The sequence below is a fragment of the Ochotona curzoniae genome, unplaced genomic scaffold (assembly GCF_017591425.1).
Source record: "Ochotona curzoniae isolate NIBS_2020 unplaced genomic scaffold, NIBS_Ocur_1.0 contig_3819, whole genome shotgun sequence".
NCBI classification, from domain to species: domain Eukaryota; kingdom Metazoa; phylum Chordata; class Mammalia; order Lagomorpha; family Ochotonidae; genus Ochotona; species Ochotona curzoniae.
In genome coordinates, this window is record NW_024466004.1 from 7003047 (window position 1) to 7072354 (window position 69308).

Consider the following 69308-nt stretch of genomic DNA (forward strand, 5'->3'; position numbering starts at 1 on the left):
AGGGAAGGCCCCTCTAGCTCCCTGCCCCTCTGCCAGGGTGAGAGAGGAGAGACCCCCGACCCAAGCCTTGCGACCCAGCGGCTGGTGCTGCCTCCTGGCCTCGCAGAAGATGGATCACTCGCTTAATCACTCAGGAAAAGAACCCCAAGCCGATATAATATTATAATTAATTAATTCACTAAAAAGGTATTAAATTTCTCTCCCCCCTGTGGATATTATCTGAATTCATTGACCTTTAGAAAAATCACCCTCTAATTGTAACCAGGTCCAAAAGCATTTGCAGCCCGTCTCTTTTACATTAATAATATCTTCCCGGACTCGGTGCTGGCTGCTTAAATATTGTATAAATTCCACTGCCCCCCCTTGGAAAAGGGAAAGCAAAGAAAAAAGATGAGGCCAGAGGAGCCTGGCGGAGAGGGATGGGGCTGGACCCCGAGCGGGGGGTGGACAGAGGGGCGGGCAGCTGTAGCTGAGCAGCGGGCCGGGGTGGGTGGCGGAGAGCAGGTGCACAGCAGGGGCCGCGTGTCTAGGGAAGGGACCAGCAGCAGAATGCAGGTTCTTATCAGCCTCATTGGCGGGTCACCCAAGGAAAGAATCCTTCCTTGACTTTGCAGACCTGTGGATGACGGGCAAGTCCGCGTGGGGGTGCTCCTGGGTCCTGCTCGCTGATGCAGGAGAGCAGGTGCTTCCCGGAGCCAAGGCGCGGGCCCTGGTTGGCTGGGGGCAGGCAGGGACAGGAGCTGGAGCTGAGGACACACGGGACCCTCTGCTTCCTGCCCCCTCTCCCGGCATCCATGGTAGCTGCTGCTTGAGGGCTCCCATGGGACCTGCTACCTAGCTGGGACCCCAAATTCGGACCCCTCTCCCATGTGACACTTCGGTTATGCCTCGGAGGGGCTTCCAGGCCCGTCCACTCTCCCATGGATGTGGCAAGCTGCTTAGGACTCCTCAGCAAATAAGGCACGGGAGGCGTTCAAGGCCGCCTGCGTGCTGCTGCCAGAGGCGCGAGCGCTTCCCGGGGCCTGTCAACGTGTTGGAGGTCGCCCCCTCTCGCGGGCGCCCCCTCTCCTAACCCGCAGCTCTGTCAGGCGCCCCCCAAGCAGGGCAGAAGGCCGCTGGGCCCCCAACCCCGCGGCAAGCGGCGAGCGCCCTCTGGTGGGCAGACCCTCCACCCGCGGGCGAGTCCATTGCGCCCAGGGCGCGAACGCAGCAGGTGACCCCGCTGAAGGTCCCGGGGCCACAAAGCCAATGGGCAGGGCTGGGCAGGGGCCAGCAGCGGTCTTGTCAGCCTCTGAGTGAATCCCCGGGGAGAAGGGCCAGCCCACGTGGGCAAATAGCACGGGCTTTGCCTGTAAAGACAGCCCCAGCCTGGGTCATCACCTGGTGTCCCCAGCCAGAGTCTGGGTGCTTGCCCCGAGAGGGGCGTGTCTAGGGCAGTGAGGTGGACCTGGGGTGAACTAGCAGGGAGGCTGCAGCGTTAGGGCTATCTCGGACTCCGCAAAGTCATCCAGCCTCCATCTGACCTTGAGCTTAATCCTGCAGCCCCAGCCATTCCAGGCGCGCGAAGTCCCCTCTTAATTGCGTCAGCGTTGATTTGATCTCCTTTTGCAAAGAGGAAATTGCCCTCTTAGCCATCTTCAAAAGAATTTTCTTTTAATTAGCCTCCTTCAGCCTCTCGGCCAGCGAGGGGAAAGCTGTCTTGGTCTCTAGCCGCAGAGGCTGTGGACACTGCGAGGGGAGCCAGGCAAAGCTGGACGAGCCCGTGGTTACCCTTCTCACAGTTCAACCCCACTTGTCCATCACAGGTGAGGTTCTGGGCCCCCAGAAGCTTGGCAGAGACCCCTGGGGGCTGCAGCCCGGATAGAGGATAGGAATTGCGCGGGGCCAGCAGAGGGGCGCCTTGGGAGATATCACCCCGTCACCCGCCTCCTCCGGCCCAGGCGGAGGGACGGGACAGCGAGGCCGCAGCGCCACCTCGTGGCCGCATGCAGACACAGCGCCCCCGTCCGCACGGGCGCCCCCAGCTCCCCTGGATGGGGCCCAGGCGAGGGGTGTGGGAACTGCTTACCTGTACAGCAGCCGCTGGGCGAAATCCTCCATCCCCTGCCCCACTCCCACCCCTAACCCCTAACCCCTCTCCAAAGAGACATGAGGCCGGGTACAAAGCACAGTGTTTACTAAAGGCACAAAGTGGGAGGGCGAGAGGGGACTGCTCTCCCACTCTCACCTGAGCCCCGCCCACCCTCTCCTCCAGCCACCCCCACCCTCACACCACCAGGTGGAGAGCTGTTAGCACCAAAGGGGGGGTGGGAGCCCTGCGGGGAGGAGGGCAGTGGGCAGGGGTCGGTTTGGCCGCAGGCTGGGCCCCGGAAAGGACCCCCGGTGGCCTCAGAAAGCAGCTTCCAGAACCCACCATGGCTGTTGTCCTTCCCCGGGATAGGGGAACGGCCCACTGTCCCCTCCATGTGCCCTCTCCTGTTCCCACCCAGCTCCATGGGGATATGGAGGGGTGCACAGAGCCAGGCTGGGTGTGTGTGGGGGGGTCTGCTCCTCACCCCACAGGCTGCCAGGCAGGCACTAAGTCCAAACAAGGAGCCAACAGGGAGGCATGAGGCGGGGCAGGTGGCTACTTCACACACAGGTGCACCCTGAAGGGGGAGGGGCCGGCCCGGCCCGCCCCCCACGCCCCCCCCCCAGCACAGGGGCGGGCAGTGGTGTCACAGCACCTCCCCTTCCTCCATGCTGAAGCTGCTCCTCCGGCTGCTAGCCTTGGAAGCCTCGGGCGACATGGTGGAGAAGAGGGGGTCTGAGGCCAGGGGCAGCAGGGAGTCGTCCAGAAGCATGAAGTCCAGATCCTTCCTGGACAGGCTGGGGAATGGGGGGCCATGCTCTGGCCCCAGGGGCTCGGTGTAGCCCTGGGGCCCCTCGTCAGCCCCACCCCCAAAGCTCAGGCTGTGGCTGAAGTCCAGTTGATGGAAGGGGGACTGTGGCTGGGCGGGTGGGGGCGGTGGGGCCTGCGGGGGCAGAGCGGGCAGCGTCTCAGGGTCAGGGACCTCGGCGCCCAGCATCAGGGCCTCGGCGGGGCCCTCTTCACTGGGCAGCTCCTGCTTCACCACCTGCTGGGCTAGCTCGGCCATGTTCATGCCAGACGGGGAGGTGGTGGGGAGGCCGTGTACACGTGCCTGCATCTCCAGCTCCTGCAGGCGGGGAACAGGGGAGGACAAGACAGAGGGCTGGGGCACGGCTTGCCAGGGGCCAGACTGCTGGCCTGTCCCCTGGGGGCACCAAGACCACAGAACCGGGAAGGCCCTGTAGTGTTGCTGCAGGAGGGAGAGTCCATGGTTGTACAAGTCACAACTTATTAGCAGGTTGTGAAACCACCCGGCCTTGAGTCTCCAGCAGCTTGCTCCTTTTCTAATTGAAATAGACTTGTCTAGACTAGAGCTGGGAGAGAAAGGATCAGAATGTGCTCCCTGCGTGAGGACTGACTGTTCTGTGGGACTCCATCTTTTCACTGAGCCTGCCTAGCTGCCCTGCATCTGCCTACCAGCTGTTCTACAGACCGCTGGGAAACCCCAGGACCTTGAAAAGCCGTGGGCCAACTGCACCCTTGTCTGGAGGGCCTGCCTAGAAAGCACAGACCAGAAGCCCTGCACACAAGCTAGGCTGCTGCTGGGAGGGGAGCCCCACGGCTCACCCCACTGTGTCCTGTCCTCTGTCACCTCAGCACACAGCAGGCTTTCACATTCCTGCCCCTTATGGTTAGGTGTAGTGTATACCCCACATTACCTAAGCATGAGTGACATGAAGTGGCACCTTCAGAGGGACCTGCAGCTTGTAGGGGCAGCCCCAGCAGTGCCCCGCCCCTTACACCGGCCACTCCCAGGCGCTGGGACGCCCTGACCTATCCCGACTTCTCCCTCACGGTGTCACCATTCTCCTGCTCAAGCAGGGCGAACCCAGGGGTCAGGGGACAGGTTGGGGGCCTGACCTGGATGCGGAGCCACAGCTGCTTGTTGGTCATCTCAAGGCGCCGAGAGTGGCTCTCCAGCTCCCTGGACTTCTGCAGGTCCTTCTGCATCCTCCGGATGTAGTCCACGGACGCCTTGAGGATGGTGCCCTTGTTCCAGCGCACGTCCCTGTGGCAGTGTCACACATGCAGGCTCGCGGCCACCGGGCCCCACCCTGCCTTCTCTGCCCCCCAGGGAGTGGAGGCGGCCTGCTCCTCCAGGAGGCATCACACACAACCCCACCTCGCCTCCCTCGGCCTCATCCCCCACGCAGGAGCTCCTGAGCACCCAGGGGGCTCCTGCCCTCCCTCCCCCCCGCCCCCTCGCGCCCGTATTCCCTCCCCTTCCCCCCAGTCTGCTCACAGGTCGTTGGCCTTGGGGATCAGCATTCCCAACTCCTTGATGCGGTCATTGATGTTGAACCTGCGCCTCCTTTCAACTAAAGGGTGGGGGCAGTTAGAGGTGTGGGGACCCCACCTGGAGGGCTGAATAGGGGGTGCCTCCAGCACTGTAATTAGGGGGGTGGGCCAGGAATAGGAAGACCCCTTTCCCCAGACTGTTAGCACAGCAAAGCCCCACCTCCACCACACTCATCCCAGGGCAAAACCCCTCCCACTGTGTGGACTCCACACCCTCCAGAGAAGGGTTCTGGCAGAGGCCTTCCTAGGAGCCCCTAGCCTCCCTCCCCCCACCCAAAGCACCCACCCACCCTCCAAGTGGCACCCGTGGGAGGGCTCCGCCTCTGGGCTAGGGAGCAGGCCAGGAGGGATACCGGAGCCAGCCCAGGGGATTGCATGGAGCTCCACGGGGAGAACGAACAGGGCGGGACTCACTTAGGTTGTGATTGTCTTTCTTCTGCCGCTCCTTGGCCAGGGCCCGGCTCTCAGCATCTATACCGGGGGATAGATGCAGGTGAGGGGGAGCGGGCAAGGCACAGCGGGGCAATGGGCACGGGCCGGGGAGAGGCCATTGGTACCTGTGAGCTCTCGCTTCTGGGTCAGGTCTGCGGGGCATGAGCTGCTGGTGACGCCCACCAGGGAGGCCGTGACCTGGGGGTCGCTGCTGTACACGTTCAGATGGCTGCTGGACAGGGGGAGCTGCGTGGGGAAGCACAGGGAGGCAGGAGTGGCCGGTGAGCGGTCCCCTCTCCTCCGGGAGCTCCTGACAGGTTCCATGGTCCTGAGCACTGAGCAAGCCAGGTCTGTGGAACCTTGAGCCCTGCCCTCAAGGAGCATGATGGCCGGACTGTGGCTAGGGGAGGAGGCTGAGGTGGGCCGGGAGCCATAGGGTGGGGCACCTATCTCCCTGCTGTTTAGGAGGATGTGGGACTGAGTCCAGAGGAAGATGCCTGGAGGAAGGGGACAGCCGGCCACAGGCCTGGTGCAGGACAAGAAGGGGAGGGAACCACAGCTCAAGTGACACCACTGCTGGGCCTTGGGGTTAGGCAGTGGAGGCCTAAGCAGAAGTCCACCTGGGACCGCCAGGAGCTCTGCAAACTCCTGCCCAGCTTCCACTGTAGCCAATAGCAGATGCTCTGTCCCCTACCTGTCCCCACTAGTCCCTGGGCACCAGCCAAGTATATGACCATTTTGCCCTCCTTTGCTGACCCTGTGATATGCAGATTTGCATCCAACGGGTCCCCACTGGCTTCCTGCTAACTCACCCAGGGGCTCCAGGGGCTAAGGACAGTCTGGCTCCTTGGAGGTGTGGGCTGGGAGTCAGCGTGAGATCAGGCACAAAGAGCAGGAGTAAGCAGCCCAGGTGCAAGATGCCCCCCAAGAGGGGGTAGGCACCAGTGGGTCTGCCCACTCACAGCAAAGTGCACCCTCTGTCTTGTCTCATCTCCCACACCCTGAGTCTGCAGCCAAGGAGACGGGTGCACAACAGCTGGGCGACTCCTCAAGGTCATGGTGAAAGCCAAAGGCCTCTGGATTCCCTAGGCAGTCCTGTCCCCACCTGCCCTCTGACCTCTGCCCCCCAAAGACCCAGACAGCAATGACGCTGCCAGGAGGCTGCCAGAAAGGGGCTGTGTACCCCAGGGCAAGGCAGCCTCTGGTTGCTTGCTGGGCTGAGTTAGGGACATGAGTCTTTGTCTGCTAGGCCCTGGGCTTGGGAGAGCTCCCTGGAGGAGTCCATCCGCTCCAGGACTTCCTATGGACACAGTGCTCCCCATCTGTGCTCCCCGACCAGCTTCCTGCTTCGCACAGCGTAGCCTGAGGCCATTCTTGGTCTCTGACTCTGCTGAGCCCTGAGCCTCAGGAACCATTTCTACAGAGAGACCCCAGGCCCTGGCTGTAAGGAGCTGTCCTCAACTCTCCCGTGAGTGGGTCGTGGGCCCTGCCCTCAGCAGGAGTACCGTGTTGGGCATCTGCATCTCAGGGTTGATGTAGCCCAGGACGTCATCCAGGCGCATGATGTTGTCAATGACATCATCGAACTGCAAGACAGAGAGGTCCACCTCAAGATGAGCCAGCCACAGGGATCTCAGAGCCACCATGTGCAGCCTGCTGCTTTTGGGGAAGAGCTGACGAGCTGTCCACCACCCGTAGGCCCCAGGAAGGCCAGGGCTATTCCCAGGGGGCCCACCTGCCAGGGGAACTCCCCTGCTACACCTGCTGACTGCAGCTTTGCCCACTGCTGAGCTGCCCGGGAGGGGTGCTCTTTCCCTCCCACATAAGGCCTTGTTGGACCAGGCTGTGTCTCCCCGCGACCCAGACAGGGGTTCCCTGAGGACGGAGCTGTGTTTCCCCTGCTCAGACTAGATTCCCAAAAGCAGTGTCCCTCCCCCAGCTAGAATGGGAATGTCAAGAGCATGAGCCATGGTGCCCCTCACTTACCTCTTTGTCAGGGTTGGAGCTGATGTGCAGCATGGCCATGGGGCTGTTGGGGGCACTGTTGCCAGCAGAAGTGGACAGCACATGTCCCGCCCGCACCCCAGGGGAGGCAGCCGGTGGGGGCTTTGGGGAGCCTTGAGCAGGGCTTAGGTGGGCGGCAAACTTGTTCCCATAGGTCTCGGACAGGTACTCGCGCACCTTCTGGTGCTGTGACTGCTGCAGGTGGTAGGAAGTGGGGTTCTCCAGGTAGGACTGCACCTGGTGGGGGAGGAGAAGGCAGTGGCTCTAGGGGGAGCCTGGTACCCGAGCAGCTGGGGAGGCAGGGAGCAGGCCCTACCTTCAGCACCTCGCCTGGCACAGGCGGTGGTGACTGGAAGTGGACAGGGGTGTTGATGGCGGGGGTGGGCGGCGCTCCCAGCTGCTGTTGCTGCTGCTGCTGCTGCTGCTGCATGTAGTGCATCACAGCCTGCTGCTGCATGCGCTCCCGCTGCTCCTCCTGCTGCGCCTGCTCCCGCATGAGCTGCATGCGCAGCCCGATGCGAGACGCCATGGCGGCTGCTGGAGCTGGCTCCCTGCAGAGGAGGCGGACAGGTGTGTGAGATCCCTGGAAGGGACCAGGACTAGTCAGGTAGACAGGGGACCCTGTCTACCTGAGTAGGGTAGAACTGAGGGGGCGGGGGGGCGGAAGAGGGACCAGCTCCAGGTCACGGAGCAAGGCACAGAGTCCAGCTCCCTGATGGCTGGCCTGTCTCTCCTCCTCTCTCATTGCTGGCGATTGGCCACAAGCAGTTGGCCCACCTTTTTTGGTGCCATGGTTCCATCCTGGTACAGTCAGGCCCACAAGAAGTGAGTGAGTGACGGGGTGGGGACTGCTGATGAACCAGCCCAGTTTCTGCCCTGGTTGGGTTGGGAGGACCTCTGGATACTCAGCCTCCCTCCTCCTGTCTTGCCACATGGGTATCTGACTTGTGGTCATCGCACACATTCTGCTAAAACCTTGGTCAGGTCCTACTCCCCGCCTCTGCTCGAAACTCTCCATGGCTCCAGCTTTCCAGTAAAAGCTCAAGTTGTCAAGAGGCCCGAAAGGCCCTGGTGACCTGCCCGCACTGCATGTTCCCCTTCAGCCTCTTTCCCCTGCTGTCTCCCTGGTCCCACCTGCTCTGGCCACACCTGCCCGCCTCTTTGCAATCCCTCCATGCCCCAGGCCTCTGGATCTTGTCTGGGCTGCTCCCTCTGCCTGGCAGCTCTTAACCAGAGACCCTCACAGCTCACCTCTTCACTCCCCCTCCCAAGACACCAATGTCAACGTGGTCATCCCCACCACCGTATAAAAACTGTGAACCTTCTATTCCTGCCTCCCTGCCCCGACTCATGCCACTTGCCCTCTACTTTTCTCCATGTCACTTATCACCCTTTTTAAATAGCCCACATTTCTACTCAGTTGCCTCTCACCCACTGGAATGCAGGCTGCCCTGAGGGCAGGCTCTTTGCCTGTGCAGTTCAGTGCACCTCCGGCTCTGGCCGAGGGCTGGGGACTGGCCCACAAGAAGTGAGTGAGTGAAGGGGTGGGGACTTCTGATGAACCAGCCCAAGTGCTTTAGCCTTCCAGGGCCCCTGTAGGGTCTTTGGGGGGCAGGTACTGTGACACCCAGGCCCAGGATGAGGGGGCTAAGTGTCCTGTGGTGGAAGGGACACAGCTGAGAACCCATCCTTAGCAGTGGCCTCCAAGCCCAGGCTAGGGACACAGAGCTAGGACAAGGCTGCTTCCAGGCTATGGGGTCAGTGGGTCGTGGCCAGGAATGGGGACCAGTAGGAAAGCACGCAGGACATGAGGATGGGCAGCCTCACCTCCTCATCCTTCCTTCTCTGTCCCTGGGTCATGCTGAAGGGACTGCCTTGGTCCCAGCGGTCGCTCTCAGCCAGGCAGTCCCTCAGGCAGCAAGGAGCAGGTGCCCCTCCCCCTCCTCCATACGCAGCTGCAGCCCACACTGACCTCTTCCCAGGGCCACCACAGAGAGGTGGGCCTATCTGCCACCCTCACGGCCACCACACACACTGGCCCCACAGACCTGCAGGCGCCCACCCCACTGCCTGGCAGCTGCACCCTACACACCCACTGTACCCCCAGAGACAATCTGGCTTCAGTTGGCCCTGGTGGAGGAGGGGTGGGCTGGGGCCTGGCAGTGCCAGCACAGGGCGGGCTAGGGGAGAAGGAGCCCCTTGTCTCTCTGACAAAGGCCTGGGCGCAGGGCCTGACCCGGGCCTGAGCTGGCTTTGCCGTGAGAGGACCTGTACTGGGCCCTGCTTGGCCTCTCATCAGCTCTGCTGGCCTCAGTTCTCGTGTCTGTAAAATGGACGTGGGACTTCCACCCCAGCAGCTGGGTGGCAGGGCAGAGGATGGCTGTTTGGAGGACATCCGGGCCATGGTAAGCGAGCCTGGTGGCTTTGCGTATGGTCTGGGTGGGTGCAAGGGGAGGGACTGGTAGGAATGTGAGGGTAGATACACTGGGCATGCTCACCCCCAGCAGCCTCAGCTCCCCATGCACCTGTTCACACACAAGCCCAGGGACCACTTCTAGCTCTCCTGGCACCGTGATTTACCAGGAAGAACTGACAGGAGGGACAGGGGAAAGACAAAGTGCCCGAGCCACTCCCCCTTCCATATCCAGCCAGCCAGAGCCACCGTGCCAGGAGGCCAGGACTGGGCTGGGGTAGTTCCCTGCCCACCTCCCCAGGACATACTGGTCTTGCTGGGGTCTGAGACCCTGGGGAATCCCCTCCCCCAGGCTTAGGGGCATGGCTGTTTCCCACCACTGCTGCCCTGAAACCTGCCGGATGCCCATGCCTCTGCCCAGCCTGAGTCTCAGCCCCAGCCTTATTGTAGCAAACTGAGCTTTCTAACCAAGACTCTGCCCCTGTTGGCTCCATGTCTTCAAAAGTCACTCACCCTCTCTGTGCCTCACCTCCCTGCACTTGCTGTGAAATGGAACCTCGTGTACCTGCCCAGCAGGGCCACTGTGAAGACCCAAGGAGGCCTGGGGAGTGTGTGGAGACCCTTAGACCGCCAAGGACAGGGGGATGTGGTTCTCCCGTCAGAGCTGCATCCAGGCAGTCGCCTCTCCATCAGTCATATATGGCTTAGTGTAAACTGGGGAAGAGGTGGACAGAGAGAAAGGAGGGGGATGGGACTTGCTGGACCTCACCAGGACCCCAGAGCAGAAAGTCTCTGGAGGAGAAGAGGTTTCAAAGATAAGAGCAGGAAAAGAAACTGTGGAATAAAGCATGCAGTCCAAGCCTGTCTGCCATAGGCCAATGGGAAACAGAGGCCCAGCCCCCTACCTGGCCCCGAGGCCAGCCCTGGATGCAAGCCTCTAGAGGGGCAGCCCTTCCCACAGTGCCCCTGCAGGTGCTCCCGGCTGAGACAGCTCCAGTCCACAGGGATTCTGTGTTGTCCTGCAGACTTTACTGCCTTCTGTCAGACCTTTTAAAAACTAGGGCGAGCCTGGCTTCGGCCTGGCCCAGTCCTGCCATTACAGGCATTTAGGGGGTGAATCGGCAGATGGAAGGTAGCTCGCTCTCTGTCTTTTGAAGTAAATAATCTTTAAAATACAAAAATGGGGCCAGTGCTGTAGTAGAGTGGGTTAAGCCACCCCCATATGCACACCAGTTCAAGTCCTGGCTGCTCCACTTCCCATCTAGCTCCCTGTTAATGCTCCTGGGAGAAGCAGCAGAGGATGGCCCAAATGCTTGGGCCCCTACACCCACGTGAGAGACCCAGATGGATTGCAGCCTTTGGAAGAATAAACCAGCAAATGAAAACTTCTCTGTCTCCTTTACTCTCTCTGTGATACTGCCTTTCAAATAAGTGAAGTAAATACACAGCACCTATGCCATCTACTCTAGTCCTGCTTCTCTGTCCCACAGCAAAGCTCATGAGTGTTCAGCAAAGGCCATGGCCTGGAGGGCTCACAGCCGCCCAGCCTGGACACAGCTGCTGTACATTCAAGACGAGGGCTGGGGAGAAGAGGCTGTGGTTCGTCCACACAGCAGAACACAAAGACAGCAAGCGACCACTGCAGCTCTCACAGTCCCGTGCCAACAGCAAAAGTCAGACACCAAAACACACAGTTCACGCCATGTGTGGATATACAGCTTACAAACGGGCAAGATGATCCTACTGCACCAGAAGCCAGGGTCCTGGCTGCCCTCAGGGCAGTGCTTGGGAGGGGAGCAGGTGACTTGGTGGGAAGGGGGCTGAGGAACCGTTTGTAACCTGAGCTGAGTGTTAGTCACATAAAGTTTACCATAATCACCATAGGGGTCTTATTCTTTCATCAAAAAGGCCAGGTAAAAAAGTGACAACATCTTATATAGCTGAAGAACCTAATAGGGCAGGCATTGTGAGGCAGCAGGTGTCTTGCCCAAATGCTTTGGCCCCAACACCCCCGTGGAGGACCCAGATAAAGCCCCTGGCTCCTGGCTTTGGTCTGACTTAGCCCCTGCTCTTGGGGGATAACTGGGAAAGCAATCAGTGGGTGGAAGATTTCTCTGTCTCCCTGTCACTACCTTTAAAATAAATCAAAAACAAATCAAAACAAATGGAGGTAAGTAAATTATCTTTAACAATTCCACCTCTCTCCCAAAAATGTCTCCATGGTTTTAAAACATGTTTGGTACCAAGAACCTTAATGTAACTGCCAGCACATCCCTTGGTACAACCTCTTTGTAAAAGTAATTTGGCAAAAATGTGTCAAAGCCTTAAAAAAAAAAGTAGCCCAAAAAAGGAATTTTAAATGTAGAGGTATTAATGCATAAAAGGAATCCTAAATGCAGAGGTTATTAATGCATAAAGATACCCTTCACATTATATAGAGAAAAGGCAAGGTTACATCAATACAATTGTAAAGAGTAAACTAGAATAGATAAATTGCAGTGTACTCATTCTGATGGAGGGCTCTGTTTACAACACAACATGAGGCTTGTGTCAAGTGATTAAAAGTAGGGTGCTAAACCGCACAATCTGATCGCCACCATGTACAATGCAGGGACCTGGCGCAATGGCTCAGTGGCTAAATCTTCACCTTGCACGCACCAGTATCCCACATGGGTACCAGTTCATACCCCAGCAGCCCCACTTCCCATCCAGCCCCCTGCTTGTGGCCTGGGAATGCAGTGGAGGATGGTCCAAAGCCTTGGGACCCTGCACCCATTCTAGAAGAACCACCTGGCTCTTGGCTTTGGATTGTCTCAGCTCTGGCCATTGCGGCCACTTGGGAAGTGAACCAGTGGATGGAAAATCTTTCTGTTTCTCCTCTTCTCTGTAAATCTGACTTTCTAAAAGCAAATCAGACTTAACAGAAAAAAAGTAGAGACATAGGGAAAGATTTTCCATCCACTTGTTCACCCCCCAAGTAGCAGGGAGCTGGATGGGAAGTGGAGCATCAGGGACACAAATCGGCACCCATATGGAATCCCAGAGTGTGCAAGGTGAGGACTTAACCACTAGGCTACCATACCAAGTCCCAAATAAATAATTTTTTTTAAAAAAAGATTTTCATTGCAAAATCAGATATACAGAGAGAAGAGGAAAGACAGAGAGGATGATCTTCTGTCCACCGATTCACTTCCCAAGTGACCGCAACAGCTGGAGCTGAGCCAATCCAAAGCCAGGAGCCCGGAGTCTCTTCTGGGTCTCCCCCGTGGGTGCAGGTCCCAAGGCTTTGGGCTGTCCTCAACTGCCTTCCCAGGCCACAAGCAGGGAGCTGGAAGGGAAGAGGGGATGCCAAAACATGAACCAGTGCCCATATGGGATCCTGGTGCGTGCAAAGTGAGGACTTTAGCCACTAGGCTATTATGCCGGGCCCCCAAAATAAATAAATCTTAAAAAAAAAAAAAAAAAAAAAAAAAACAAGGGCCTAGATTTTCCATCTGCTGATTCACTTCCCAAATGGCCTCAATGGTCGGAGCTGAACTGATTCAAAGCCAGGATCCAAGAGCCTCTTCTAGTTGTCCCACGTGGGTACAGGGTCCCGATGCTCTGGACCATCCTCTACTGCTTTCCAACAAGCAGAGAGCTGGAAGGGAAGTAAAGCAGCCAGGACATGAACTGGTGCCCATCTGGGATCCTGGTACTTGAAGGGTGGAAGATTAGTGAAATTGAGCCATTGTGTCGGGCCCATGTTTTCCATTTTCCATTTTAAATTTAATTTCTATTTATTTGAAGGGTAGAGTGATAGAGGTAGAGAGAAATAGAAATATTCTAAGCCCTGGCTCACTCCCTAAAATGCTTGCAGGATCCAGAACACAAGCCAGGAGCCTGGAACCCCATTCAGGTCTCCCTCATGGGTGGGAGGGACCCAAACACTCAAGCTGTCATCTGTTTCCTCCCAGGGTACACATCAGCCAGAGGTTGAAATTGGCAGGAGAGTTGGGACTTGAACCCAGGAACCCCAGTGTGGGATGCAGGTTCCCCAGCGATGTCCCAACTGCTGCACCCAGCCCTCACGCTGATCTTCTGGAATGTTGCCTTGCTTCCATAATGAACATGTGTATCTTCCCAATCAGGGAGAGTAATCTGATGCAAAGCCTGCTTCGCGTGGGTCCAGCACTGTTCAAAGCACCTTGTGTAACCCTTGGTTACTTCATCATCGTCCCCACTTCACGGCTGAAGCACCACAGGCACAGAGATACTGTTACTCAGTACAGGTCGCTGTGCTGGGCCCTCGGGGCTGGCTCCAGGGCCCTCACCCTGGGTCTGTGTCGAGTCAGTTGTCACGTACAACATGGGGTATTTATTTATTTATTTATTTTTAATATTTATTTTTATTGGCAAGGTAGATTTATGGCAAAGAGGGACAAGAGAAGGATCCTCCATCCACTGGGTCCACTCCAAATGGCCACAACAGCCAGAGCTGAGCCAATCAGAAGCCAGGGGCCAAGAGCTTCTTCTGGGCTCCCCCATATGGGTGCAAGGGCCAAAAGTTTTGGACCATCCTCTGCTGCTTTCCCAGACCACTAGCAGGGAGCTGGATGGGAAGTGGAGCAGCCTGGACACAAGCTGGTTCTCATATGGAAGGCCAGCACTTGAAGGTAGAAATGAGTCACAGTTGAGCTGTGACTTTGTCCCTGGTTAGGGTATTTCAATGCCCTGCAGTTTTACAGGAGGTCTCAGCAGGGCCCTATTCTGATGCCTCACTAGAAAACACACTGCACCTGACACACTGCACCCCTCCAGTATGGCAAGCCAAACAGGAACCAGGCTCAGGCTGGGTGAGGGGAACCACACACAAAAAGAATGGGGGAGGGGAGCTGGCGCCGTGGCCTAGTAGGTAAAGTTGCCCCTTGCAGGGCCAGCAATCCATATAGGCTCCAGTTTGTGTTCCAGCTGCTCCACTATCTAAGCTCCCTGTTTATGATCTGGGAAAGCAGCAGAGGATGGTCCAAGTTGCTTGGGTCTCTGCACCCATGTTGAGACCTGGATGGAATTCAGGTTCCTAATTTCAGCTTGGGCCCAATCCCAGCCATTATGGCCATTTGGGAAAGTGAACCAGCAAATGGAATGCTCTCTCTCTGTAATTATGCCTTTCAAATAAACAAATAATAATAATAATAACACTTTTTTATGGAAGGAACTATTCTTACTGAAGAAGCCCCCATGATCCAAGGCTGCAACAGCCCCACAGGCAGAGAGAACCTGGGGCCACGTGCTCCGGATGCCCCAGACACGGGAGAGCCTGCCTCAAAGGGCTCAGGGGGCAATTTCCTGCATTCCCAGGAAGACACACATCAAGTGGCTGAAACAACAAAGCACGAGAGTCCAGCGGCCGGACTGAGCCCCGTTACCCTCTGTGCCTCTGTGGTCGGAAGCAGCTTTCTCCTGAGTCAGGCTGACACAGACAAGCCATTGTACTGGCACAGCCCACTCGGCATGGGGCATGAAGCCTCCACTGAACGAAAGCCCACCCTCCTCCCCAGCACAGGTGCCAATGAGGGTAGGGGAGGCTGGGGTGGGAGCACCCCCTGACATCCCTCCCCTCTACCCCAGGAGCTGTTCAGCCTTGGGACAGGAAGACAGGAAAAGCTTCCTGTGTGTGGGGTGGCTGGCTGAGTCAAGGTGGCCACTCTCTATTGCCGAGGTGGTCACAGCTTCTCATGGGGGCTGGGCAATGCAGGTGAGACACAGCTCCCAGGGGCCAGCAGTCCTGCCCATGGAAGGTCATGGGAAGGGCACAGGCCTGGGCCTCAGAGAATTTGAGCTCCAGTTCCAAGCTCGGGCCTGGTCTTGGAATCTCCATGTCAAGCAGTGCCTACCAGCGATCAGCCTATCCCATCTCCATCTGAGCTGCCATGCCCCACGTGGGCATGCCTGCTGGGAGTGTGGACAGAAGCAGTGCGCCATCCTGTCACCCCAACCAGGACATTCTCTGTCTGTTCCTCTCCAGGTCCTTTTGGGAAGAGTCTCAACCATTCAACACACACACACACAAACACCAGCCTGCCTCTCCTTACTGGACAGGGCAGGGAGGTCTCGGACCAGCTTTTCCCATTACCAAGCCCCCTCTGGGTTCCCCCTCCCAAAGCCTGGGTTTTGAAAGATGCTTTTTCTTAGTGCTTGTCTAGCACGTAATTGGCAGGAGTAGGTCTTGGAGAGGCAGGTGGAGACAGACGAGTAAGTACTCCTTCAGGGTCTTACAGTGATGATGAATAGGCAGGGTACTGAGCAAAGCACCAAGTGTCCTGCGCCTGGGACCACTGGGCAATGCAGGTTAGCATTCCCATGCCTGGCAGGGGGCAACCGGGAGGCCATGAGGGCACTGGGACCCTCCGGCTACTTCCCATGCTGAGAGCAAACCCCACGCTTCAGGAAGTGTGTGCTGTTTGACTGGAAAGCCCTGGGTCCCAGAAACGGATGTAAGGTCAGAAGCACCTGCTTTGAACATGTTTAATTCACTGCTCTGCTCTCCTCACTCCGTGTAGGGATGTTAATTATTCCAGAAAACCTCATAGCTTTGAGGTGTGAGGCCCAGTGAATGTGCACAGGTGTACGCCTGTGTGTCATCATAGCCGACTTCAAAGGCAAGAGCCCGGGACCCTGCCCCGCAGGGAGGGTGTGGCCATCTGCATCTGTCACGTGACATAACTGATGTCTAGTGGGATCGCATGACCCCAGCACAGGCCAGACCCTCTGTATGTGTTGAAAGTGGATTGGAAAGGAACCAGGGACTCCCACGAGGAAGCCAAGGTTCCACCAAGGCACCGGCACAAGGTACCTGCGTGGCACCAGGGCAAGACTCAAACCCAGAGCTGGCTTCCCAGAGTTCACACCTCTCCCAGAAACACCGCAAAGGGCCCCTGCAGGGGGCTGCAGGGGAGAGACTCAGGGGCTTGCTTTGAAGTCTCTGAGTGGGAGGGAGAGGGAGAGGAAAAGAGGGAGGAAGAGAGGACACCTGCCCCCAGCTCCTGGCCAGTGGAGCAACGTCCAGTTCCCACATCCCAGGCCCAGTGGCCAAGTCCAGGCTCACATCCCACAGGAAAGGGCGGTCGCGGCGCCTCCCAGCCGGCGGCCTACTGGCCCAGGGCAGCACGCAGAGCCGCTTCAAAGGCAGCCCCAAGCCAGCAGAGGCACCCTGTGCTTCCCACGGGACAGGCTGAACCCTGGCATGGGTTTGCTCCAGGAGGACTGGCCCTGGGAGTGGCAGGATGAGGAGAAGGGCATGCAGAACTGAGAGCAGCATGAAGAGAAACCAGAACGTCCCTGAGGCAGCCTAGCGCAGGGACATGCAGACACAGCCCAGCCTCCGCGCATGTCTCTGCTTCTGTGTGTGTGTCTCACACACGTGCAAGAGCACATGCGAGCACGCTTGTGTACACATACACACATCCCAGAAGGCAGCCACCTCACTCCTCGGCTGTACCAGGGCAAGAATGTGAAATCCCCCTCCTCTTTCCCCTTACACTTCACCATGGCCACTCCACCCACTAGGCACCCTGCCTGTGTCCACTCTTTTTCCCTAATTGTTTCTTCATCAGCTCCCGGTCTCCTAGCAACCAGGAAGCATCCAGAGACGCCACCTATCTTCTCTCAGAGCCCCCATCCCATTGTACCTACCAGATTCAGAACACAGATACGCAGGGCCCCCAGGGCCTGCCTGTCCAGTGCTGCAACATATTCTGACTCAGCATGGCTTCTTGTGTGCAGCAAACACCCACTAGTCCCACTGCACACCAGGCATCTTCCCTAACCCAGCCTCCGCGGGCAGCACCCAGGAAAACAGCAACACCAGCAGATGGGGAAACCAAGACTTAAAAGGGTCACACTGCAAGAACACGTGGAAGCAGGGACTTGGCCTAAGCACTCAGGTGCATGACCTGCAGCTTTGGCAAAACTGAGAAAGTCAGGGCCCTTCAAGGAAAGCCACCTCTGCCCCCATGCAGATGGGATAATGTTCTCTACCCTCCCAGCCCTATTCACTCCCACCCCATGCCCTTGTTCATGAAGCCTGTGCAGTCCTCAGCACTCCCTGACACCTCCGGGGTGTCAGCAGGCTCCTTGCATAGGTCGTTTAGCCTCCACCAAGATATCCACAACCACAAGCTTCAGGAACAACTCTTGTATATCTGGGTTTCAGTGAGGCGGTGCACATGGGCCACAAGAGGGCCCAGGGGACAGTTAGATCAGGCCTACCAGACAGAAATGTGATAAAATGGATCAGATCCCTGGCATGGGACCAGCGTGCTGTGCATGCGGGTGGTACAGGGAGGATCAGGGAGCCAGTGCACTCAGAGCTCCTGCACAGAGCCTCACAGTGCGCCTGCTCCCAGCAGGGGAGCGGAAGCACACCCCAGTTGTCCTGAGTGGCAGTCAGTCCACTTATCCCTAAAGCCCTCCCCAGGGAGGACAAGGCAGCCTGGTGTCACCAGAGATCGTGTGTGGGGGGAGGGTCCAATAACTTAGACTGCAGTAAGTCCTCCTGCAGGGGTACCATAGCCCCACGGGCTCAGCACAAGAGCCTGATCACGCCACACCTGCTCCCAGCAGCTCTCTTGCCCTTCGCTGGGTGTTGGGTCCATGGCGGCTCACATGCAGGGCTGCATGGCACATCTTGAAGGTTTTCTAACTCCTCCATATACACTTATGTGCTGAGAGCCCTGCTGGTACAGATGCATGTGCGTGCTTCAGTCCTTGGGAGCTCAGTCTGCGGGGCCAGGAAAGGACAATTGAGAGAGGTCCGCTGAAGAAAAACTAGCTACTGGTAGGATCTAGCCTTTGCCTTTCATCTTCCCGGGAGGAGGAGCCTGCATCCCAGCCTCTTCTGCACCTGCACAGGGTGAGGAAGGCTTCTTGTCCCAGTGAGAAAGGAGGCAGGTACACAGGTGCACAGAGCAGCACACAGCCTGGAGCCCCTTCTGGCATTCTGTCATAGTGCCTTGCTTCAAACCCTGCTGCAGGTCTGGACTGCTGATTCGTACTTCTGTGCTGGCCCCCAAGCCACCCCAGCCTGGCACCCTGCCCCAGGCCTGGTACCTACCGAGCACTCTGATCCCCACCTGTGCCTGGTGCCTGGCCCTGTTCCGGGGTCTTTTTTACCTTCATCACTTGTAGCCCTCATGCCCACTTGGCCTCTGCTCTCCGTGGGATCTGATCTACTGCCAAGTACAACTACTTGGCTTTGGGTCTGACTGTCAGCCTTCCTGAGGAGGAGGAAATAAGCAGGAAGGAGGGGACACTACAAGCTCAACAAGGGGTGGGCTATGGTCTCGAGGTACCTCCCAACAGCTGTCAAGGACTGCACACACTGGGCATGCACCATGCCCCAGGCAGTTTGTCCAGCCCATTCAGATCCATCACCAACTTACTCTTCAAAGCAGCCTCACCCATCGATGGAGTCACTGATCATCTCCATTTCACAAAGGAGCAACTGAGGCAGAGAGGCCAAACACCTGCCAACAGCTGCACAGCTGGAAGACAGAGAGCAGGGGCACCTGGTCCCCAGACCCAGCCACTGCCTGGATACTCAGGAACTGGTGGATACCCCAGTGAGTTCAGCATTTGCAGAAAGGACTAAGGAATGAGGGGATCTTAAGCCCAGTGCTTGTATATGTGGTGGTAGCCAAGGGGAGGTGGGGAGGCTTGACTGAGCTGGCCAGGGGGAGCGGGGAGACCTGGCCAAGCTGGCCGGAGCAGGATACAAGCCCTTTTGGAACTACCTCCTCCAGAGCTATGCTGCTGCCTTAAGCTGCCCCTCTACCCAGGGCCAACCCATGCAGCTTCCTGATGCCTTCATCTAGAAAACAGCTGGGTTTAGAGGACCAGAAACATGCCTGGGACCCCACAGACCAGAGTTCCAATCTGCCTTTGCCACCCACTAGAGCATGCAGCCTCAGTTTCCCCAATTGTAAAGCAGGCTGGCAAGGAGCTGAAATGTGCTGGCCCCGAGGGAGTGGTCTGAGAGTGTCAGATCCATGCCTGCACAACCCCCATCTACCTGATGGGACTTTGAGAGGGCATCATACCCCTTAACTGCTGGTTGAAAAAGCAGCCTCTGTGGCCCCTGTCCAGATCACTGAGTCAGAATCAGCACCTTGGGGCCAGTGTGGTGATACGGTGGGTTAAGCTGCTGTATGATGATATATGCCAGTCTATGTCCCAGCACTGCCTCACATCAAATCCAGCACCCTGCTAATGAGTCTGGGAAGGGAGCAGAAGATGGCCCCAGTGCTTGGGCACCCACGTAACAGATCTGGATGAAGCTCCTGGCTCCCGGCTTCAGCCTGGTCCAGCCCTAGCCTTTACTGCCATCTGGGGAATGAACCAGTAGATAGATCTCTTCTCTCTCTCTCTCACACATACACACACTCTCCCTTTCAAATAAATAAATCTGAAACTAACAACCTGCACCTCTTAGCAAGTTACCCTGCAAGATTTGTGGTCACTTTAAAGAAACTTGACTTGGTCCTCCTGAAGACCTTGCCAGGTGGGTTCCAAGTACGAAAACTGGTGATGAGAGGTGTGGGTGAGGAGATAGCAGACAGGTGCAGGGCAGTCTAGAGAGAGACACTTTAAAGGACAAGCAGGGATGTCTGAGTCCCACAATGAACTTGAGGCAAAAGCCCTGACTCCCAAGCCCAGGACCCCAAGCGGGTGCCAGAACACAAGGCTGTGAGCCAGCTCTGTGCCCACTCAGTGGGCTCACCGCGTGTTTGGGCTCTGCAGGAGATAGTCATGGTCTGTGGGAAAACAGCCGAGAAGTTGATGTGGTTACCAGTGGAAACCCAACCCAGACGGGCCCTGTGAGACACACAGCTACACTTCCATTCTTGTACACACACACACACACCGCCATAGGGCTGCCCGCCATAGGGCTGGCAGAGCACCTGAGGACACAGTACCCCTGGCATGTGCCTGCCTGTGGGTTCTGCAGCCAGACTGGGGGTGCGGGAGCACCCTGCAGCAGGCTTAGGAGCCTGCTCTTCCTTGCCCCTCCCCCACCTGCCTGAACCCCTAATTCCATCTGAGCAGCCAGAAACCCAAGTCCTGCTCACCTGAGACCTGTAAGGATCGAGATGTCATTTGGTCCCCTGCCTGCTGACCATCCCCCCGCCCCCGCTCCCACCAACCTGGGTGAGCAACATTGCACATGCGCTAGGGGTGGTGAACTGTACAGCTCTGACCCCAGGCACCCCACCCAGGAGGCAGCCACATGAAGCAGAGGTTTTCCCATCGCCCCTGCATGCGCTCACTACAAGGGCCAAGCCCATCGTGCCCCTGGCCCACGGTTCCAAAAAGGACAAGGAATCCTCTCCACCCCCATGCCCTCCTCTTCAGCTCAGACGACACACACCCCACTGACCTCTTTCTCCACTGCAGGCTGGACGGCAGGGACCCCCAGGCTCGCCTGGGCTCCAAAGAAACCCAAAAGGGTGGACGGGAGGAACAGAACTCCAAGCAGGCCTAGGATGTCCAATGAGTGAGCTGATGGCTTAAGGGGATTGGTCAGGTCTACTGCGGGGTGAGCGATTTCACAGGTTCTGCAAAGGCCCACAGCCCCAAAATATCTCTCCTCAGGGCCCGGAAATCCCTCCCAGGCCGCTGAGGTTCACTGCCGGGAGAGGCTCCCACCTGAGGTGCTCGTCACTCACGACCCTGGGAGAGGCAGCTGACAGCTGGCCCCGATGGTGGCGAAAGACAGGCGGGGAGGGCGGCGCCAGGGCCACAGGGCAGGGTTGAGAGCCGGTGACCTGGCCGCTCACCGGGGCCGCCCTACCCACGGGCGCCGCCGAGAGGGGGCGCTCTGGCCTCCAACACCCACGGGCGCTGGGAGACGCCAGCTCCTCCCCTCTCCCCACCAGAATTGGAGGGGTGGGGGATTGGCAAAGGGAAGAGCTGGTAACCGGCTTTCTGCCCTCTCCCATCAACCCCCTACACACAGAGACACACATCAGGGAACTCCAGCCCTGTCCTAACTGCTCCCTGAGGAGGCCAAAGTGCTAGGAGGAGGATGAGAGCCCAGAGAGAGAGGGAGGCGGGGCGGCGCGAGGGGGAATTAACCGGCTTCCAAAATAGCACAGTTGGTTCTGCCTCGCTTCACTCTCCGCGGTGTCTGGCAGCTTCTGCTTTCGATCTGACTCACGCCTGGCGGGGGAGGCCGGGTGGCCAGCGCGGGCAGTGGCCCAGGGACTGCTGTCCCCTCACTCCATGCACCTGTCCCAACGGGCCTCCTCCTCTGTTCAGTGCAGGAGCTCGGCCTAGGGAAGTCAAAACAGAAAATCCTGGGCTCCTTCTCCCAGAGCCTAGCCTTCCCCTAACGGCCCCAGGGCTCCCCAGTGAAGGCTGCTGCCCTAGGCCCAGGTTTCAACTGAAGCAGCTCCACCTCTCCTCCTGGGAAGCCAGAAGAAACCTGCCCAGCACGCCACCTTCCCTGGGCCCATAGAGGAGAAATGACCGCCTACAGCCACATTCCAACCTCCCACCTGCCCCACCTCTCGAGGCCACACACAGGTATTGGAGCAACATGAAGGCTTTATTGCAAAACTCACACAGACACAGCCACCTTTTTTTCTCCCCCCCCCCCCCCCGGGGCCTCCAACACCCCCAAGAAGCCTCTTGCCTCAGCAGGACAGAGTGCTCAGGACTGTGCGTCAGGTGGGGACGGAGGTCAGTAAACCCTGCTCTCCCTTGCTTATCTCCCACCCCTCTTATCTGCCTGGCTTGGAGCTGCTCCACCTTCTCCACAGGGTCAGGTTTGGCCAGCAGCTGCAGGACTGGATCAAAGACGCTTAAGGCCAAACCTGAGATCTGAACTGAAAGTCCCACCATTTTCCCCACATCTCAACTCCTCCCAAACCTTCTCTGTTCTTCCTTGCCACACCCCCAGCCACAGACCCATACACCTGCCCATGTGGGGTCAGGGGAGACAGCAGAAATGTTCTTTCTGATACCCCAGCTCTGCCAATTGGCAGGAATGGATGCCATCACCGCCCTCCCCACCCCCCCCCCCCAGGAAATAGAGTGTCAGAGGTAATGAGTGTGGCCAGCTCAGGTGGACACACCCCTGCCTCTGCCATTAAGCTCATCATGACCAAAGCTGCGCTGGGGAGGGGCTGTGGGTGCAGAATCTCAGGGACTGCGGATTCCGTACACCTGCCCACAGCCCCGTCACTTCCCAGTGGGACTACACCTGTCCCTACCCCAGAGGTCTTACCTACACCACTTCCTTCATTTACCTCATCTTATTCCCTTGTCCCCTTAGGGATGAGAGCTGCAGTGGGATGAAGCCGACAGGTGTGGGAATGGAAGCAAGCAGAATCCAGGCTTTAATGGAGGGCCAAGGTGTCCTCTCCTCTCGGGCCCCATAAATTACATCATCTTCTGCTGGAGACACAGAAGGAAAGCACTAGAAGGCCTAGTTTCCAGCTGACTAAAGGCAGCCACATGGCAGCCATGGGCAGGGCAGTGAGAGAAAGAAAAAGGAAGTCAGAAAACCACGGCAATCACAGTCTCAGGATGCTCGAGGTGGGAGGGGACTGGGTGACAGTGCCAGGCCCTGTGCCACCAGCACCCAGCTTGCCTGGGAGAGTGTGGAGTCATGGAGGTGCTGCCTGCAGGAACTAACCATGCTAGCTGCCAAGGGCCAGCCAACTTCTAGCTTGAGAAGAGCTTCATTCATGCCCCAGAAAGAGCCCTCCCCCACCCCAGCCCAGCTTCTGCTCTCTGCATAGCACCTCCTCAGAGCTCCTTGAGTGTTTGCTGAACCCACTGAAGGGGGCACTGGGGACAGGCTCCCGTGGGAAGGGTCTTCCTGGACAAGCCACTGGACAAAGACAGGAAGGAGACTATGGCAAGAGGGCCTGCCTGGCACACCACCAGGTCAGGCCTTGGCTAATGAGGCCAAAGCTGTCAAGGCCCCAGGCATATTCCCCTGGGCACCCACAGTCCGGAACCAGCCCTCCTGAGTGCCACCTACACCTACACCAGAGCCAAGGGAGTCCACACCCTTCCTTTCCCAGGACCCCTAACCAAAGACTCCAGCCCCACTGGATAACCATGATTCCCAGAGAGATGGAACCAAAGAGGCCCACACTGTCAGCTTCCTTCCTTTCTCCATCCCACAAGTCCTGCACTGCTGCTGTGGGACTCTCCCCCGAGTCTTTGAACCCATACCCTTTCCAAGGAGGTATGAAAATGAACAACTAACTTCAGAGTTTAGGGGAAAAAAGCCAGGGGCTGGCACGTGGTGCAGCCAGTGGGTAAAGCCATCTCCTTCAAGGCCAGCATCCCATATGGTTGCCAGTTCAAGCCCCAGCTGCTCTACTTCTTCTTTTTTTTTTTTTTTAAAGATTTATTTATTTATTGGAAAGTCAGATATACAGAGAGGAGGAGAGACAGAGAGGAAGATCTTCTGTCCGATGATTCACTCCCCAAGTGAGCACAACGGCCGATGCGAAGCTAGGATCCAGAGCCAGGATCCAGGAACTTCTTCCGGGTCTCCCACACGGCTTTGGGCCGTCCTCAACTGCTTTCCCAGGCCACAAGCAGGGAGCTGGATGGGAAGTGGAGCTGCCGGGATTAGAACCGGCGCCCATATGGGATCCCAGCACGTTCAAGGTGAGGACTTTAGCCACTAGGCCACACTGCCGGGCCCTGCTCTACTTCTTTTTTTAAAAATATATTTTTTTTTATTGGAAAGGCAGAGAGAGGGGGAGAGACAGAGAGGAAGATTTTCTGTCTGATGGTTTACTGCCCAAGCGGCAGCAACAGCTGGGGCTACGCCAATACAAAGCCAGGAGCCAGGAGCTTCTTCCGGGTCTCCCAGCAGGTGCAGCGTCCCAAGGCTTTGGGCTTTCCTCGACTGCTTTCCCAGGCCACAAGCAGGGAGCTGGATGGGAAAGCAGGGCTGCTGGGATTAGAATCGGAGCCCATTTGGGATCCTGGCATGTGCAAGGCGAGGACTTGCACCTAGGCTACCGTGCCAGGCCCTGCTCTACTTTTTTAAAAAAGATTTTTACTCACTTTATTGTAAAGTCAGAAATACAAAGAGGAGAAGAAACAGAGAGGAAGATCTTCCGTCCATTGATTCACTCCCCATGCAGCCGCAATGGCCGGAGCTGAGCTGATCTGAAGCCAGGAGCCAAGAGCTTCTTCCAGGTCTCCCGCGCGGGTATAGAGTCCCAAGGCTTTGGGCCATCCTCGACTGCTTTCCCAGGCCACAAGCAGGGAGCTGGATGGGAATCAGGGCTGCTGGGATGGGAAGCAGGGCTGCTGGGATTAGAACCAGTGCCAATATGGGATCCCAAAGTGTGCAAGGTGAGGACTTCAGCTGCTAGGCTACTGCGAAGAGCCCTGCTCTACTTCTGATCTGGCTTCCTGCTAATGCTCCAGGGAAAATAGCAGAAGATGGCCCAAGTCCCCGTCCCCTGCATCCATATGGGAGACCAGAATAAGCCCTTGTCCCTGGGCTTTAGACTGATCTGGCCCTGGCCATTACAGCCATCTGGGGAGTGAACCAGAGCATGGAAGACCTCTGTCTATTTCCAAATCTGTTAAACAAACAAACAACCATAACACTAATAAGCTGACCTACCCTGCAGGAAAGCTGACTGCAGACTGGTAAGATTCAGGCCTTGGAGGAGACTGGTTGAACTAGGGCACAGCAGCCAAATGTGGACCTGTGGAAATGGTCCCTATTTCTGAAGGGCCAGTTCCAGACTGTGGCTGCCCAAGAGAATATGGCTGAGTCTCTGAAAGTTTACCTCTGTGTGCTCTCAAAATCAGAGTTGATAAAGCACAGACAAAGGAACCAGCACTGGCAGTGTGACAAGCTGCATGGAGAAGAAACCTCCGCAGTGGAGGTGATATCAGCAACATTTGGTTGCTGTGACAAATCCCTATATGACGTGAAGTCCGGCAATGTTCTCTGGCTCCAGGATGATGCTCCAAAGATAGAACTGTAGAACCTCAGTGTTCTGAAATCTTTGCATGTCCATGCATCTGATGACACACTCAGATCCAGGCACTGCTAAAACCAAATGCTGCCTTCTGCTCGCACACTAACAGCAGGAAGAGTTGCATCTCAGCTGGATGTGCAGTGTTCATCAACCTACTTGAATTCACAGGGTCTCAGCTTCCTAGTGTGTAAATGAGGATGATGTCCATTCTGGAGAGTGACTGTTAAGGTTAAACGAAAAGTATTTCATGTAATGCCTAGTACCACAGAGGTGCTGAGCAAGTATTTGGTGGATGCATAGGTGCATGAATACAATGGACAGGTGGATGCATGGATAGATGGATGGAGAGATGCATGCATGGGTGAATGGATGTGTGCACACAGGGGTGAATGGATAGACTCATAGATGAATGAATGGCTGGGTACATGGATGCATGGATTCCTGCGTGGATGGATGTAATAGGATTGTACATAGATGGATGAATGGATGTAACACACACATGGGTAGACGAATGGATGTTTGTAGGGAGAAGAGACACTGGTTTTCTGTAGTCTCCCATCTGTTTCAATATCCCTCTCCACTAACCTTATAAACAAAAAGACAAGATCCTTTCACTCCCTAATTTATCTGGTTGGAAATCCTGTTTCCTTGCATCCGGATGATGATGTAAACTTTGGTCTTTTTCCTAAGCTTCAGCCACACTACTGAGGTGGGGAGGTCACTCCATGAAGGCTACAGAGGGCTATGTCACATCGCAGGCCCAGGCACCATCATGCCAGCTCCCACTATGCAGTGACACCACACTACCTCCCAAGTCCAACTCTACCCAACTGCTATCCCAGAGACTAGGAGAGGAAGGGAAAAACAGATAACAGCAGGGCAGAGGGAACAGGCCAGAATGGCCAGAGAGGAAGCCAAGGCAGGGCTGGGGGTCTTCAGGGTGGGGTGAGTAAGAATGGTAGAGAAGAGGCTGAAGAGTGGATAGAACTCATCACTGAAGAAATGGAGGGAGAAGGTGGTCCCGAGGGAATAAGACACAGAGACAGAACCAACCATGTTCCTGCTCCACCACCCCTGGGGCTCCCTGCCCCTCCAGATAAAGTTCAAATGCCCTGCCAGGGCCCCCAAGGCATTAGGGGTCTTCCCTCCCCATGAACAAGCCCTGGGGGCAGCCAGGGGACTTCCTGACTCCCTCACCCTAACCTGGGCCTGGCTTCCACATGCTCCTTCTAGTTCTTTCCCCTCCACAGCTTGTCTAGCTCCTCTTCATCCCCTGAAGCCATACTTTAGGGCCTCCTCTGGGGGAGCCTGCCCTATCTTTACCTTCCTCTGATCACTGCTTGAAAACAGCCTCCTCATCTACCCTAAGTCTGACTCTGGTCTGACACAGGAACACAAGATCAACCAAGATAGTCTCTGTTGTATTTCCAATCTAGTTTGGAGTAAAGCAGCTCTGCCCAGTATAGAGAGCTCTGCTTCTGCCTCTATTACACCTGCACATAAAACTGAATCAGACGATTCATTAGCCACCTGGCAGGAATGGTGTCCAGTTTTTCACGCATGGACTCATTTGACTTTCCCACTCAGTCTGGGAAGTAGGAGATACTAGTGTGTCCATTTTGCAGATGAGAAACTGAGGTCATTCTGTCAATTTCTCCCAAAACTTTCAGTGTGGGCACCCTGAGGGCTGGCCCAGGCTTTGCTCTTTCTTGGCATCTCCGGTGTGGCCTTCACAGAGGCACCCAGACAGGATGCTCTGGACCTTGCCATGTTAAGACAGGTAAGGCTGGACATGCCTGCTCTGTGACCTGAGATGAAGATGCATGGACTGGTTGCTGAGGAAGGTGATCACAGAGGATGATGAGTCCGGGCTGCATGGAGGGAGAGATGGAGTCCCGGGCAGGGAATGAAGGAGTGACCTCCCTATTTCCTTCTCGCCTGTACTCTGGGCCCAGCCCAGCATTTCACCACCCTGTAGGTCACTGCCCCTTTGCAGAGGCTGAGGCCGGGCTGAAGCAGAGGGCAGGCCCAGGGCTCAGCATGGACAGAGAGCTAGGGAGCAGCAGGATGGGGAAGGGGAGCTTGCAGCTCCACAGCCCTGGGAGTCAGGGCTGCAAGTCAGCTCAGCCTGCAAGGTGAAGAACCAGTCCCACAAGGGTCCCAGCAGCACCCTCATCTGGTTCAAGTCCTGGCTATTCCACTTCTGATCCAGCTCCCTGCTTATGAGCCTGGAAATGCAGCAGAGAATGACCCGAGTCCTTGGGCTCCTACACCCACTTGGGAGACCCAGAAGAAGGTACTGGCTCCCGCTTCAGCCTGGTCCAGCCAGAGCCCCTGTGGCCACTTTGAGGTTGAGTCAGCAGATGAAAGGTGTGTGTGTGTAACTCTGACATTCCAATAAAGAAACCTACAGAAGAAGAAGCTGACCAGACCCTGAGTAAGCATCACCTCTACTGTCCCTTCCAACAGCCACAGGGCAGGTGCAACAGAGCAACTAAGACCCAGAACCTGCCCTCTTGCTTTGCAGGCCTGTCCTGCCTGTTCAGCCAGAGCACCAGCCTGACAAATGTACCAGCATACTTTGTGAGAGCACACAGGGGTACCAGAACCCACCAGGCCTTGCAACCCTCTCCCGGGCTCCCCACAGCTACCCAGTGAGTGCCGCCGCCTGCTACTTCAGCTGCCTCATTGGTGAATGAGCTAAGTCTCCGCTTGTGTCTCTCACAGCTGACGGCCTCTCAAGTGTCCGACCTGGTCATGGGCCCTCCTCACCCAGGACTTTCATCCCTGTCACCAGCCCCCCTTTTTCCTCCTTAAGGCTGAGGTGGGATGGGGTTGGACAGGACTCAGGTCCCAGCGGGGGTGCCGAGAAGCTAATGAAGCCACTGCTGCTGACAGAGCTGGTGCCAGGCCCATGGCGGGTGCAGGGCCCCAGGCACACAATGGGGCTGTGTGTGCACCCAGCGTTACCCTGGAGCAGAGCTGGGCGGGCCAGCAGCTGGGGTGAGGCCAAGAATTCATGTCCCAGGAGAGGGCCTCCCCTCCCCCTCCCAGACAGCACAGCCCCGTGTCTACCTCCCCCTGGGGAAAGGGGGGGCAGGGAGGAAGGGAAGCTAGAGCAGGCCCTGTGGCAGCATTTGCTGGCTGGGCACTCCTGGGTCCTGGCCCCAGCTGGGCTGTTCCCTAGCAAGGCATTTTGGGTCCATTACATAACCCGAGGTTGCAGCCTTGGCTGTGGCCAGATGGAAGGAGAAGGGGCGAGAGAAGTCTGGCTCTACCTGTCCCTGCCCAAAACACAGGGCCTGCCTCCTCTCTCCCCAGCTGGCCAAGGCCCTGAGACACCCAGGCTGGGTGACCGCTGGGTCTGCACCAGGCCCTGGGGCTTCCCAAATGGGAGCTGGCCTACTCCCTGGGGGAGTGAGTCACCCGCTGGTGGTGGCGGCCGGAGGGTCGGGTGGAGGGAGCAGGTGAGGCCTGTCTTCTGCCTGCCCCCATGCCCCAGCTGTCTGGAGTCTCCTCAAGCTGAGAAGCTGTTTGGCTGCTGACCACCATGAGTGCCCCCAGTCAGGGCCTCGGGGATGGGGGTGAGAACACATCTTTTGGCAAGGGTCTTACAAGATTCCAGGACTTGGGGGTCTTGACATTCTGCTGGTGTCACAATGTCACCACTGACTCCCCACAATGGCAGTATGGCAGCCCATGGCTCTGAAACTTCCCCAGGAGGGGCTTCAATCAGGGGGCAGTCCCTTACCCCACTTCCACTCCAAGGGCAGAGCAGGGGAGGAGGGAAGAAAGCCTGCTGGGAGGAGGCCAGGCCTTCTGGAACCTCAGGCTGCAACCAATCATTTTCCCTTCTGAGATCCACCTGCACTTGCCCCCTCCTGGCCCAAGCACAGGTCACACACACTTTCCCTCACACCCAGGCCCAAAGACACAAACATGTACTCCCTCCGCGGGCCGCCCACACTCCCTGAAGGTCACACACCAAAGTCACGGCGGTAACCCCCTCTTGCCCGGTGGACACAGTTGGATGGCCACCCACCCCAACACCCACGGGCTCTCTCTACAGCTGAAGAGCAGTAGGCAGCACAGCATCCTTTAAGTCCACCTGCTACCACTCAGAGCCCAGCTCCTTCCTCAGTCAGGGTCCCCGCCCTGGGCCAAGGCCTTCATGTGGAGGGAGACCAGGGAAAGAGTGTTCCCCTCCCCCAAAACTGGGGGAGACTGCCCCTGAGAACCAAGGTTGCGGGGGGCCAGAAGGGGCCTTCTAGGTTGAGCCCATGGCTTTCACTTTATAGATGAAAGAACTGAGAATCCAATTGGGGAAGTGAAGAGGTTCAAGGTTATGACCGAGGCCAAGTCTAGAGCCCCGTGCTGAGGTAACCTCAGGCTAGTCCCCCAAAGCAGGGGACGGGGAAGGAGAAGGCAGAGGTGAGAAGGAAAGGTGGGATTTTGTCCCTACATCAGGGGAGCTGCTTGTCTAGCTGGTGTGCTGTTATCATGGTATGCTCTTCTTTTAACTATTCCCTGAGCACCTGCCTCACACCAGCGCCTGGACACATGCTTTAGTATCCATCACAGTGCTGCCTCTCAAGTGACCCAGATCCCACCACTAACAGAGCACCTCCCCTCCTGAAGGCAGCAGCTTGGCTTTCCCTCCGAGAAGCAGCCCCCTCCATGTCACCACATCCCAGGTATCGGGTCCCTAGCACACACATCCCCTCCCAAGTCAATGCCCAGTCAGAGGGCACAGCAGGCCAGGTAGCGGGAACCTGGGAAGTCGTGCACCCATGGTGCTCCTGGCTGAGGCTAGCAGCAGAATACCCCATTTTCTGGGACCTTGGTCTGTGCAGCCCAAGGATGCAGCAGCTTAATGGAAAACTGGCAGGGCCGGACCACCCAGCTGCCCTTGCGGGGACCTCTCCCATGCTCCCAGGGGAATCTCAAGGCCCCTCTGGGGTTTTGAGGGAGAGTCTAGAACCTACACTTCTCTCAGCCTCTTCATATCCCAGAAGCCCCTGAGAAGCAGGTCGGGGGTGTGGACTGCATGGTTCAGGGGGAGCCTTGCCCCCCCCCCGAAACTTCTAAGCCAAACTGTTCCCCCAACTCCCTCAAGGCAATGAAACTCCAGCCCTCCCTCAAGGGAATGACATGGCAACATCCACTGCCAGTGAATGTCTCATGGACCCACATGCTCCCGATTGCCATGTGCACCATACTCCACGGCCCAGGGTACCACCTCCGTCCTGAGTGGGCATAAAGCAATGTGTGGGAAGATCGCATGTTCCCAAGCTACTGGCCAGGTCCCACCTCCAGTCTACCTGTGAGCCCTCAACCTTGGGCTGCAGCCCTGCAGAAACCATCCCTGCTATGCCCTCTGTGTCCCATGCCCCAAGGATCCCCTCCCTCAGGGGAAAACTGGGATGCCTCCTGCCCACTCACTCAACAGGGCAGCACAAGGACCACAGTGCCACCTCCCTGTGATGTGGCACCTTCCAATGCACCGTGGCACTCACTGCTACCTGATCCTCCCGACACTGCATCCCGTCCCCAGCTCATAGATGAGAAAGTACAGGCATGAAGAGTTTGACAAATAGTACATGGTCACATAGTTAAGGCCCAGGACTCAGCCCCGGGGTGGTCTAATGCAGAGCCTGCCTGGGCTAGCCACAGCTGCTCTAGCCCCTCTGTCCTCACCTGGGGCTAGATAGGGCCCCTCCCTCCTCGGAAGCCCCGGTTTCAAGGGTCAGATGCTGGCCAGCACCCTGAATGGATGGCTTGGCAAATGTCCAGCTGGAAAGTACCTTTAGCCCTTGCTTTGCCAACAGGAACAGGGCACCCACTGCACCCCCACATTCCCCTCTCCGCAGGAGCTGAGCTGTAGTAGGGAAGGCAAGGCACCCAAAGGAGCAGGCAACTACCACGTGTCCAGCTTCGGGCCAGAGCTGGTGCCAAGATCTCAGGAGCCAGAGGCACCAAAAGGGGTCGCTCCTGCTACCCTCACCCCCTTTGGTCCTGGCCGTGCCAGATGTTGGCACCACTTAGAACTCAGGCTAAAAATAGTCTCTCGGGTGATTCAGTGCTAAGAATACCATGGGCAAATGGCCCTCCAGGACAGAACACCCTCTGCCAGGGAGGCTCAGTTCCTCCCGCCTTCCCAGGGGGGCCACCACAGTCGGCAGAGGTTGGAGCCCAGGGAATTTCAGCCTAATCGGCACCAGCAAGACCCTTCCCCTCTGCTCCAAATTTGACAACCAGGCAAACCAGGCCTCCAGCTGGGAAACCAGGCCTTGCCTCGTGTAGCCTCTGTGTAAGGGGTCCTCTACCAGCCAGCTGCCTGCCTAGTGCAGGAATGTGTGTGTACAAGTGCAGGCTGCAAACTGGTGGAATGAATCTGATCTTAGGAGTCCTTTGCCACGTGGCTTCCCTGGCCAAGGCTCTGCTTCCCGTGGCCCCCGAAAATCTAAGAACTGCCAGAGTCACAGACTTCTGTGCTTGGTGGAACACAGTCAGGTTTCTCCTGAACCGGGTACTGAGTTCTGTCCTGAGGGCCTGGCATGTGCATATTGCCTCCTTGGGTCAGCAAGCATCTCCCCAGAGCTGAGGGCCACGCATAGCTTGGCTCCCAGAGATATCCCGCCCCGCCCCCGGGAACAGGACACCTTCTATTGCTAGAAGCTGAAGGAGGAGCAGGAAAAGGGAATACTCAAGAAGGGAGCAGCCACATACACTTCTCTGAGAACAGACAGCAGGTAAGGGAGAGGGTGGCCCGGGCAGAGCAGGTGGCTGTGGAGGCAGATGCACTTGGGTCTAGCCCCAGCTCTGTTACGGACAATGGCATGGCCCTGGAAAATGCTTTCCAAAGTTTCACTTTAGGGTTCGGTTTCTCCATCTAAAACAAATAAATAAAAGAGGAGGAAAGACAGAGAGGAAGAGCCTCCATCCAATGATTCACTCCCCAAGTGACTGCAATGCCCGAAGCTGAGCTGATCTGAAGCCAGGAGCCAGGAGCCTCTTCTAGGTCTCCTATGTGCTATGTGGGTGCAGGGTCCCAAGGCCCTGAGTCATCCTCCACTGCCTTTCCAGGCCACAAACAGGAAACTGGACAGGAAGCGGGGCTGCCAACATTAGAACTGGCACCTATATGGGATCCCAGCGCGTGCAAGATGAGGACTTTAGCTGCTAGGCTACCATGCAGGCCCCTCCCTGACTGGGTATCATTACTACCTAGTATGTTTGCTAGGCTGTTTAATGTGTCTCAAAGAAAAAAATATTATTTCCAGTTAAGGCTTTCACCACCATTTCGTCATTCCTCTACTCCTATTTTACTCCCCCCTCCCCCAGTTTTTTTATTTATTTGAGAGAGAGAAGGATAGATACACTAGGGCCCAGCGCGGTAGCCTAGTGGCTAAAGAACCCCATCTGCTGGAACCCCATTACCTGCATCACCACTGCTGCTTCCCAGGGTGTGCATGAACAGGAAACCAGGCCCCAGCACTCAGATGTGGACACCTACATCTTAACAGCCAGGCAAAATTCCCACGTGGCTGCCTACAGAACCCCCGTGGGGAAGCTCTGGAGCAGATCTGGGGGTCGCTGGGTGAGAAGCCTGCAGGGCATGAAGCAGCAGACCCTGCCTGGGCTCTCAGAGTCCCCAGCTGCCTTAGGGTGGGATTGCGGGGTGTGACCGGAGAGTCCAGGGCTTGTGTTCTCCCAGAGGCTTCTGATACACCTGATTATCAGCTGGTCTGCTGAGAAGGGGAAGACAGGGGCCAGTTCCTGGGCCACACACCCCAGGAGCCTGGGGAGCCAGCAAACCTAACCAGGGCCACACGGCAGCAGAGTCTGTGCAGGATCCTCACCAGGTGCAGACGCTGTTTAAGCAGGTGCTACGGCCAGCACAGCAGCATAGTGAGTGAAGCTGCCACCTGCAACGCTGGAATACCAGGATACCCTGTGAGTGTCCATTTGAGTGCCAGCTGCTCCACTTCCTATCCAGCTCCTGCTAATGCACTTAGGAAAGCAGAAAAGGTGACTGTCAATAACCCAAATGCTTGGGGCCCTGCACTCATGTCAGAGACCTGGAAGAAGCTCCTGGCTCCAGGCTCTGGCCAGACCTAGCCCTGGCCGTTGCAGCCATCTGAGGAGCAAAGCAGTGTCTCTATCCCTGTCTCTCTGGACCATCAGAGAGTCTCTGCTCAAGGGCTTGCAGCTGGCTGTGACACTCCCCAGACCGGCTGCCTAACTCCTGATTGAATACCCACAGCTTTGCCACTCACCAGCTAGGCAACACTGAGAAAAAGGCTCACCCTCTCCCTGGAACTCAGTTTTTCCATCTGTAAAATGGGGTGATAGAAAGACCTATACATTAACTGAATGGGAAGACTAAACTGCAAGCATACAGTGGATGCTCAATGTACGCACCTTGCCACTGAACAGCACCCTGGACCATGGCAGTTCTCGCCTAAGCCGCTGAAGGTTTCCAGGAAGCCTCCCACAGCTTCCTGGAAACTGGCCTCTGCCAGTCAGGACTAGGGTATTGCCCCTGCAGCTGGCCACACAGACCCCCAAGCTGGGGTTCCCAGGGCACTCAGCATGGGGAAGGGCTCTGGAGCTGGGGGTTCCCAGATTCAAGCCAGACCCCTTTGAGGTCCCCACCAGGCCACCTCCACTCAGAGCTGGGGATATCCCCAGCCTGCCTTGGGCCACAGGTCTCTCCCACCATTCGTTCAGGTCATGGGGTGGCGTAGCGGGGGGCTCTCCAGCCAGGCAGCTGACGGCCTCATGACCTCCTCGGTCCTCCCTGCCTGGTGAGTGACAGTAATTACTTGCCCCCACACTCACCACACTTCCCACAGCCACTTCATCCACAATAGATCACAAGACGGGCATCCCCGCCCTGGAGGCCAGTTGCCCAGGGCTTTCTAGGTCCTCTTTACAAATGAAGAAACTGAGAGCCTGACTAGGCCACACACTTGCCAGACAGAGTTAAGTGTGGCTCCTGATGCAAGCCTGTAGGCAGGGTTCCTCTGCACAGCCCCTCAGAGCCAGACGGGGCTGCAGGGGGAGGAGGGAGTGCTAACAGCTGCTATGATTCCTGACTCAGAGTCACTGCACATGTAGCAAGTTGGGGGCAATCAGCAGGTCAGACTCCTTCTCAGTCCAATGCTATCCCATCCAATCCATCAGCATCCCCAGGAAGCCCTCCTGACCACCTGCACCCTCTGCTCTGCCGACCCACACTCATGGTAGCCACCTTGGTAAGAATCAGGTCCTAACTCGCCAGCCAGCCCACTGGGCTTACCCAGGGCAGACACCTGGGCAGGGACTGGATGCTGTCCCTAGGAGGGACTCCATGAACACAGCTCAGGGAGCAGGGTCTCTGAGGAAGGGCCTCCCAATTTCCTGAAGTGACTCCCAGGGAAATGGATTTGATTTGGCCCTAGACAGACACATAGCAAAGTGTCCTACAAATAACACCTGGCCATCCTGTGCAGCATGCTTGGATATTTTCTATTCTAGTCTATCCTATTGGGGAAGAAAACGTTCCTAGAAACCCACTACTTGCTGGTTTGATGAGGGTTCAGCAAGGGCTTAGATCCACAGTTCCACAAAAACACCCCTGGGGCTGGGGCTGTGGTACAGAAGACAAAGCCAGCCTCTGTGGCACTGGCATCCCATGTGGATGTTCAGTTTGAGTCCTGACTGTTCCACTTTTGATCCAGGTCCCTGCTTGTGGCCTGGGAAAGCAGCAGAGGATGAACCCTGCATCCACGTGGGAGATCCAGAACAAACCCCTGGCTCCTGGCTTTGGACTGGCTCAGCTCTGGTCCTTGTGGCCATTTGGAGAGTGAAGCAGTAGAAAGATCTCCCTCTCTCTAACATCGCCTCTCCAATAAATAAATAAACAATTTTAAAAGAAAGAAAAGGAAGACATCCCTGCCAGGGAGTCTGTGAGTTCAATTCCCCGCCTACCACTCAACCCTCCCTGTAGCAGGTACCTGACAACAGTTTCTGTTGATTGAACAATGATTCCAGGGGTGGTCTGTGCACTGTACACCGACACCTTATTTCATTCTTATCATCACTGCAGGAGGAAGAAACTGTTATTACTCCATTTTAAATATGCAGAAACAGGTCCAGAGTGGTGTCACAAATGGCCTGGAGGGAACTCAAGGTCATGTCTGTCTGAACCAAGGGGCATGTCCATAACCACTGAGCAGCACTTCCCAAAGTTGGCCCTATAGCTCCTAAAATGTCATTCTGGGGGGTAGGGGAGGGAGGAGTGCATTTGGCAGAGTGACTAAAATGTCACATGAGGCACCTGCTTCATTATCTAGGTTTAAACTTCATCTCCACTTCCAGTCCAGCTTCCTATGAATGCACACCCTGGGAGGCAGCAGGTAATGGCCTGAGCACTCGGGTCCCTGCCTCCTACATGCCAGACCTGGATGGAGCTCTTCACTTCTGGCTTTAGCTGGGCTCAGCCCTGGCTGTTGGCAACACTTAGGGACTGACTCACTGAATGGATGTGTTGTCTTTCTACTTTTGTGTGTGTGTGTGCACACACCTTTCAAAGTGAAAAATCAGGGCCTGGCGGCGTGGCCCAGCAGCTAAAGGCCTCACCTTGAACACGCCAGGATGCCATATGGGCGCCAGTTCTAATTCCGGCAGCTCCACTTCCCATCCAGCTTCCTGCTTGTGGCCTGGGAAAGAGCAGTCGAGGATGGCCCAAAGCTTTGGGACCCTGCACCTGTGTGGGATACCTGGAAGAGGTTCCTGGATCCTGGCTTCGGATCGGCATAGCATCGGCCGTTGCTCTCACTTGGGGAGTGAATCATGTGACGGAAGATCTTCCTCTCTGTCTCTCCTCTCTGTATCTCTGACTTTCCAATAAATAAATAAATCTTTTAAAAAAACAAAGTGAAAAATCAGTAATATGAAAATTAAAAGTCACTCTCTTTATTATTAAATTCACTCTTACCTGTTGATGCTTGTTTGAAGACTGACTTGAAGAGACAGCTCCCAGGCAGAGCCCACAGCCGGCCAGGTGGCCCTTCCTATCCCTCATGGCAAGCTTTACCGCCTCCTTCCCTCTACTCACCTCCCACTTAACCCAGAAAAGGGCAGGGTCAGGGATGCAGGGGTCACCAGAGGGCTGAGTGAAACATCTGTCCTTCCTCACCAACATCACTGTCCTAGGCTGAGCCATTTGAGCCTCCACGTTTCCCCTCTATAGAATGGGGACACTAGCAGGCTCACAGTATGACCATGAGGGTCCCAGAGGCTGACGCAGGCAAAGGAGTTGGAGCTGCACCTGCCGTGGAGCGAGGTGTAGTAACTGTAGTGTCTGTAAACCGCCCCAGCTTCCCCTCAGTCCCCACCATGAAGCATAACCCTCACAAGCCATCTGCACACAGAGCCACTGCACACTGGGGGGGAGTGGTGGCCTGTCCACGGTGCTTCTTTAAGCAGGCACTCACAGCTATCTGTGACACCTCAGAATGAATCCCAGAGGTGGGCACTGTAACCTCATTTTACAGATAAAGCAGTGTAGTCACCTGGAATGCAAGGAACTACAAAGTGACAGGGCTGGCATCCAAACCAGGCAGACACAGAGTGTCCGGGAATTTGCCCATGATAAGCACTTTACACCCATGGCCTTCCCATCAGAACCTCAAAACAGAGTCTGGCCAACTTTCTACTTCCCAACATCTCACACTCTCCTGGAATCTGGACAGGGTCCCTGCTTTTCCCATGCCCCCAACTCCCGCCCAACCCACCCCTGGCTCTGGCCCTGCTCTGCTTCATGTGTCCCCTTCCCAGAAGCTGGACCACTCACCCACTCCCCGAAGACAGCACACACATCAGCGCATGTACACAGGGCTGTGCATCCCTGACAGCGGCAGACCCCTAGCAGGAGGCCCCCTGAATTGATCAGCTCCTCCAGGCGCCGGCATCCAAGGGCTGTGCCTCCACCCCAGCGCCAGCCCCAGTTTCCTCATTTCCCCTGTGTTGCTTCTCACCCAGCCCCCTGCACCTCTGGTGGCCCCAAGAGGAAGTTGTGCAATCCCCAGGGAGCTGCGAATGTGGGGCCAGATTACTCACAGCACAGAGGGAACCATGCTCCCCGGAGGCCCTGCTCCCACCCACAAGCCTGTCTCCACCCCCCCAGCTCCAATCTCACCTCTCCCAGAGGGGTGGGTGGGTTCACTCAGCACAGCCTGGCCTCTTAGGGTCCCTGGCAGCACAGCAGGGGGTGGGGTGGGAATGAGGAGGGCAGGGGACAGCAAGGCATGAAGCCCACCAGGGAGGACCAGGATGGACCCTAGCCCATGCCTCCTCCCAGAGAAGCCCCTGGTCCCCACTGTCATAGTCAGCCGCTCGCTTGTCACCACAGCTTTGGACCTTCCAGGGCCTACAGGTCCCCCAGTTTGCAGGCCTACTTTAGCCCCCACCCCTTGAAACGGAACCCTGAGACCCAACAACATCCCACAAGGCTCGGAGGGGGGCTGGGCCACCACACTTTCTACCTGAGGGAAGCTGTGCAGCCAGTGTCACAGAGCCCTCACCGAGAGCTCATGGCAGCCTTCTCTTAGGTGACCAAGGGACGCCTGGCTGCGTTTAAGGGCTGGTAAGAAGGGCTTTAAACAGGGAGGTCAGCGAGGCCTGAGGGGATCCTCCCAGACTCAGGCCCAACTATGAGCCCTAGGAACCAAAAGTGAGAAGGGGGCTGGCCTGGGGGAAACAGAGCCCCCTATGATGGCCTCTGCCCTCTCTGCCTGAAACCTACAAAGGGGCCTCAGATAAGCACTTTTTATCATCCTCCACAACCTTGGACTCCTGTCCAGTTAAGCTCAAAGTCAGAAATGGCTGGTTTGGCTTTTTCTTGCCTGGGCCCCAAGTTTCCCAGAGAGCACCTCATTTCTGCAGCCCTCATCAAAAGGCTGGAGCCTAGAAAAGCCCCCTCCTCCCCAGCTCCCAGTGGGACAGTAGGAGCCACTAGTCATCTGATGCTTCCAGTTTGGGACGCTGGGAGCACTGTCAGGCCGGGGCAGGGCCGCCACCCACAAGCCCTGCCTCTGCCAGAACAGAGCAACCATGAGAATCTTAGAAAGACTGCTCCCGCAAATGCCTGTGCATCCAGCAGCTCCCCACCCTGAACATAGCTCTGCGAAGGGAAGGGCCGGGCAGCTGTGCCACCTTCACTGTCCAGGTGAGAAGACAGCAGCTTAAAGCACTGACATCACCTCCGCGGGGCTGTGCAGCAAGCTGACTTCAAATCTGTGTCCTCATTTTCTCCCTAAATCAGAGCTGTGGCCTCCTCACCACAGACTCTCAGGGCCAACTGACTAATCTCTCGGCAGCAGTGGGGGGCTGGGGTAGAGGGGAGCCCCCTGTGCACCTGAAGATGCACACTTCTGGTCAACGTTCCTGGATCTCCCTTCCTTCCTTGAGAACTACTGCCCAGAATCTAGAGCTCGGGGTGAAGGGTGTCTCCGACTAAGGCTCAGGCCTGGAGACTTCCTTCCTGCCCTGCCAGATGTGTGGGCGGGAGAGCTGAAGGCTGCTGAGTACTCTGTGGTCTCAGTACCCTCTGGGAAGACTTGCCCCTTGGTGGGCACTGCCACCCGGGGTCTCCCCTCAAGACCAAATAAGACCCCCTCCCACCCACAGCCACACACCAGCATCCTCTCTAGCATTCCACCTGAGCGTAATCTCTCATATGCAGTTGTCAGCACCGAATTCTGAGCACCCTCGGGAGTGGCTCACATAGGGGCTGGCGTCATGATATAATAAGTTAAGCCTCCTTTGTAGTGACTTCCGGTTCCAGTCTCAACTACTCCACTTCCAATCAAGCTCTCTGCTTATAGCCTGAGAAAGGAGTGGAGGATGGTTCAGTACCTTGGGCCCCCGCACCCATGTGGGAAATCCGGAAAGAAACTTCTGGCTGGGCTTTGTATTGGCTCAGCTCTTGCCATTGTGGCCATTTGGGGAGTGAACCAGCAGATGGAAGTGCATGCTCTCTCTCGCTCTCTCTCTGTCTCTCTCTCTCCTCTTCTCTGTAAGTAACTTTGATTTTCAAATTAGAAATTTTAAATAAATAAATCTTTTCTACAAATGGCTCATATATACCCACACATAACTGCATTATGCATGTCGGCAAACATACAAAAACAGATTTCTAAAACAGAGGAGAAAGAAAATGTGAATGACACCCATGAGAGAAGCTTCACTCACACCCAGCACGGCTGACATGAACAGACAGTCCAACACCACCCAGCGTCGGCCCAGAGGTGGAGCAGCATGCGCCATTAGGACAGACTACGTGGGCATGGGCATGCACCTTGTTAATTGAAGCTGAAGGAAGCACTGCACACTCTGTGCGCTGGCAAGCTCATGCCAGCTTCTGCACATTCTGGAGAAGCGTGTGCCACAACGCCGCAGGAAGTACACACGCAGATTCTCTTACAGCAGTGTGTGCAGCCAGGAGAGGAAAGCAACGCCAATGTCCCCAAGTGACACTGAACACAGACATGCCACCGCATTCAATACAGATGAATGCTGCTAGCACCAGGACTTGGACAGGGGGTGGAAAACAGAGTTAGAACACATCTTTGTTTGGGGGAGCATTTTTTAAAATCCATGCACAGTTTTTTTTTTTTTCACAATGTAAATTATTTTCATGGAAAATTGCCAGGTCCCTCTTCTGTATGGATTGTAATTTTATGCACCACAATAAATTTTGATCTCTTTTAAAAAATGTTATTTCCTTGTCTTTTTATCAACTAGAAAGGTAGAGAGGAGGACAGTGAGATCTTCCACCTGCTGATTCACTCCCCAGATACTCAGAGCAATGGGGTTGGCCAAGGCCCAACCAGGAGCCAGGAATCCCATCCATGTCTTCCCTGTGGGTGACAGGGACCCAATTACTCTGGCCATCGCCTGCTACCTTACAGAATGTGCAATGACACGGGGTGCAGGTAGCGGGGAGGTCAGGAAACAGAAGCAGAATAGGGAGTCGAACCCAGGCACTTCAATATAGGATGTGGGTGCTCCACACAGTGTTTCAGCCACTAGGCCAAGTGCTAGCCCCGAAGTTTATCTTTTCATTCCATTTCCCATGAACATTTCGAAGTTCCTTGTAAGCTGCTGAGTGGGAAAGAGATGTCACTGACATGAACACATCTGGTGTCACTGCATCTGTATTAAATTCAAAGTCAGAGCTATACTGCTGGCTCAGCAATGCAGCAGGGGTCCCACGCTTAGGAGAAGCATAGAGCTCTCAGAGATCAGGACTGGATAGTTTTAGGGGGCACAGCATTCTGTTTCTTCATCTGGAAGCTGGTTCCCTTAGGGGTTCGCTTTGATAATCACCTACTCTGAGAGTGCTCCAAGAAGCTCATGGAAAATGAAATTTAAAGGTGAGGGTATGCTGATACAGAAAATTCTGAAATCCACCTATTCTTTTTAGGATCTTCATCTTCCCCAAAACTCTCCGAAGCCCATTCACACATTAATACGTGGGTGCTTGCGCATTTTCAGCAAGCATGCTATATTTGGCGATGAAACAAGGGTAAAACAGAAGAGGTACCAATAGAAGTCTCTAATACCTTCTCTCTACACCTGGCTCTGGAAAACATCCTAATTAGGCTCAAAAAACTGGAGGAGAAGCCAGTCAGTCACAGCTCTACAGGACTGGGGCTGGCAGGGGCTGACTGTGGAGGGCCAGCCCTCCCCCCAGAGGAGCCACTATAGCCTTCCCTATCTCCCATCCACCAGGTGCCCCAACTATTACATATCCCTTTTTGGCCAAAACTCAGGGGTAAAATGAGGCTGGGCACCTACCTGTTCCCACCCTGAGCCATTCCTCTGGACCCCAGAGGGCAGGACCTAGAGGTCTCCTCTGGAGACAGGTATTATCCCTCCACCCCTCAACATAACCAAAAAGAGGAGAGAAATACAAAGAGCTGAAGAGACACACATCCAGGCAGGGTCCGTGTCAGAGACTGTGGAACTAGCCAGAGGGTCAGAAGGTTGCAGGAAGGCAGAGGCTATCAAAGGAAAGAGCAGGTGGAAAGAGAAGGTTCTAGAAGCCAGGGGCACCAATGCCCTAGCCCAGCTTCCAGGCCCAGTCTTGGGGCTAAAGAACAGCGTGTAAGGGCTCCTGCAGGTTTCCCAAGGAAGGCTTCCAGCTGCAGGTGAGAGACAGGAACTGGAGAGGAGCAGAGCTGCCCTTCCCAGAACCCCAGAGATGGTGGGAGGGGCTGAGGACCTTATCCGCACTCCTTCAAGGTCCCTGAACTGGCGGGAGGCCCAAGCAAGAAAGTTGGGCAGAACCAAGGGTCAGGCCTGCTGACTCGGCTCACGCTGTGTCCATGCGCACTACCTTCCTCAGCCGTCCTGCCTAGGGAGCAGCCATGTTCTTGTTCCAGTCGGGCTAGCACTGGGGTACCCGCCAGGTGTTCACTGTCTGCCGGCGGCTGTGAACAACACTGAAACCAAAGGTTGTCTCCTGGACAACATGGGTTCTGAGACAAAGCCAGTCAGCATCACTGAGGCAGCTAGCTGGCTGAGCACGCACCTGGCTAGAGGCAGGAGGGAAGAGGAGAGTTGGTGGGGGATACATGGGTGTAGTGTGTCCCCTCCTGGTGACTCCACACCCCTCAGGGCCTGTAAGGGGCTGAGCAGGTGCTGTGCCTGGACAGGTTATAAACAAAGCACAGGACAGACTGTGACTTCCCTTGGCAAACAAATGGGAGCCCCGCCCCACAGACCCACTGCAAGAACTGGGGGATGGGGGCAGTGCTGCTCAGTATCCTTGGGGGAGAGACATAAAGTTTGAGTTCCAGGGTAGGGAGGTGCTGGTCCTGGAACTCTGAGGGTGGGGAGGTGGGTGGGCAAGGAGGGAGCAGGGTGGAGGCAGAGAGCGCACGACCTTGCCAGCTCTGGACCAAGTCCCTGCACATCAGACGGTGAGGCACCTGCCTGGGACAGGCTGTAGGCAAAGCACCTGTAGACATTTGATGGGAGCTCAAGTCATGTCTACCCCTTCACTGCACTTGGGTTTCCCACACAGCCATGACACATGAGTTTGTTTTTTTTTTTTTCTTCAGGTGCTGGGGGTGCAATGTGGGACAAAACAGGGTACCAGGCCTAGGCAGGTCCGGTCTTCTATCAACTGGCTGACTCCAAACTCAGACCTTCCCTACTCTACCCCACAGGTGGGAGAACCTGTCTTGCCTCTTCTGGTCTTCTCCCAGCCTTCATCCTAACACTTTCAAAGTCAAGTCTACCCACAATGACCCCAGGGGCAAGCCCTAGGCTCTCCCCATCATCTGTTGCCCTCAAGGCCCAGAACCTCTTAGTTGATGACAGAAGATACCAAACTACCTCCAATATCTCTAATTTGGGCCAGGAAAATACACTGGTGTGTGTGTGTGTGTGTCCGTCCACTGCTTACTGTTTACAGAAAACACAATTCAAAACAGTGCTGAGAGGAGGAAAGCACAAAGCATGGCTCTCTTCACTCTCTTCAATGTTACTCCAAAGAAGCTCCCAGCTTCTTTGCAGCAGCCCCAAGCCCTACCTGGCACTCTAATGGATCCCAATAGCTCTAACACTTTGCCCACCCCTTACCCTGCCTTTACCTGACCATACAGATTTGTTAAACTCCTGTTCCCAGAGAGCAGAACCAAAACCCACAAAACTGAATGACCATGGTTTAACCTGAGGTGAGGACAGAATGGGGGAAGGAGGACAAAGGGCTGGGGAGTGGGGTGGGATTGAAAGCTTCATAAACAGCCTCAGAAATCGTCCTTGGGGGCTGGTGTTGTGGTGTTGTACTTGAAGCCATACACCTGTGAGGCTGGCATCCCCTGTGAGTGGCACTTCGAGTCTCAGCTGCTCCATTTCCCATCCATCTCCCTGCTAATGTGCCTGAGAAAACAGTAGAAGATGGCCTAAGTGCACCCATGTGGGAGAGACCTGGAAAAATCTCCTGACACCTGGTTCAGCTCTGCTCATGACGGTCATTTAAGGAGTAAACCAGCGGATGGAAGATTGAGCCCTCTCTCTCTGTACTCTGCCTTTCAAAGAAATAAATCTCTAAACAAAATGCAAAAAGAAAAAAGAGAGCTCATTCTTGGGGAGCTGTGAAGCAGCTGCACAGAGGTTCCCCACTATGTTCCCAGGGTCTGGGTGTCAACTAAGAGCAGCCCGGAAATTCACAGCTTAGACCTCACTGACTGAAGCAGGTGTCCAGGGAGCCAGAGTGACGACACATGGCCAAATGTGAGAACTGCTACCCTAGAGAAAGCCCTGGAATCATTTTTCTTTTAAGCCATTGATGCCCAGGTATGCTGCCCACAGATTCTTAAAGCAGTGGGGTTTTCGTAAGAGCTCCCCAGGTGCTGGTAACACTCAATCAGTGCTACAGCAAGATGACCCAGTCCCCTGGCCTCCTGGGAACACGGGCCTTAGCAGGGGCTGCAATGTGGCCATAGGGAGCAGGAGAGGGCACGCTGGGCAAAGGCTCCAGTACCCACAGTGGATGGCAGGGGGCAATGTTGGCTTCCAGACATGCTGTGGGGACCCCTGAATCATTCCCCCAGGCCTCGTATTGCACCTCAAGACCTCTGTGGTAGGTGGCACAGCCAACCAGGCAACCTGTCCCCAAGAAAGCTGCTGAAGCGTTGGCCTGTTGCTGCTGCCCAACTTGGCCACCCTCTGATCTTACCCACTGCCCCATAGAGCAATTCCTGAGAGTACCATAAGTCTCAGACTTTACCCTGTCCCTGGGATTTTATCTCTGTCCTCAGGGACATCATAGCCCAGGGGCTCTGTGTCACTGCTGCAGAGTAGAGGAGGAGCAGACAGCAGAAGGACACAGGTGAGCCACAGCAGGGAGTGGGCAATATGGGACCAGGCCAAAGGGTACCCAAGGGTATGCAATGGACAAGGCAGGTGGAGGGGAGAGATGCTTCAGGTATTGCCCAATGCCCTTGAGTATCCTGTTGAATGAAGAGCCTAGGCTGACAGAGTACAACAGGGGGTGGCAGGGACTGTGGCTCTGCATGTGCGAACCTTCCCATGAGGTGTAGCATCTCACATGTGGGGAGGCCTGTCTGAAACCCACACATCTTGATTCTTTTTCTGGAGCTCCCCATGCCTCTATTGCCTCACCTGAAAATGAGAAATAAACAGCTGGACGGTGGGTGTTGGGCCTAGCAGTTAAGATGCTGCTTGCAAGGTGGACATGTTGTGCAGCAGGTTCAACCACCACTTGGGACACTTGCCATACTACGCTGGAGTGCCTGGTTCGAGTCTGGCTGTTCCACTTCTGATCCAGCTCCCTGCTAACGCACTCTGGGATACAGTGTATGATGGCTCAAGGGCTTGGACCCCTGCCACACACAGGGGACATCCAGTTGGGGTTCTCAGCTCCTGACTTTGACCTTATCCTGCCCTGACTGTTGTGGGCCTTTGGGGAGTGAACCAGCAGACAGAAGATCTCTCTCTCTCTCTCTTTCTACCTGTGCCTTGCAGAAAAATATATTTTTAAACAGATAAATGAGTTATAAGTTAATTATTTGCTATTCCAGTGCTGTGTGTGCATCACACATCCACATGCAGTAGTACTTCAGACAGGCTGCAGAGAAGAGGTATTAAAAGACAGGTTTATTTTGGTGGAAAAAAAAAAACATTGAAATCCATGTATCATTGCTTCACACCCACACTTTCCATGCACTTCAGGAGCAGCCCCTAGTGCAGCACTATACACTAGGTGCTCTTAGCGGCCTCACTGTCCCTTTAGGCAACCGAGCCACGCTGAGGCCCCACAATAGCAGGTACAGAGCTGGACTCCAAACCAGATGGCCTGGCCCCAGAGCACAGGCTCTTCCCAACCCTTGGACCAGCTCACCCAAACACCCAGGACATAGCTCTGGAGACATGGCCCAAGAGAACCCGTCTTCCCCAAGGCCAGGCTATTCCACCAAGTCCACCCTTTAGCTAAAGCGCAACTCCAAACTCCATGAACTTCTACAGGAGACCCTGAGACCCGCACCCTCCCCCATGCTGGTGCCCTGGGCAGAGATGGGTACAAGGCTTGCAGTGGAGGGGACTCACAGGGAGAGGGACTGAAGGTACACAGAGCCAACACCCAGGCCATGCCCTTGGGCCTCATGCTGCTGTCCCACCGTCATCTGGGAACCCCACAGCCTCCTCTCCATATCCCATGGAACAGTATGTAAGTTCACCGCACAAAGTTGGACTTTGTGCTAGTTGGGGATGCCTGCTGCCCTCCCAGGGGCATCTGAGTTTCCAAAGAGACACAGAAGGAAATCTTGTCCTAACTTGTCACCTCCCCTGGCCACTGGGACAGCTTCAGCCAGCCCTACTCCGGGGTGGGTGGGAAGGATTTGGTCACCCTTGGCAGCACTTCAGCAGAAAAGCCAGGACACAGGTGTGGACCCGGAGCTGGGCCTTAGCCAGTTTGGGCCTTGTTCAAAGCAGGGAATACTGGAAACCCCAGAAGTGGTTTTCTGGAATTGACAACAGGGCCTCTGGAGGGCAGGAGGGCTTCTGTTAGAATCCAAAGCCTGACACTTGCAAGCAGTGTGATTTTCAAACCACCTGCTTTAGCTTCTCCAAATCTATATTGATGTAAAAACAGTCCCTCGCTCTAAAGAGTAACCACAACAAATGCTGGCAGCTATTATTACGATAGGCTTCTAGAGCAGCAGGAAGAGATGAGAATCCTGTAAGATAACACAGTCAATGTACACTCTCTCCCAGCTGCACTCAGGCATATGTCGCCCTTGCATGCCAACCCAGACCCGATCACTCAGAACCACACACCCCCCCCCCCGGACTGTGCCGCCTCCTCACTCACACACAGGCTGGACAAGGGCAGGCATTTTCATCTCCCTGCCATGCACACACCAGGCACACATGCACACTCACTACATCCAGAGATGGGAACTCTGAGGTCAAGCCCACTTCCATGGTCATCACCAGGGCATCCCCAAGCCCCCCCCCCCATACCCCAGTACGGAAGACCTACCCTCTAACCCCAGGACAAAGGCTTTCCTGCCTCTGCTGGAGTTGGGGAAGCCCCATCTGGCAGCTTTGAAAAGGAAGATAGCAGGCAGGGGGTGGCTGGGCTGGTCCCTGTGGGGGCAGGTGCTAAGTAACTCTATAAACTCTGGCTAATGATGCAATTACAGCCATAAACAGAGCCTAGGGGGTTGGGAATCAGGGCCAGGGCCTGAAAGGACAGCCCCACCCACCTACTGCCCCCACTCCTGAGAGGCAGGCCTGACTGGCAGGGGCTGCGGGCACTGGACCCCCAGCTAGCCCAGAAACCCTCCTGCACTCGGCTCCTGCAGCCAACCTCTGGCTCTTGAGTCACTGGGCCATTGGCCCTCCAAAGCTCAGTTGGCTTTCCCTGGCACCTGCCCCATTCCCTGCACCCTTCCATGAGACATGACATACCCACGCCCCCCAAGGCACAGGTCTCCATTCGGAGGCGCGAAGAGGACAGTGGCTGCAGCAGACTATGACGGGTAAGCAGACCTGGCTCCCAGCCAGAGGAGATGAGCCTGGAGCCACCCCCAAACCCTCCAGCCCTAGGTTCCCAAAGAAGGGCTGGCTGGATCTGCTATTTTCTTTCAGGACAGAGGAAACTGAGGCAGGGTAAAATCACACCATCACACCAAGCTGGGCTCCAGAGGTAGCCCACCCTTCTCTTCTGTAGCTTCCAAAGAAGACAACTAGAGGCTCCCCGCGGGCAGGAATGGGGATACAGAGATTGGCACACCCCCCTCCTCCCAGGCGGGGCTTGAGCCCGCTGCAGAAGTCAAGCCTTGCAGGCTCGGACTGAGAGCAGCCACATCTGGGCGCCCTGCAGGAAATCGGAGACCAGATCCCACCTCACCCCCGGCGGCTGTCCGGGATCGCCGGGTCTGGGCCAGCAGGATCTCAGCCAGGGCGTGCCATGGACCTGAGGTGTCCCCTCCTCTGCTCCCGCGAAGCACACAATTGCTAGCGATGGGAATGGAAATTAACCGACACTTTCCCGGCCAGCCAGCCAACCAGCCAGCCAGCCTGTCAGCGTTAAGCCCAACAGCAGCACTCAAGTTTAGCCCAGAAACTGTCCGAGCCGAGCCCTCCCCAGCACCCACAGCCGAGGGGCTGACGCCGGGCTCGGCGGGGGTCGGGGCAGGCGGGGGTCGGGGCAGGCGCCGCGGGGAGGCCGGGCGCCACGAGCCCCGCCCGGGCGCCCTCCCTTTCCACCCCGGCGCGGGGCCGGGGTGAGCCAGGCGGCTGCGGCGCGAACCTGCTCGCGCAGCCCAGAGCGGCTCGGGGCAGCCGTGCGTGAAACCCGGGGCCCCGCGCTGGGAGGGAAGCGAGGGGAGGGGTCCGCGGCGGTCACTGCCCGCTCCCGTCGGGCGGGATGACCAGTGGGGTCCGGGGAACGGTGCGGGCACGCCGATCCGGGGGGGGATCGGCGCAGCCAGGGGAAGGGAGGAGGTGGGATAGGGGGATGATGTGCTCTCCAGGGTATGGAAAGTGGCGGGGCGGGGTGGGGAAGGTTGGGGTACTGGCTGCCGGTGGCCTCTCAGGGCTCAGCGGGGAGGGCAGAGGGTCGTGGAATTATGCCAGGAGGGAAGACACTGCCCGGGGCCTTGGCGCACCGGGTCGCCAAGAGAGACGCCCGCCGCCCCCCCAGCAGCCCGGCCCCGGGGCGTGGCGCCACCCCGGTCCTCCCATTCCCCCCACCATCAGGGCTGGGCCCCGCCCGGCCGGCCTCGGCCCCCGCACGCCTCCCGGCCTCGGACCCTTCCCCCGCACCCGCCGCCCGGCCGCGTCCGGAGGAGGGGTGGGTGCAGGGCCTAGGTGTCCCTCAAACTTCTTGCAAGTTCACTCCCACGCCGTTCACTCTGATTTTCGCGGCCGGCCGGCAAGGCCCGAGGCCGCCCGCCCCTCCCGTGAGGTTACATAAGGGCGCGGAGCAGCCGCCCCTGGCCCGGGTCGGAGGGAGGGGTGCAAGGGCCCCCCGAAGCGGCGGGCGGCGACGCTCGGGCCACGCGCAGGGCGCCCGGGGTGGGAGGGCCGCGGGCCGAGGGCCGGGCTGGAGGGGTGGGTGGCGGCGCGCACTGTCCCGCTCCCTTCCCAACCCACACCCTCACCTCCCACCTGCCTCCGGGACCCGCGAGAATGGGGTCGCGGCGCCTGGATCCGGGGCCCCAGCCCTCGGCGCACCCCGTGCCACCCCCCACCCCAGCCCCGCTCACCTCACTCTGAAGGTCAGTCCGTCCGGCGCCCGAGCCCCGCGGTTCCGGCAACTTGTCCCAAGTTGGGGTGCCCGGCCCGCGAGCTGCGCACGCCGCCCACTCCCCGGCTCCTCCGGCTCCGCGCCGCCAGGGGGGTCCCCCGGGCCACCCTGCCGCCGCTGTCGGCCCCGCCGCGGCTCCCTGCGTCCCGCCCGCGGCCGCCGCCTCCGCTGTCACCGAGCCCCCTCGCCCGGCGCCCGGGCTCCGGCTGTCACTCCGCGCCCACTTCCCGCCGCGCCCGGCAGAGGGCAGCACCCGCCCCCAGCCCCGTGGCTCGCCCCGCCCCCGCCGGCCGGCCACGGTGCCCTCTGGGAAACGTAGTCCTGGCCTCGGACCCGCCAGGCACGCCGGGATTTGCAGTCCGTGTCTGGTAGGGGCTTGCGGTGTCGTTTAGAACTCTGGCCCCATTGCAAGCTTGCTTTTCTGCTCTCAGTCGGAGCAGAAATAACCAGGACTCGTTACCTTATGTCCAGAGGCCTGTTTGAACCCAGCAAGTTCTTTCCAGGAGTCTTGGGGAAACATAGGGTCCCTGACAGAACATGGCGATAAAAACTCAGTTTGCAACCTTACTTCCCTCTAGGTTTGGAGTGGAGCAGGTGCAGGATCCGAAACCTTTTTGATCCCTGCCCTTTGAGCGTAAGGGGTAAGTTTGGGGTCGACCTGTGTTTTGGGGTGACCAGTCCCGGGACCTCTGTCTCATGGGGCTCTCCTGCACTGGCCAGAGGTGGCCTGGGGCCCTCCGCCACCACCACCTGTTGCCAGCAGGTTCTGATCTCCGTGTCACCTCCCCCTGTTAGAAGTTCATTGCAGCCATCTTCCTCTGCTTCCCTTGCCTCCCCTCCCCCACCCCCACACCTGTAATCCCAGGTTTCTGACCCTTGGCTAGGACCCTGGGGAGAATGGAGTGAAGTCCAAAGGAAGAACTTCTGCTGGCTTGGCTAAAGCAAACACTCACTGTGATTTCCCTGTAGCTAGCTCTCCTTCTTGTCCTCATGTCAGAAGTCCTCTCTGCGTCACCCATAAGTCCCCCCTGGGACACAGCCATCCCGAGGGTAGGGAAACCAGGCAGGCTGGTGCCGCCCCAGGTTCTGGAACTTTCCTGAGCCCATCTCTAGCAGCACCCTCCCTCAAGGACCTCATAGCTGCTGCAAGTGTGTATAGCCCCAGAAGTTTCTAGTGCAAACTGGATCCACAGAAGCCAAGATGGACACCCGGATTTGAGCCGTGAAGGATTGGTGAAGGGCAGGGAGGGTTTCGATCACCCCATGTGGACGTGCACCCAGGCCCCGAGGCTGCAGAGTTGCAGCAGCTTAGCTAGCTGAGCTGGCACAGCATTTCAGGTGGCAAAGCAGAGCAGCATCCCATGCCCTCACCATGAACAGACTCCAAGGGAGGCACAGCCCTCGCCCACCCCATCCAAGCCCTGGCTCGAGCTCCAGTGCCCTTAGCAGCTCTGTCACATACACACAAGGGTGGGGCGGACTCTTCCCAGCTGCACCCTCGGGCCACAACTCCTTTCCCGAAACAGCAGGCTGGACAACAACGTGAAGGGGAGCTGTTTATTGTTGTAAAAAGTCCAGAGAAAGACCCAAGAAGGAAGGCTGTAAACCCGCAGAGAAAACTCAAAGAGAGCAGCGGCTGAGGGGAAGCAGGGAAGCAGCAGTGACGCCCAGGGCCACCAGGTTAGGCGAGCGCAGCGAAGCCCACCCTGTTGTTGGCCATGTCGAAGACGGAGTAGTAGGCCCTGAGGAAGACATCTCCGAGGATCCACAGTGGCTCGCCATCCTGGGAGGACACGTAGGTGGCCTCGAGTCCCAGCATGCATTGGCCGTCTGTCTGCTCAACACAGAGAGGGAATATTTGTTCATTTGCACAGGTGTGACCTGGGCACGCAGCTTGGCTCTGAGCTCCTGGCAGAGGCATGGGGGCCCTCCCCGACTGTACATGAGTCGAGTCATGGTCGGTCTCTACCCCTGAGAGCCTCCAGGCCAACTGCGTCATCAGGACAGGGGCTGGCAGCAGAACTGGCTGGGGGAGACAAATTCAGGCTGCAGGGTGTCTTCTCCCCAAGATGGGAAGCTTTGCTCCCCCAAGCAGATCTAGAACCAGGAACCTGCTGGAAATTAGCCCCTTAGCTCCACCCTGAGCAGCTTGGAGTCTGTTCCTGGACCTCATTTATAAGGCAGAAGCAACAGTCTCCCATGTGGGACACTGTGCAGGGTAAGTAGGAGAATGCAGGTCAAGTGTCTAGGGCTGGAGATGGCCCTATGGCCTGGTGCCCCTTGACCCTAGCTAGAAACACAATAACAGATAGAGATGCTACAGGCTTGTCGCCTGGAGTCACCCCATGGGAAAAATAAATCAGGGTTTGGGGGCTCAGGAAATGGCCCAAAGAAAGGAGGAGGAGTGTCTGTGGTGCTCTACCCCTTCCTGCCACACACCCCCTGCCCTCGTGGTGGGGACCAAGACTCACACTGAGGACGTAGGTGGAGGGGGACAGAGGGAACTCCACGCCGTTGATAATGAAGGTCAAGGTGGGCAGGCTGTCGACACTGTCACAGTCCACAAAATACTGCAAAAGGAACAAGGTCAACAGGGACTGTCCCCCACTTCCAAGTGCCACTCAGCCAGCTCACATCAGACCTCAGCCGCAAGCCTGCTTTTGGACTGAGGTGCAGCTCCAAGGAGGGGTGTTTTGTAGAGAGCTCCAGTGTTACACAAGGGGAATCTGGGGAGACCTGAGGCACTCTCCACCCCAGACATGTTCCTGTACCCACCTGCTCTCTCTGAGAAACCGGGTCCCCACCCTTTCTCTGCAGGTATCCTCCAAAAGCACACAGACCTGTAGGCTCGCAGCACTGCAGTTCCCCAAAATCAGTGAGAATGGGTTCAGGAGCAAATCCTCTGCCAGACTTAAAGCAGAGATGGGCTCAAGGCATCCTGGCTCTGTGGAGGCTGGAGCAGCATGACTGCAAACATGCTCTCCTGTTACTTGCTTAGCCCTACACCCCACTTATCCTACCCTGACCCCAAAGCCCAGGACCCTGAGTGACTGCAATTCATTAGTAACTCTTGCCTGACAGTAACCTCCTCCACCCCCTCAGCACAGGTGACTGACTGTCCCAAGTCTCACCATCAGAGACATAGAGGCCAAGGTCAAGGCTCTGTGTGTGTTTCCCAGGAGTTGCCATGATGCTGGAGAAGAGAGAGGGCAGCCCCCCTAGGCTCACCTCTCCATACTCGTCCTCCTCAGCGCCTGTGGCCTCCACCAGGTCACTCAGGTACGCCTGGGGCACAGTGAGCAGAGACGTGCCTGTGTCTACGATGGCCTGGCAGCCCTCAGAACACCAGCCAGAGGCCTCACCGCCGATAAGGAACCTGAACAGACACAAGCACCCAGGCTTAGCACCTGCTAGGGCAGTAGCTGGTAGAGGGACAGGCAGCAGCAGCAGCAGAATCTTTGGTGCACTTGACCATGTGCAGTTGAGCCCCACCACTCCTCTCTGCTATACCTCTGCCTAAAACAACCTAAGTAGCCACAGGACTTATGAACTTTCAAGGAAGTTCTAGAAACTCTGAAAGCCAAGGCCACTGCTTCCTTGTACAGACCCATTTCTAACCTGTATGCCATGGGGTGAGACTACAGGGTGCCCAGTGTCTTGTCCCACCCTGCCTTATCCCCACCCCAGCCCTCGTCTCCAGGCTGAGTTGGGCTTTGCAGGGGAAGCCTTGGACATTCTCACTGTGCCCCTAGCAGTGCCCAGGTGTGTGTGAGATCTGGGGTGTCCTAAAGCTCTCTTGCCAAAGTGCCACGTCTCTAGAGCCCACAGCAGACTTACTCTTCAACGCCAATCTGCCAATACAGCTCCCGGGTGACAGAGGCCCAGTAGATGTCCCCTGTGTACAAGCTGCTGTCCACGCCCCCAAGGATGAGCGCACCTCCGTCCGTGCCCTGCTGGCTGCAGGAGACAGGGACAGGTGAGTCAGGGAGGGGATGTCCCTGCTAAGGGAGTGGAAACAGCTCCTCTCCTGGGTCCAGACCTGGGCCTCCCCAAGGGCAGGGCAGGGCGTCCCTCTGACTGGGGGCTCCCCATCTTTGCCCTCAGGTTCCTGACAGGTGCTTCCCCGTGCAGCCCTATTGCCATCTGCCTTTTACTTTGTGCCACAGGAGTCTCACCCAGGGAAGGGAGAGAGCTAGGGCCTGGGGGGAAGAGAAAGACAGTCCATGGGGGGGCGTGGAGGGAGAGAACGGGGGGGGGGCACTGGCACAAGCTCCTGCTGTGTACAAGCCCAGAGGCTGGTCAATAGAGGCAGAGTGGATCAGCACCATCAGGGAGGAGAGCAATGTGGAACCTCAGCTCCAAGGGATGGCGCCACAGAGATTAGCTCTATCTTTGACAGGTGCATGGCTAATTCTGATGGAGAGGTGGGGGAAGTGGACAAAATGAGGTCCATAGGCCCCAAGTGACTGTGCTCCAGTGTGCTTGCTGGGAGAGATAACCACCCCATTGTAGGCTTCAGCACCGGGCCTGAACAATAGATCAAAGAAGATAAAGCCACAGTGGGTACAGACAGGGGCCATGAACAGCTCAGAAGGAAGGGACAAAGGCAAGAGGAGCTGAGAATCAGGTGTAACAAGCAAGGTGGAATCAAGTTCAACTGGAAGGAAGGGAGAGAAGTGCGCAGAAAAGTGGCAGTGGGCTAGAGACAGTGAAGGTGAGAGGGGAGGAGCACGCAGGAGCCAGGGAGGAAGTCTTGCAGTCCAGGTGTGGCTTGCGGGGAGGGCAGACGGCAGCTGGAGAACCCCCTAGTGGCCGGCACTGAGCTTTTGCTATCCCTGGCTGCAATGCAGTGGGAAGTGGGGGTGGCAGCTGCTCACCTGCCCAGGTAAAAGCTGAAGACGTCACTGCTGATGGCGCCATCCTGCAGCATGCCCTGCAAGGCTGTGGTGGCGTCATCCACAGAGAGTGCGGGGTAGGCCAGTCCCAGGATGCCGTCGAAGTCCGCGTAGAGGAAGTTGGTGCCTGGCTCGGTCTCACTCAGGCCAAACTCCTGGTTGGGGACCTTGATACTCTGGATCTGGGTGGGGTCACAAAGGAGAGGAGTTGATGAGGCTGGTTGCCACTGGGCTCTCTTCACCTGGGCTCCTGCCTACAATTTTGGACAGGTCTTGCAACAGCTGCTGCTACCTCCACCACCTCCTCCTCCTCCTGGAGGCCTTCCCTGCCTGTAGCAGCCCACTCCCCAACCCTCATCTCCTTCTCTTCCAGACCCCCCACCCTATAGGTTTCCTGAGGGAAAGGACCATGGGCACCCTACTCATTATGGTGACCCCAGAGCTTGACACAGGATAGCCCTCCTGAGCCCCCATGAGACTGAATTCTTATCCCCTTCTCCAGCGTCTTAGACCTTGTTTCCCAGGTTCTGCCCATCCAGCTCACAGCCCCACCCAACACAAGCCACTCACAGTGAAGGTGTCATAGCCGAAGAAGCCGGTGAGGCTGCCACTGCCGTACTCCAGGGAGAAGGTCTGCCCATCCGTGTAGTAGGTGGAGGACTTGCTGGGGTTGAAGCGGCTGTGGGTGGCTGTGGGGGACAGCCAGGTGGTGAGGGCTGCCCAGCAAGGATCTCTCCCAACACACAGCCTGGGCTCACACCCCTGGTGGCAGGGATCCCCTGGTGGCCAACTGAAATTCCAGGCATGGGAGGTCCCTGGGACTGGGGCTGGCCTTGACCCCGAAGGCCCCTAGGACTCTGGCCACCACTACCAGGCTCCTGGGACTTTAAGCCTCCTGGAGGGCCCCTAAGACTCTGTTTCTCGGCAGAGTGCAGGGCACATAGATGGCATAAATGGGCTCTTCCTCAAAAGATGGACTGGCAGGGTGTCCAGGGCATATATACCCTGTGTTCCCCCAACCACCACTCCACAGGAAGTTGATACCAGGATCCTGAGTTAGCATAGGGGGCTGGCCAGTGAGGGGTGCCTTGAACCAGGGTATACCAGACCCAAACTCCAAGGCCCAAGTGAATGTGACCCATCTCTCAGACCACCACTGGCCAAGCCATGTCCCTTAGACACACTCAGTGAGAGCTTACAAGATGTGATATGCACAGGGATGGAAAGTTCTATAACTATGCAATGGAACTGAGTGGAGATTGCACATGAGCACAAGAGTGCTGGGGCATGCAATGAACTTGGACGAGACAGGGCTGGCATAAACCGATGGACAGTCCTACTGAACAGAGCAGACAAAGGAGCCACCTGCTGCAGGCCAGTCCCTGCTCCCCACAGCACAAGTCCTTGCTCCCCCCAGCCATCCCTTATGCCCAGTCCTGCCCATGACTCACTGCACGCCTCGCTCTGGCAGTACACAGAGGGCACCCACAGGTTGGAGGAGCCAGTGTCGAAGAGGACCAGGAAGTCCTGGGGTGGAGTTCCGATGCTGATCTCTCCAAAGTAGGAAGCCTGGGGGAAGGATGGAGGGGAGCAGGTCCAAGTCTCCGCTGGGCAACCCCAGCACAGGCCCCTGCCCATGCTCTGCCCAGTCTCCTGCAGGCAGTGAGAAGGGGCTGCTGGGAGGAGAGGGCACCGTGGCCTCAGACTCTGAGGACAGAGCAGGGGCTGGCCGCAGGAGGGGCAGGACTCACGTCGAGGTAGTCCATGGGCTCATAGGTGACGCTGAAGTCGTCGAAGCGGTACTTGAGAGCGGGATCATGCTTGTGGGTCTTCAGAAAGTCCTTCAGCAGGCCCTTCTCCCTCAGGTTCTCACGAATGGATTTAAATCTCTTCAGCGGCACCCTGCCCAAGGACTCCAGGTCAGGGCAGGGCCCGCCTCCCTCCTGTCCGGTTCTCTCCCTCCTTCCCGATAGGCCCCCTCCTCCCTACTACTTGGTCCTCCCACGGCTGTTACTTCTATAAATGTGTATTTCTGTCTCTTCTTCTTTCTCCCTTTGCTTCTCTCTTTTGCTTGCCTTTTAAGATGTACTTCTTTGTTTGAAACACCGAGTTATATAGATAGAAATCTTCCATCTGTTCATTTACTCCCTGCAATAGCTAAGGTGAAGCCAGCCCAAAGTCAGGAGCCTGGAACTCCATCCAGGTCTCCCACATGGGTGCAGGGACCCAAGCACTGGGGTCATCCTCTGCTGCTTTCCCAGGCGATTAATGGGGAGCTGGATAGAAAATGGAGCAGCCAGGACACGAACTGGCATCCATATGGAAATGCTGGCACTGCAGATGGTGGCTTAACACACTATGCCACAGTATCAGCTTCACTTCCACCTTTTAGAGCTCTCCTCCATATCTGCTCCAAGTTAACTTCACCTGTGCAAGGTTCCCCCCAGGCTCTCCAATACTTCAAGAACTCCTTCCCAGGAAATGGAGGAAAACTTTCAGAGTCACCTTTGTCAGGGACATGTGCATTTCTTGGGAGAAAGTTTCTAAGAGGGAAGTTCACCAAAGAGAGCCAGGCATGGCAGTAGCTGGGGCAGGCAGCCTGGCGGTAGCTGGGGCCCAGGTTGTGCTTCTGTTGTTGTGCAGTGGCTCGGGCTCCCCACAGGACACCAGGTCCTCACGGAGGGCGACTGGGAGTGCAGTAGCTGGAACTTGCATGCTTGTCCCCAATCCCCAGCCCTCTAGGCACAGTCCCCCTAGCGCTGTCTTCCTCCTGGGGGTGTTTGCTGCTACAGCTTCGTGTGCCTGCAGGTCCCCCGGGCCAGCTGCAGCCTCCAGCATCCGTACCTCTTTCCCTTCTCTCACCAGCTCCCCTGCCCCTTCTTCAGGACCCTGCCTTGTCTAAAACTCCTCTGCTACCCACGGCACACTGAAAATTGCTGCATGCCGGTCCCCTCTACTGAATTTGCTGGATGACAGAAACTTCTAAGAGGAGCCAGCTCTGTGTCTGAGCAGGTACACCCCTTTGGCATCTTCAGGGAGTGTGGGCAGGACCACTTCCAGAACCCCCTGCGGGTACCTCAATCAAGTCCCTTCTATGAAATGACATAGCCAGGGTAGGTGTTATGGTATAGTGGGTTGAATCACCAATAGTGATGTCCACATCACATATGGGGGCCCTGCTTTGAATCCTGGCTTCTCTGCTTCCCGTCCAGCTCTCTGCCATGGCATCCTGAAAGGCAGCAGAAGATAACCCAAGTGCTCAGGCCCCTGCAAACACCATGGGAGGCCCCTGCAACCCACATGGGAGATCCTGGCTTCTGGATCATTGTGGCCATTTGGGGAGTGAACCAGCAGATATAAGATCTCTCTGTCTCATTCAAACAGAAAATAAATAAATCTTAACAAAAATGCAAACGCTGGGCCCAATATGAGGGTTCAGTGGCTAAAGTCCTCACCATATACATGCTGGATACCATATGGGCGCTGATTCATGTGCCAACTGCTCTACTTCCCATCCAGCTGCCTAGTTGTGGCCTGGGAAAGCAGCAGAGGACGGCCCAAAGCCTTGAGATCCTGCAACCACATGGGAGACCCAGAAGTTCCTGGCTCCAGGCCCAGCACAGTGGCCTAGCAACTAAAGTCCATATCTTGAATGCACCAGGATCCCATATGGTCACTGGTTCTAATCCCGACAGCTTCACTTCCCATCCAGCTGCCTGCTTGTAGCCTGGGAAAGTAATCAAGGACAACCCAAAGCCTTGGAACCCTGCACCCATGTGGGAGACGTGGAAGAAGCTCCTGGCTTTGGATTGGCTCTACTCCAGCCATTGTGGTCACTTGGGGAGTGAACCATCAGATGGAAGATCTTCCTTTCTGTCTCTCCTCCTCTCTGTATATCTGACCTTGCATTAAAAATAAATAAATCTTTTTTAAAAATAAAAAAAAAGTTCCTGGCTCCTGGCTTTGAATTAGATCAGCTCTGAACATTGAGGCCACTGGGGAAATGAACCAGTAGATGGAAGATCTTTTTGTCTCTCCTTCTCTCCATAAATCTGCCTTTCCAATAAAAATAAAGAATTCTTTTAAAAGATGTAAATACTCTAGTACAATGCAAATGGTATATAAATAATCACCACCTGTATGGCTTGTGAAGAATAACAAGAAAGTCTGCACATGCTCAGTACAAATGCAATTTCTGGCTGAACAGACAGATGCTGACCCTTTGGTCAGGGCGGAGGAATGGGCAGCACAGCAGGCCCGAGCGTCCTGACCTCCTGTGGCCCTGCCACTTGCACCCCCAGGGCCACTGCCCCACCACCTTGGACTCAAAGGCTGCCGTGTACTGCTGTTTCTGCCCATGTGGGCCTGACTGCTGCCACTCACCATGAGGCCTTCAGGAAAATGTTTAGAAAGGAATATCTTAGCCCTTAGGTGGCAAGGAGCCACACCCATGATGGAGGAAGGGACTGTGCTTTTTTCTTAGCCTAGAACTTTCCTGAAGGCAGTGGTTGCATCTCTCCACCTTTGTGTCCTGTCTGACCGTGGCAAGGGAACGAGGGCGGAGCCTTCTCTTCCCCTGGCCAGAATAGAGACAGTGAGGCCGCCCCTAGCCATGCTGCCTGCCTGCCTGGGTTGGCCTTTGCCAGGCTCCAAATCTCTTCCCGGAGTGCCCTGCACCAGCAGCCAGACCCCAGACCTACTCACTTGATCACTGCTGCCTCCAAGAGTTGGAGACACACCAAGGCCACCACCAGCCACTTCATGATGCTGCTGCCTCCTGGCTGACACAGACCAAGAGCTGCTCCTCCAAGTTGTGCAGTGAAGAACTGAGCCCTCTTTGTCCCTTTATACTTGCCCAGGGTCCAGCGGCTCCCTACACTACCTCCCCCCCACGCACCCCCATCCCAGGCGAGCATCACCCCTATCCAAAATGTACCTTTCATGGTTTTCATATCACTTCTTTCTGTGTACTTTCCTGTAGCAGGCCATTCATCTTATTGACTTTCCAGTACAAGTGTCAGAGGCCAGGAGGCGTGAGCGATAAGTGAGAACAAAGTCACCGCGAGACAGAGTGGCAGAGATTGTCTCTGGTCCAGGAACCACAGGTGTGATGTGGTCACCTTAGGGCAAGAGCCGGAGACAGGTACGGCCCGAGCAACAGGTACGGCTGTAGGTTCTGTTCTGCTCCCTCTGCCATGAGCGGCCGCGGCCTGGGCATCTCACACACTGGATGCTGGGAGCCATCTCCCAATTGTGCTTTGCAAATTGTTGCCTGCAAAGGGGACAACTTGTTGAGAATTAGGGGTTTGTAGCGGATGCACTTGGAGGTCTGACTCAAGGCTGGTTCTCAGCATGCCCATGTTCTTGGGGAGTGGAGTTCAGGTGCATGACCCCCTAGGGTCATCAGTTGGGAGGATGGTTATGATGGTGGTGGTGAGAATGTGCCCATGTGGCAACAATGGCAGGGCTGCTGGCATTGATGCCAATGGAGGGCTGACATCAGAGCCATTGGGACAGCTTCAGAAGCATTCAGCATAGCCCAGGACTTGCTGCCAGGGACCCTGCTGGTCCCTTGCTGTTGTCCATCACTGGCACTCATTCTCTACTCCGCTATGAACCTGCCTCTATCTTCCTACATTCCCCTCCCCCAGCCTCTTTCAAACGCTTGGCTGCTCTGGCCAGCAGAGCCAGTAACGTGGTCTGGGGATGAAGCACCAACAGGAGACCAGTGATGGTAGAAGTCTCTGTGAAGACTCCCTTTATTGCTCCTTCACCTCTCCTTATATACTCTTCCCCCCACATCCTCATTTAGCAGGATATTGGATACAGATAAGTCCAACCAGTCTAGGTGTTTTTAGCCATAAACCCAGTTCCTTTTCCTGCCCAGGCCAACGAGGAGCACTATTCAACTCCTTAGCCCACAACACTTGGCTGCCCTTTTTTCTGGTTTCCAGGTCCAATTCATGCTGCCCCCTCACCCGCCCCTATTCACATCTCCTTGCCTCCCATAACCCTCCTACTCCATTTCTTCAGCAAGGCATCTTCTCTGCCTGAAGTGCCCAGGAGCAGCCCACTGCCAAGTCACTTGGTCCAGGATGAGTGGATCCCAGTGCCAGCATCTTCTCTGCCTCCCAGTACCCTGCACCCAAGGTCCCACTGTGATTTGTCAAGCCTTTGGCCCATAGGCAAAAGGCCAAGGTCAGCCCTGCCTGCCAACCCCCATACTGTGAATCTATGGGAGAGGGGATTTTTGTCCACTTTGGCTGCTGCCTCTCACTGCCCTCAGTGCCATGGAGACTACCCGGGCCCGGCAGAGAGAGTGAAGTCCCTGCTTGGCCTGTGGCTCAAGGCCAGCTCAACTCTAACCCATCCCCACAGACCATGAAGGCACCTCGGGTAGGAGATGCTCAGATTTACAAAGAAAGTTCTAGGGCTCCTTGGCATCATGCCAAATCCAAGGGCTCCCCAAAGCCGCATGAGGCCAATACCAGGGCTATCCACCCCCTGTGAGTGGGTAGAGACTGTTTTCTCATCTGGGGAGGACTCCAGGGGTTGCAGCTGCCGGGCTAACCTTCTCTAAGTCTCAGCTGTATCACATCCCTGGCCTGCGGTGTCCACCAAGGCAACCCGGGGCTCAGCTGCCGGGCACTGAGGGTCTGCAGCCCTGCCTCTGAGCCTGAATGACAGGTCTGCCAGTTTCCTCAGCGTCCCCAGACAACACAAGTCCCTGCCTGTCCCTGCTTGCACCACCCACATCTAGAAGGCCTGCTTTTCTTCCTTCTCCCTGCCAGGTATATGCAGGGCCTGAAGCCAGCTTTGAGGCCTTCTGGAGTACAGAGCCCCCGGCAAGGTGGGGCAGTGCTGGCACCTGCCCAGGTCCACACCTTCAAGACACTGTGTGACCAGCCGTTGCCATACCTCAGTGACGGATTTCATCCATCCTGGGGTTTCTGTCCACTCGTCTTCTGGGATACGTTGTTTTCTGTAGGCTAGAAGCTTCCAGAGAATAGAAACTAAGGCGTCCTCTTGCCTGTGTCTGGCCCAAAGCTCAGGAAATCTCATATGATCCATGGTACCCAAGGGAATGTTCTTAGGGGAACTTAGTCATGTACTCCACACCCCATTAACCAGTGCTCAGATTTCGACCCTCACCGGATGTTTTTGTCCCAGTCTTTGACCCGACCACTGCTCACATCCTCACACCCCAACAGTGGGGTTCGCCCAGGTGCTTCATGTGGGGTATGCTCATTAAACATCACTGACCTCATGGAAGGACCCCGGTGATTAGCTCAGTGGGATCTAAAATCGTCACCCTGGCACCCAGGATCCACCCCCCCCCGGAACACACACACACACACCTGCTGCCTTGCCACCTCCCACTCTCAAGCTCACCTTTCACTGGCAAGCCAGTCTACACCTTGTATTCTCCCAGAAGGACTGTCCTCCTCCCTGCTGGCCTTTGCTCCCTCAGAAAAACTTTCCCAGATGTGGCACCTGTATGGTTGCTTCTTCAGCACCCAGTATCATTACCCAGCGTCTTCCCCATTGTGCCCAGTGACTGACGCTCATTAAACATATATATATGTATATGTATTACACAGACAGAGAGAGGTATCTTCCAATGCTGATCCTCATAGTGCTCAATCATAGCCTTCTTCTCTTCCAATCTAGGAACTAGCAGAGTGGCACATATTGGAGTACTGGTTTGAGCACTGGCTATTCTGCTTTCAGTTCAGCTTCCTGCCTATGCACCTGGGGAGGCAGTGGATGATGGCTCAAGTACTTGGGCACCTTGCCACCCACATGGCAGACCCAGATGGGTCCCTGGCTTTGGACTGGTTCAGTCACAGCCTCAGCCATTACAATCATTTGGGGAGGGGGCTCGGTGACGTGGCCTAGCAGCTAAAGTCCTCGCCTTGAACGCACCAGAATGCCATATGAGCACCAGTTCTAATTCCGGCAGCTTCTATCCAGCTCCCTGCTTGTGGCCTGGGAAAGCAGTCGAGGACGGCCCAAGGCTTTGGGACCCTGCACCCGTGTGGAATACCCGGACGAAGTTCCTGGCTCCTGGCTTCGGATTGGCATAGCATCGGCCGTTGTGCTCACTTGGGGAGTGAATCAAAGGACGGAAGATCTTCCTCTCTGTCTCTCCTCCTCTTTGTATCTCTGGCTTTCCAATAAATAAATAAATCTTTAACAAAAATAAAATAAAAACAATCATTTGGGGAGGAAACTAATAGAGGAAACTTTTCTCTTTCTTTCATTCTTCCAAATTAATAAACCTTAAAAAACAAAGATTCCTTTCAGTCTAGTGCTCCATGAAATTACAACTCCTAAATTCTTTAAGGGAGGATGTGTCTTAAGATTCAAAATACCGGGTCCGGCTTGGTGGCCTAGTGGCTAAAGTCCTCGCCTTGAACGCACTAGGATCCCATATGGGCACTGGTTCTATTCCCGGCAGCCCCGCTTCTCATCCAGCTCCCTGCTTGTGGCCTGGGAAAGCAGTCAAGGATGGCCCAAAGTTTTGGGACCCTGCACCCACACTGGAGACCCGAAAGAGGCTCCTGGCTTCAGATCAGCTCAGCTCTGGCTGTTGCGGCCACTTGGGGAGTGAACCATCAGATGGAAGATCTTCCTCTCTGTCTCTCCTCCTCTCTGTACGTCTGACTTTGCAATAAAAATAAATATTTAATAGAAAAAAGATTCAAGATACCAAATTCCATTAAACAATATGTACACATGTCATATTAAACAACTTGAGACAACTATTTGTATCCTCCTAGCTTATCGTCTAGCTCCTATTGTTCATTAGAATTTTAACACAGCTGTGATTGGTGTGTAAATACAACCTCTGTTATGCTCTTATCACTGGTCTTATGGCTTGCACTTGTACACATTTCCATGCATTAAGATAGACCACATTCTTATCGACCACTTTCAGTGGCCATGTGGCATGTTATCATCTTGGTAGCTGTGATTTCATGACCCTATTCATTTGGGTTCCTTCTATTTTCTTGCTGCTAACAAGAGCACTTGGGCTCCCAAACTAAAAATCATCCAAAAAATAACACAATGAGTTTCTCATTATCAGAGGCATTCAAACAGAGGCTAAAAGAGCACTTTTTGAGTCCTGCTGGTGGAGGAATCTTTCTCAAAGGGAGAGAAACTGGGTCGGAGATTTGTGTTTTCCCTATGAATTCTGACCTTGATCTTGTCACCTCAGCTCTGGGGTCAAATTCTCTACAAACTTTTGGAAGCTGTCTGCACAAAATGTTAGTGACACGGGTCTGTGTTGTGGTGCAGTGGGCTAAGCCACCACCTGTGATGCAGGTGTCCTGTGTCAGGAGCTCCGGTTCAAGTTCAGTTGCTCCACTTCTGATCTAGCTCTCTGCTAATGAGCCTGGGGAATCGATGAATGGAGCAGGCACTAGCACTTGGGCCCCCACCGGCCACGTGGGAGGTGTGGGAGAAGCTCCTGCTCCTGGGGTGAGGCTGAGGCAGCCCCAGCTGTTGTGGCCATGGGAGAGTGAATCAGGAGCCAGAACATCTGGCTGCCTCTCCTCCCTCACTCGCTCTCTGCCTTTTAAACAAAGAAAATAAAGCTTTAAAAACTATTTAATTATAGTTTGGATTATTTTCTTTCTTTTTTTTTTTTTCAGTTTTTCCCCTTAAATGTCATGTGTTTTATACTTAATTCAATCCAACATATTGGGGACATATGGTAACCAAGATTGGTTTTTTCCAAGTTCCAGGGTTTATGCTTTCCTACTTCAGCATAATTATAGACTTGGAGAAAAGCTGCAAATAAAGCCCAAAGTTGCCGCATCCCTTCCTGCCAGTCTCCCTTAGTGCTAGAATTAATAATAATAATAATAATAATAATAATAATAATGTGTTCAAATGAATACTGATATGCAAAATGCTTTACAACAGTATTTCAACATCTCCAGTCTTCCCACTAATTTCTTTTTTTTAAAATCCATGTTTAATGTAGTTTAGATCAACTTAATTAGGTTAATTAATAAGTGCATTTCCTTGGGGACTGTTGAGGTGGCACAGCAGACTGAACTTCCTGCAATACTGCTATCCCTCAAGGCACCGGTTCAAGTCCCAGCTACTCCACTTCTGATCCAGCTCCCTGACAATATGCCAGGGAAGGCAGTGGAGAATGGCCTGAGTGCCATTCACGTGGGAGGATTAATAGAGTTCCAGGCTCCTGGCTGCAGTCTGTCTCAGCCCAAGTCTTTGGCCACTGAGGGAGTGAATCAGCGGATGGAAGATTTCTTCTCTCTCTCCTATAACCTTGTCTGTCAAACAAATAAAAATAAATTATTCATTTTAAGAAGATACTTTTATTTTTTAAAGATTTATTTGTTTTCTATTGAAAAGTCAGATACACAGAGAGGAGGAGAAACAGAGAGGAAGATCTGTCCGATGGTTCACTCCCCAAATGACTGCAATGGTTGAAGCTAAGCCAATCCAAAGCCAGGAGCTTCTTCTCGGTCTCCCACATGGGTTCAGGGTCCCAAGGCTTTGGGCTGTCCTCAACTGCTTTCCCAGGCCACAAGAGGGAGCTGGATGGGAAGTGGGGCTGCTGGGATTAGAACCAGTACCCACATAGGGTCCCAGTGCACTCAAGGCGAGGATTTTAGCTGCTACACTATTGCACCGAGCCCATAAAAGATGCTTTTATTTATCTGATAGGTTAGAGAAAGGAGGAGAGGGAAGGAGAGAGAGAGAGAATTTTAATTTGCTGGTTTACTCCCTCAACGACTTTAATGGGTGGGGCCCGGCCAGGCTAAAGTCAGGAATCAGAAGTTTCTTGTGGGTCTCCTATGTGGATGCAGGGGCCCAAGCACTTAGGCCATCCTCTGCTGCTTTCCCAGGTACATTAGCAGAGAGCTAGATCAAAAGTGGAGCAGACAGGGGCCTGGCATTGTAGCTTAGAGGCTAAAGTTCTCACCTTACATGTGCCAGGATCCCATATGGGCACCAGTTCTAATCCCAGTGGCTCTACTTCCCATCCAGCTCCCGGCCTGTGACCTGGGAAATGGAGGACGGCCCAAAGCCTTGGGACCCTGTACCAACGTGGGAGACCCAGAAGAAACTCTTGGCTCCTGGCTTCAGATTGGCTCAGCTCCTGCTGTTGCATCTGCTTGGGGAGTGAATCAACATATGGGGGATCTTTCTGTCTCTCCTCCTCTCTGTATATCTGACTTTCCAATAAAAATAAAATAAATGTAAAAAAAAATTGGAGCAGACAGGGCCTGAATTGTTATCCATATGGGATGCCAGCATCACAGATAGAGGCATAATTTGCTGTGCCACAACACTGATCCTGACTGGAAATTTTTAAATGGTCTCTTCTGCCACAATATTCTATCCCCAGAGTGCCCCTGGCAAGGCACTGTATGTTTGTTTAATTGTGCAACTCCCACTAGACACCTTGTCCCATCTATACTTAGTCCATTTTCTCTGTCTATATTCCCGAACATCTGGAAATAGACTGTATGTGTAGGAAGGGATAAATGGGTTGATAGTCTTTTCTCAGGTCAATTGACGAATGAACGAATCTTTCTGCGCAGACAATTGGTTGCTTGTCTGGTGCTGGTAAAAGGGCACTGCATGGGATGGGCAGAGGGCCACAGAGCATCCCAGATGCAGGAAGGGGGTAGACTGGGTGGGGGCTCAGGCTCAGCTGGCATCTGGGGTCAGGACCCTGCTGCGACCCTCTCTCTGCTGCCCAGTCCTGCTTCATGTCAGAACCCCCCACCCTCCACCTGGCTCCACCTTCCCTCTGGCTGGCCATCTCTGTGTGACTGACCACAGCAGTCAGCCTGTTTGTACATGTCTAAAGAGTTTGATTGCACCTTTCTGAGTTAGCTACCCACTCACGGACCCCCAATGCAGCCAGCAAGGAGGGATGGGGCGAGGACTTGGACGCTTCCCCAACTGCGTTTTGAAGAATGCGGACAGACAGGAGTCCTTCCCAGAAGCAAGGCGTGTTCTGAGCAAATATCCTGAGCTGTCCACACCCACTGATTTGTGATATCACGTGGGCCCTGCCTCTAGCTGCTGGGTCACTCCTCGCGGCGCACATGAAAGAAGGCAGTGTGTGGCAAGCGGTAACTTGACGTGTCACTGCCGCTCATTGATCTTGTGACCCCAACAATCTGCTTACCCCACCCTGGTGGAGTTGTGGTACAGCCGATGAAAAAATGTGTCAGTTGGCATCCTGGCTGCTCCACTTCCGATTCAGCTCCCTGCTAACATTCCTAAAAAGACAGCGGACAGCAGCCAGCGTGTCTGGGCTTCTGTCCAGGATGGACATCCTGGCTCCTGGCTTCTGCCGGGCTCAAGCACAGCCATGGCAGCCATTTGAGGAGAGAGCCAGCAGGTGGAACATCTTTTTTCCTCTCTGTCTCCTCTCTGTAATTCTATCTTTCAAATAAATGAATAAATAAGCATTTTTTAAAGAAAGGAAGTGGTTTTTTTTTGTTTTTTAAAGAAAAGATTATTTATTTTTATTGGAAAGCCAGATATAAAGAGAGGAGGAGAGACAGAGAGGAAGATCTTCCATCCGAGGCTGGAGCTGAGCCAATCCAAAGTCAGGAGCCAGATCTTCCAGGTCTCCCGTGTGGGTGCAGGGTCCCAAGGCTTTGGGCAGACCTTGACTGCTATCCCAGGCCACAAGCAGGGAGCTGGATAGGAAGCAGGGCCATTGGGATTAGAACCAGCGACCATATGGGATCCTGGCGCATGCAAGGCGAGGACTTTAGCCACTACGCTATCGTGCTGGGCCCAAGAAATGAAGTTTAAAAATAGAAATAAAAAGGAAGAGAAGACAGGAGAGCGAGCAGGTGTTCCCAGTTAGCCCCAAGGGCAAAAGGGGAGGCAGTCCCTGCCCACAGGACTACTGTACACTCCTCTGTAATAATGGGGCCCACCTTGGCCGGGGGCAAAGGAGACCTGTGGTGAAAATCAAATAAAAAGTAAAAATGCCCAGTTTGGGGCAGGCATTGTGCAGTAGCAGGTTAAGCCGTGGCTTGTGACATCAGTACCAGTTCCAGCCCTGGCTGCTCAGTTTCCCAGTCGGCACTCCTGCTAAGGCTGCTGGGAAGGCAGTGCAGGATGGCCCGAGTGCTTGTGGTCTAAGTCTACGGGGAAGATTCTGATGGAGTTCCTGGCTCACATCCTGGGCCAGCCCTGGCCATGGCAGGCCTTTAGGGAGTGAACCAGCAGATGGACGGCTGCTCTCATTCTGTCACTCTACCTGTCAAATAAATAGATATGTTTTCAAGCAACAATAAGAAGGATCCAGTGTAGTAGCATAGTGGCTAAAGTCCTCGTCTTGCATATACCAGTATCCTATATGGGCGCTAGTTCCTGTCCTGGATGCTCCACTTCCCATCTAGCTCCCTGCCTGTGGCCTGGGAAAGCAGCAGGGGACAGCCCACAGCCTTTGGACCCTGCAACCATGTGGGACACCTGGAAGAAGCTCCTGGCTCCTGGCTTCAAATTGGCTCAGCTCTGGCCATTAGGGAGTGAACCAGCAGATGGAAGATCTTTCTTTCTGTCTCTCCTTCTCTCTGTTTATCTGCCTTACCAATAAGAGTAAATAAATCTTAACGAAGAGGAGGAGGAGGAGGAGAAAAGAAAGAATAGGGGCACAGCAAGTAAAGCTGCCACCTACAATGTTAGTCTGCCATATGGGCACCAGTTTGTGTCCCAGCTGCTCCATTTTCCCCTGCTAATGGCTTGAGAAAGAGACAGGGTGTTTAGTCACCAACACCAGAGTGAGAAGGCAACGAAATGTTAGGATTCCTGCATCCATGTGAGAGACCCAGATGAAGCTCCTGGCTCCCGGCTTTGAGCCTTGCCCACTGCAACCATTTGGGGGCGAGAACCAGCAGGTGGAGGATCTCTTTCTATCCCCTCTCTCTGTAACTCTGATTTTCAAAGTAAAATAAAGCTAAGAGAGAGAGAAACAGAGCAAGAAAGAGAAAGGAAGGAAGAATGAATGAAAGAAAAAAAAAAGGGAAACCTCTCCCTTCCCATGTCTAAAAACAAGCAATGAGTTACATGGGGGTGGTGCTGTAGTGTAGCACACTACACCACTGTTTGCCATATTCTGCTTTTCAAACAAATAAATTAATCCTTATTTTAAAAAAAAAAGAAAGAAAAAGGAAGAGAGAGAGAGAGAAGGGGCCCGGCGGTGTGGCCTAGCAGCTAAAGTCCTCACCTTGAACACGCCAGGATCCCATGTGGGTGCCGGTTCTAATCCCAGCAGCTCCACTTCCCATCCCGCTCCCTGCTTGTGGCCTGGGAAGGCAGTTGAGGACAGCCCAAAGCTTTGGGACCCTGCACCCATGTGGGAGACCTGGAAGAAATTCCTGGATCCTAGCTTCGGATCGGCATAGCATTGGCCGTTGTGCTCACTAGGGGTGTGAATCATTGGACGGAAGATCTTCCTCTCTGTCTCTCCTCCTCTCTGTATATCTGACTTTAAAAAAAGAAAAGAAAAGAAAACTTTAAAAAAAAGAAGAAGAAAGAAAGAAAGAAAGGAAGGAAGGAAGGAAGGAAGGAAGGAAGGAAGGAAGGAAGAAGAAGAAAGAAAGAAAGAAAGGAAGGAAGGAAGGAAGGAAGAAAGAAAGAAAAAAAGAAAGAAAGAAAAAAAGAAAGAAAGAAAGAAAGAAAGAAAGAGAAAGAATACATAGTTCTTCTTTGGCCAAGCTTTTCTCATAACACATTTGCACGCATACATGGCAGGTCATTTCACCCATGACAGCACAGGCACAGTGGGTGAAGATAAAGCCAAAGGAAGGTTCCTGAAGGAGCAGCTGTGGGCTGAGATCCCTGCCTCCTAGGACCCGCCTCCTGGGGAGAGTGCGCTGGAGTCTCTGGGTGTTAGGTTGCTTCTCTTGCCTACTCGGCAGCTCTGCGCCTCGCAGGGAGGGACTGGTGGGTGGATCCTGAAATCCAGCCTGGGAGGCATAGCCTGTCTCCCCGCCCAGGCCCTGCCCACAGTGTCCCTTTGCACTTGACAGGCAGGACAACTGCGAGTCCAGGTCAGTTGTCATATCAATCCGAGGACTCCGTGTCCACAGCTCTGGCTGCATGGCCTTGCGCACTCAGAACCTCTCAGCTGCCCCCTGCAGTTCTGGCCCCTCACCTCCTGCAAAAGCCAGAGAATTGGGTTGGAGCTCAAACCACCCGTGCCGGGGCTCCTTGTCTGTGGCTTGTAGACAACATGCAAAGACCTCAAAATAAGGTGGTATTTGAATGGCTTACCATGGGGACCAACTGACCAATCTTGACACCAATGCCATACTGACTTGTCCCCAGAGCTGCTGTATGTAGGGCCTCTCTGATGGCAGCTCTGAGCAGCAGGATTTGACTGGAGCCAATGAAAGGGGGACCCAGAGCATAGGGTGTCCCTGGAAATGGAGGATGCAGAAGCTTACCTACAAAGCCATGGCTAGATGAACAACAGACTCTCTGGAGGGTGTCCCCTAGGAACTGCCAGGCTGGATGAGGCAGCCATGCTCCTGAGCTCTAGGAAAAGGAGTAAGGTGGTCAGTCAATTGGTCTCAGCAGATAAAGGCACAGCCTTAGCTCTAAAGTGACTGGAGCCTGGGTTCAAATCCCAGGGCCTCTTCTGGCTAGCTGTGTGACGTTGGACAAATTACTGAACCTCTCTCTGCTTGAATTTTCTCATCATGGAGACAGGGCTGAGCTCACAGGAAGGATGTGAGTTAGGGAGTTCAAGAGCAGTGGAAGAGTG

General features: G+C 55.5%; 2 protein-coding genes across 5 annotated transcripts; both read right to left on the reverse strand.

Annotated features, from left to right (window-relative positions):
- Nucleotides 1–2159: 2159 nt before the first annotated feature.
- Nucleotides 2160–48746, reverse strand: TFEB (transcription factor EB). 4 transcript variants are annotated; one of them, XM_040983353.1, is made up of 10 exons: nt 37131–37147; nt 22568–22715; nt 7182–7416; nt 6848–7102; nt 6367–6447; nt 4987–5107; nt 4844–4900; nt 4374–4449; nt 3992–4139; nt 2160–3197 (listed from the first exon to the last, which is right to left on the reverse strand). In XM_040983353.1, the coding sequence occupies exons 2-10, from the start codon at nt 22570–22572 to the stop codon at nt 2718–2720; spliced, it is 1458 nt and encodes a 485-aa protein (XP_040839287.1). In that variant the 5' UTR covers nt 22573–22715; nt 37131–37147; the 3' UTR covers nt 2160–2717. The 4 variants fall into 4 exon arrangements, with proteins under 4 accessions (XP_040839287.1, XP_040839289.1, XP_040839286.1 ...); XM_040983355.1 differs by lacking the exons at nt 22568–22715; nt 37131–37147 and adding an exon at nt 48589–48746; XM_040983352.1 differs by lacking the exon at nt 22568–22715 and having other exon boundaries at nt 37131–37266.
- Nucleotides 48747–50310: 1564 nt separating this feature from the next.
- PGC (progastricsin) lies at nt 50311–58287 on the reverse strand. The gene is made up of 9 exons (XM_040982971.1): nt 58229–58287; nt 55276–55426; nt 54976–55093; nt 54095–54213; nt 53507–53706; nt 52467–52586; nt 51858–52005; nt 51097–51199; nt 50311–50459 (listed from the first exon to the last, which is right to left on the reverse strand). Exons 1-9 carry the CDS (start codon nt 58285–58287, stop codon nt 50311–50313), a joined length of 1167 nt encoding a protein of 388 aa, XP_040838905.1.
- Between the last annotated feature and the right edge of the window lie 11021 nt (nt 58288–69308).

What these genes read in the sequence shown, in the direction of transcription:
- TFEB (XM_040983352.1), bottom strand. Translation starts at nt 37,156, where the DNA reads ATGTGTGTGCTGTCTTCGGGGAGTGG. An exon ending in ATCCCCAAGGCCAACGACCT is followed by an intron (nt 4,140 to 4,373) that starts GTGAGCAGACTG and finishes ACACTGCCACAG; the next exon opens with GGACGTGCGCTGGAACAAGG. An exon ending in AGCTGTGGCTCCGCATCCAG is followed by an intron (nt 3,198 to 3,991) that starts GTCAGGCCCCCA and finishes CCCCGCCTGCAG; the next exon opens with GAGCTGGAGATGCAGGCACG.
- PGC (XM_040982971.1), bottom strand. Translation starts at nt 58,287, where the DNA reads ATGAAGTGGCTGGTGGTGGCCTTGGTGTGTCTCCAACTCTTGGAGGCA. An exon ending in CTGCCAGAGCGAGGCGTGCA is followed by an intron (nt 54,214 to 54,975) that starts GTGAGTCATGGG and finishes TGTCCCCCACAG; the next exon opens with CCACCCACAGCCGCTTCAAC. An exon ending in AGGAGGACGAGTATGGAGAG is followed by an intron (nt 51,200 to 51,857) that starts GTGAGCCTAGGG and finishes TTCCTTTTGCAG; the next exon opens with TATTTTGTGGACTGTGACAG.